Source organism: Carya illinoinensis, chromosome 16 (genome assembly GCF_018687715.1).
Source record: "Carya illinoinensis cultivar Pawnee chromosome 16, C.illinoinensisPawnee_v1, whole genome shotgun sequence".
NCBI lineage: Eukaryota > Viridiplantae > Streptophyta > Magnoliopsida > Fagales > Juglandaceae > Carya > Carya illinoinensis.
Window position 1 is genome coordinate 7807183 of NC_056767.1, and position 60068 is coordinate 7867250.

At 34.6% G+C, this 60068-nt stretch overlaps 7 protein-coding genes and 1 long non-coding RNA gene across 16 annotated transcripts; 5 read left to right on the plus strand and 3 right to left on the minus strand.

Annotated features, from left to right (window-relative positions):
* The first annotated feature begins 5928 nt into the window (after window positions 1-5928).
* LOC122299519 (serine/threonine-protein kinase tricornered-like) lies at window positions 5929-13709 on the plus strand. Of its 2 annotated transcripts, XR_006239700.1 has the most exons (13): window positions 5929-6429; window positions 6845-7019; window positions 7439-7522; window positions 8078-8319; window positions 9281-9512; window positions 9684-9848; window positions 9927-10058; window positions 10396-10509; window positions 11406-11481; window positions 11679-11726; window positions 12476-12554; window positions 12934-12990; window positions 13288-13709. XR_006239700.1 is itself a non-coding variant. In XM_043109877.1 (12 exons), exons 1-12 carry the CDS (start codon window positions 6242-6244, stop codon window positions 13347-13349), a joined length of 1578 nt encoding a protein of 525 aa, XP_042965811.1. In that variant the 5' UTR covers window positions 5931-6241; the 3' UTR covers window positions 13350-13709. The 2 variants fall into 2 exon arrangements, 1 of the variants encoding a protein (XP_042965811.1); XM_043109877.1 differs by lacking the exon at window positions 11406-11481 and having other exon boundaries at window positions 5931-6429.
* A 2188-nt stretch (window positions 13710-15897) lies between these two features.
* Window positions 15898-21070, plus strand: LOC122299248 (cold-regulated protein 27-like). 2 transcript variants are annotated; one of them, XM_043109357.1, is made up of 5 exons: window positions 15898-16091; window positions 16649-16813; window positions 16934-17240; window positions 20358-20470; window positions 20650-21070. In XM_043109357.1, exons 1-5 carry the CDS (start codon window positions 16008-16010, stop codon window positions 20653-20655), a joined length of 675 nt encoding a protein of 224 aa, XP_042965291.1. In that variant the 5' UTR covers window positions 15898-16007; the 3' UTR covers window positions 20656-21070. The 2 variants fall into 2 exon arrangements, with proteins under 2 accessions (XP_042965291.1, XP_042965290.1); XM_043109356.1 differs by having other exon boundaries at window positions 15899-16091; window positions 20585-21070.
* Window positions 21071-26534: 5464 nt separating this feature from the next.
* Window positions 26535-29686, plus strand: LOC122299247 (abscisic acid 8'-hydroxylase CYP707A1-like). Its single transcript, XM_043109354.1, has 9 exons — window positions 26535-26853; window positions 26936-27257; window positions 27493-27642; window positions 27747-27995; window positions 28200-28292; window positions 28428-28506; window positions 28978-29084; window positions 29181-29299; window positions 29448-29686. The coding sequence occupies exons 1-9, from the start codon at window positions 26657-26659 to the stop codon at window positions 29548-29550; spliced, it is 1419 nt and encodes a 472-aa protein (XP_042965288.1). The 5' UTR covers window positions 26535-26656; the 3' UTR covers window positions 29551-29686.
* Window positions 29687-30978: 1292 nt separating this feature from the next.
* On the minus strand, window positions 30979-33775 carry LOC122299249 (thioredoxin-like 4, chloroplastic). Of its 5 annotated transcripts, XM_043109358.1 has the most exons (5): window positions 33643-33734; window positions 33255-33425; window positions 31797-32385; window positions 31534-31587; window positions 30979-31427 (listed from the first exon to the last, which is right to left on the minus strand). In XM_043109358.1, exons 3-5 carry the CDS (start codon window positions 32244-32246, stop codon window positions 31305-31307), a joined length of 627 nt encoding a protein of 208 aa, XP_042965292.1. In that variant the 5' UTR covers window positions 32247-32385; window positions 33255-33425; window positions 33643-33734; the 3' UTR covers window positions 30979-31304. The 5 variants fall into 5 exon arrangements, with proteins under 5 accessions (XP_042965292.1, XP_042965293.1, XP_042965296.1 ...); XM_043109359.1 differs by lacking the exon at window positions 33255-33425 and having other exon boundaries at window positions 33643-33775; XM_043109362.1 differs by lacking the exon at window positions 33255-33425 and having other exon boundaries at window positions 31797-32106; window positions 33643-33774.
* Window positions 33776-40181: 6406 nt separating this feature from the next.
* Window positions 40182-41816, minus strand: LOC122299594. The gene is made up of 2 exons (XR_006239709.1): window positions 41403-41816; window positions 40182-40620 (listed from the first exon to the last, which is right to left on the minus strand). It is a non-coding gene; the product is annotated as an uncharacterized LOC122299594 (long non-coding RNA).
* Window positions 41817-43513: 1697 nt separating this feature from the next.
* On the plus strand, window positions 43514-45151 carry LOC122298433 (sterol carrier protein 2). Its single transcript, XM_043108165.1, has 4 exons — window positions 43514-43813; window positions 43935-43995; window positions 44699-44801; window positions 44900-45151. The coding sequence occupies exons 1-4, from the start codon at window positions 43682-43684 to the stop codon at window positions 44979-44981; spliced, it is 378 nt and encodes a 125-aa protein (XP_042964099.1). The 5' UTR covers window positions 43514-43681; the 3' UTR covers window positions 44982-45151.
* A 1415-nt stretch (window positions 45152-46566) lies between these two features.
* Window positions 46567-49039, plus strand: LOC122298544 (photosystem I chlorophyll a/b-binding protein 5, chloroplastic). 2 transcript variants are annotated; one of them, XM_043108347.1, is made up of 6 exons: window positions 46567-46976; window positions 47072-47204; window positions 48078-48190; window positions 48391-48492; window positions 48574-48662; window positions 48755-49039. In XM_043108347.1, exons 1-6 carry the CDS (start codon window positions 46582-46584, stop codon window positions 48895-48897), a joined length of 975 nt encoding a protein of 324 aa, XP_042964281.1. In that variant the 5' UTR covers window positions 46567-46581; the 3' UTR covers window positions 48898-49039. The 2 variants fall into 2 exon arrangements, with proteins under 2 accessions (XP_042964281.1, XP_042964283.1); XM_043108349.1 differs by lacking the exon at window positions 48574-48662.
* A 3177-nt stretch (window positions 49040-52216) lies between these two features.
* LOC122299123 (protein WEAK CHLOROPLAST MOVEMENT UNDER BLUE LIGHT 1-like) lies at window positions 52217-58449 on the minus strand. Of its 2 annotated transcripts, none has more exons than XM_043109093.1 (4): window positions 58193-58449; window positions 57963-58018; window positions 55380-56108; window positions 52217-54675 (listed from the first exon to the last, which is right to left on the minus strand). In XM_043109093.1, exons 3-4 carry the CDS (start codon window positions 56073-56075, stop codon window positions 52765-52767), a joined length of 2607 nt encoding a protein of 868 aa, XP_042965027.1. In that variant the 5' UTR covers window positions 56076-56108; window positions 57963-58018; window positions 58193-58449; the 3' UTR covers window positions 52217-52764. The 2 variants fall into 2 exon arrangements, with proteins under 2 accessions (XP_042965027.1, XP_042965026.1); XM_043109092.1 differs by having other exon boundaries at window positions 57963-58045.
* Between the last annotated feature and the right edge of the window lie 1619 nt (window positions 58450-60068).

A 60068-nucleotide genomic window follows, 5' to 3' on the forward strand; every position in this document is an offset into this window, starting at 1 on the left:
CGCAACAATGATCAGTCCACTCTTATCTGTCAGGTTTGTAGTAAACCAGGACATTCTGCTCGAAAATGTTATCATAGGTTTGATCTTTCTTATCAGGACTTTCCAAAAACAGCCAACAAACAGGCCTTGGTAGCTGCCAATAATGGCAATTGGGATACTAAGTGGCATGCTGATACGGGTGCAACTCATCATGTCACCAACGATGTTGCCCATCTGAACCTCATAAATGGTGATTACAATGGTACAGATCATGTTCAAGTGGGAAATGGTCAAGGTTTGCACATCTCTAAAACTGGATCCACTGAGCTTTCTACTGCTACTTCTACTTTTGTTCTTAATCAAGTCCTTCTTGTTCCCGAGATCCAAAAAAATTTACTATCTGTACAACAATTTTGTGTTGACAATAATGTTTATTTCGAATTTCATGATCAATTCTTTCTTGTGAAGGATTACTCGGGGAAGGTCCTTCATCGAGGACATCTTAGTGATGGTCTTTATCGTTTCTCATCCACATCAAGCTGTCCACAAGTTCTCTCAACAGTACGTGTCTCTTTTCGTGAGTGGCATCGTCGACTTGGACATGCATCAACCCCTGTTGTCAACAAAATCCTTTCCAGCATTAACTTTCCAGTAGCGAGAAATAAGAAGCTCTCTGTGTGTCCTGAATGTCAAATGGCCAAAAGCCATGATTTGCCTTTTAAATCTTCTACATTTGTTTCTTCACATCCATTAGACTTAATTTTTGGTGATGTTTGGGGACCAGCATCTGTGGTTTCCACCACTGGTGCCAAGTATTATGTAAGTTTTCTTGATGATTTTTCTAAATTTGTTTGGCTATTTCCAATAAAATTCAAATCTGATGTTGAATAAATTTTTCTTCAATTTCAAACTTATGTTGAAAAACACTTTGAAAGGAAAATAAAAGCCATTCAGTCTGATTGGGGTGGTGAATTTCGACGCTTGAACACTTATTTCAAACAAAATGGTATTAATCATCGCTTAGCATGTCCATACACTCATCAACAAAATGGCTCAATTGAGTGTAAACATCGACATATTGCCAAGTTGGTCTAAGTCTGCTAGCACACTCACATTTGCCAATGCTATACTGGGAGGATGCTTTTCAAACAGCTACATATGTCATTAATCGACTACCTACACCTATTTTAAAGCAAAAATCTCCTTATGAAATACTATATAATCGTGAGCCAGATTTTTCTTTTATGCATGTTTTTGGCTGCGCATGTTGGCCTAACATGAGACCTTACCATAGGAACAAACTCAGTTTTCGCTCAAAAACATGCATATTCATTGGCTATAGTCTTTGTCATCAAGGATACAAGTGCCTCAATCTCTCCACTGGTAAGGTTTATGTTTCTAGGCATGTAGTTTTTTATGAAACTTTTTTTCCTTACATCAAAAACACAAATTAGAATTTCTCTGCTGAGCAATCAGTTTCTCTTCCTCCAAATCTCAATGTTTCACCTCCAACGAGTTCAATAGAATTGCAAACTGAACCTATTCCTGCAAACACACAGTCTGCACCTTGTTTGACTCTTCCTGCAGGAATAGATGAGGAGATATCTGCACAACATACTGCTACAGAATTTCAAACAAATATATTTGACCTCACAGTGTCTCCTTTCGATATGCCATCTGACCCTTGCAGTCGTGCCTCCACTCTTGTATCAAATCGTCATCCTATGACAATGCGGTAGAAGAATAATATTCACAAACCTCAGCAACCATCTGATGGCTGTATTAAGTATCCACTACCTCGAGCTTTGCTAGCAGAAAGTAATAGTACAGCTGAAGAACCTACTTCCTATACTGAGGCATCCAAGTCTGCTCATTGGCGAGAAGCAATGAATAAAAAGTTTAATGCTTTGCTGCAAAATGGTACTTGGTCTTTGGTTTTACCTTCAGCTGATATCAATATTGTGGGCTGTCGTTGGGTATATAAAATTAAAAGAAAAGCAAATGGAACTATTGAGCATTATAAAGCTCGACTAGTCACCAAAGGCTTCCATCAGCAGGAAGGAATTGATTTTTCTGAAACATTTAGCCCAGTTATAAAACATGCTACTATTCGGTTGATTATTTCAATTGCAATGTCTTATGGTTGGCCTATACAACAACTAGATGTGCAAAATGCATTTTTGCATGGTGATCTTCAAGAAGACGTTTTTATGACTCAACCACTGGGCTATACTCATCCTCAGTTTCCCAATCATGTCTGTAAGCTCCATAAATCACTCTATGGTTTGCGTCAAGCTCCAAGAGCTTCGTTTTCTAAACTATCAGACAAGCTCAAGTCTTTGCATTTCTGTGAAAGCAAAGCTGATACTTCCCTTTTTGTTCTCAAAACAAAAACATTTGTTGTTTATGTTCTAATCTATGTTGACGATATCTTGATAACTGGTTCTACTTCAGCTGCAATCAGCACTGTCATTAACTGCTTACAGGAAGCATTTGCTGTCAAAGACTTGGGCTCTCTTAATTTCTTCCTTGGTGTAGAGGCACTTCGATGTTCTGCAGGTCTTTACCTAACTCAGCGCAAATATATAGTTGATTTACTCAAGCGGAGTAACATGGATAAGGCTAAACCATGTAGCAGTCCAATGGACTCTACTTGTCATCTTACTTCCACAGATGGTTTCCCTTGTCCTGATGCAAGTTTTTATAGGAGTATTGTGGGTAGCTTGCAATATCTTGCATTTACAAGGCCTGATTTGGCCTTTGCAGTTCACAAAGTAAGTAAATTCATGCATAAACCTCTTGATTTCCACTAGCAAGCAGTCAAGCGAATACTTTGCTACCTTAAGTATTCGGTTTCTACAGGTCTATTATTCACTAAAGTTGCAGATTTACGGTTACAAGCATATTCTGATTCGGATTGGGCAGCTGATAGAGATGATCGACGTTCCGTGGGTGCTTATTGCATTTATTTAGGACCAAATTTGGTATCCTGGAGCTGCAAACAGTAGCCTATAGTGGCTCATAGCACCACTGAGGCTGAATATAAATCATTGGCAAACACTTCGACAGAACTAATATGGATTAAGTCAGTTCTATTTGAACTTAGAGTTCCTATACAACAAGCCCCCGTTCTTTGGTGTGACAATATAGGCGCAACTTATCTCACATCAAATTCAATGTTTCATGCAAGAACAAAACACATAGAGATTGATTTTCACTTTGTTAGAGAACAAGTTTGCAACAAAAATTTGGTGGTTCAGTTTATTTCCAGTCGTGATCAATTGGCAGATGCACTTACAAAACCACTACCACCAAACAAATTCAGAGCAGTTCAACACAATCTGAATGTTCGTGATCTTCCCTCCAGATTGAGGGGGCATGTAGAGGATCAAGTAATTACAGCCAAAATTACAGCTGAAGATCAAGAGGATCAATCCTGATATTATTGGAAATTATATAGTCAAAGGAAGTGCTGAGATTATAGCTGAAGTTTAAGAGGATAAAGATGAGGAGATACGATCCTGAGATATTTGAATTGTACAGTTGTATAGTTTTGAATTTGAGAGTTTTCAAATGTTTCTTAAAAATAGGAAATCTGTTGTAATCACTTTTTATATACTGCTAGTACGCTACAAGCAGAATATTCAGAAATAAGAAAACTCTTTCAAATATTCTTTCTATCTATTCTTTTACATTAAACAACCTAATTTTTCAATTAAATAACTTTTAAGGATATTTAACCACTTTTTAAGACTCCTACCACAACTCCAAACAGACCCTATAAAAATATTTTTGAAAAGCTCTTTTAAAACTCGAAAAACTTAAATATAATCCACTGTAGCTAGGGAAAAAATATATCTAGGTTTTTTGTCGGTTTTTTTTCAACAAAACCCAAAACTTAAAAGTAAATTGTGTCTTGTACGTTTATTTTTAAGGTATATATACAAATTTAATTTGATACACATAATTTGTTAGTACCATATTTGATTAAATAATTACCACGAAAAGTTTTATGTTCGACTGTTTTTACTTTGATGCTTTGTTCTTCTTTTAGTCAAACTCTCAAAAGAAAAAAGGAATATTGACTCTTTCATTGCTTCTCGAATGTGTAACTATTTTAATATTTGGAAAATTATTCCTAACGAAGACCATGAATTGGTAAGATCATTTTGGTGCAGTTTGAGGGTCTAACCTACGTTTAGGGTTTCATAGGTAGAACCCCACAACTATGCGTGCATTGTATTCCGAGCTCTTGACTTTGAGAGAGAGAGAGAGAGAGAGCAGATAATATATACGGGAGAAAAGAAAAAGAATGCGGCAGTGAAATAATAAAAGATATAAAATAAATAATAATTTTTTTTATTTTTTTATTGAGTTAAAATTTTAAGATAAGTAGTAATTTTACATGATATCATAATATAGATATTAAATTCAAACTCTGACTTTATATTTTATTTTATTTAATTAAATATTTTACGTGTTGAGTCACTCATTAAAAGAGAGTCTAATCAATACGTGATAAGGAGTATTAAGATATAAAATAAACAATAAGATTTATATCTTTACATCAATTTAAGTTTTTGAAACAACTAGTGATTTATAGATGAATGGATAAATATTTTACTCATGTATTATTATTATAATATAGATGAAAATGTTTTACAATTTCTATGTAACGGTTTAAAAACTCATATTATGTTTTTAATTGATGAGATGAGATAGATTGGAAAGTTTGGAAATATTTTTCATCTTATCTTATCTAATCTCATCTCACTTCATTCTGAAACATTATTTAAATATAAATACTTTCAAACTAATAGTAAACCTTTCCTAACTTTTCAAATAAAAAACTATTCAAAATTTTCAAATCTCAAAATAAAAATAATATTTTAATAATATTTTAATTTTATAATATTTTTTATTCAACTTGTTTTCTTTTCCCAAAACCTAATAAATACTTAATTCAAATTATCTATTATTATTCACAAACCATCTTACTATTAAGTCTCTTGGTTTGAAATAGTTTGAGTTAAAATTTTTATGAAATTTTGAAAAAGAGAGAAAAAAAATTGAATAAAATAATTATAAAGTTAAAAATGGTTAGAATATAATTTTTATTTTAAGATTTGAAAATTTTAAATTAATTTTTATATTTTGTTTGTAACTTTAGAAAAGTTGTAATAATTAGATAAAAAATCTAAAAATTTAAAACTGAAAGATATTTATATTTAAATGGTATTTAGATTTTAAGATAAGATGATTTCAAAAGTTTGTGAAATAAAACCAAGTCTTAATAGATACAAATTCAATTAAGTACAACAAAAAATAATATTTTATTAAAAAATTATATAAAAATTTTTATAAAATTATAAGACATATTTGATTATAAAATAAATGAATAATTATATACATATAACTCTTTTTACAACTTTTATTTGTTAATAAGAGAGTATTTATATAAAATAATGTTAATTTTATAAAGTTATTTTATAAAAATATCTTTTAATTAAAATATAATTATAAAAAAATCATTTTTCCAAATAAATATCATTTCCTATCATTGAGCGGGTGGTCCAGATCCCGAGGTGGTCCAGATCCGAACATTGTTTTCTGTAGCTAAAGGGCATTCCACGATCCACGGTCGTGGGTCGTGTCTCGTGAATCCCACGTTTCGGTGTCCGCTAATTGACCAGATACCACGGAAAGTGCATGCAACTGACCATCAGATTAAACAACTAGTCAGCACCAACACCGCACCCACGCTCACTGGATCCACTGTAGTCAATTGGACAAGCACTAAATCCCCATTCTCCTCCTCCGCGCGTACATAGCACCGCCCAGTCATGAACCCACAATTCCCGACGTGGAAGATAGAAGTTTCCGCACCCTCACTTCGACCGTTTCGTACGCACCGCACGCCCACGCTAGCTGGCTTATATAGTTATATACATATCTCCGCCGACACCAGCGTAAGCCCAGACCCACCTACCCTTTACAATAACTGTTTGAAAACTCTGCTTCCCATGACAATGGCTTCGATTGCACTCCATTGCCCAAGAAGCTAACTACAACTACTACTGCGACTGCGACAACGGAAAAGGAGATCATTGCCAGTTCATATCCTTCTTTGTGTCATTTTCACAAACAATTTGCATCCCCTATATCTCTCAGTCGGATCTATATGCTCTTTGCAAAGAAAAGGTTTCTCTTTTAACGAAGTGCCTCTCTGACTGCGTCATTTGAGGCTCATAGATTGATTCGAATGGACGGTGCTGACGGGACGGTGAGATTGGGGGCTATCAACTTGAAGCCCGATCGGGTCCGCTTAGACTCAGGTCCAGATGTCTCCGTTTCGTCGCCCGTTACTAGGCAGAAAGCCGCGGCTGCCAAGCAGTTCATAGAGAATCATTACAAGAACCATCTTCAAGGATTGCAAGATCGCAAAGACAGGTCCAGTTCTTTAATATATGGATTTCCTTCAGGTTGAGAATTTTGTTGTTTATGTTTGCATTCTCATTCTTTGATTGAATTGGTTTTTGGTTAAAAGAATAGTAAGTTCGTAGCGGTAACATCTTCATTTATATTGGACCTGTGGTTTTACTACAAAAGATTAGGATACGATTGGTTATGTGTTTTTCTTGTAACTTTTGTTGAAGCTCTGGTTGGTATTTGGGAAACTGGGATTTAATAGAAGAAGATTTATGACGTTATTTAATAAAAAGAACACATTTTTCTAGGATAAGTAAATTATGCTAATATTCTGTCCAAGTCAGATTCATATATGATGTCCCTCTCTCGAAAATGGCAGAAGACTATTTCTTCTTTTCAAATATATGGTAGTTTGTTTCATATTACTTTGTTGCAGACGTCGAGCACTTCAAAGGAGAGCACAAGAAGCTCAGGTATCTGTTGAGGAAGAAGAAGAGATGCTGAGGAATTTGGAGCGAAGAGAAACTGAATACATGAGGTTTCAAAGACGCAAAGTGGGAATAGATGACTTTGAGCAATTAACCGTAATTGGTAAAGGTGCATTTGCTGAGGTATATATTTTTTTTCTTGGTCATTTGATGAGGCATGTGAGAATATTATACCATGGAAATCACTGGCGGTTTCTCAGGTTTTCCTTTTTATTGTGTGATGAAGCATATTTTAAAGCATAACATTGCACGGTATATGTTTGCTTTTATCTCGGACACCCGGTGCCAATAAAAAAGAATTGCTTTTAAATACTGAGTAGCTCTATGTTCCGTGCAAATGTCATACTTTAAAATATAAAAAAACCCAGATCAATTGTAATTTACTTGCCTCATTGGGGAGTCAATTGTTGCTTTGTGAAGGCCAATAACATAGCTTAGCACAAGTCATAAAAGTTCCCTTGCAGTACAGAATGTAGATATAGGTTATATATTTATCTTGAAGGTAGCATCACACTAACACATTATGTGTCCAATAAATTCAGGTCAGGCTATGCCGTGCTAAAGATACGAGAGAGGTTTTTGCCATGAAGAAATTGAAGAAATCAGAGATGCTTAGCCGTGGACAGGTGAAGCACTATCTTAGATGACAGTATTATCAAATTCAAAGAATAAATGATGCTTTTATTGAGGAACTCTTCGTTTTCTTCATGGTTGTAAAAGAATTAATGCTATAAGTGCTGCTGTATCTGATTTATTCATAATTGTCTGGGGCTTTAGTTTGAAAAAATGTGAATGTTCTGTTCTTAATATTACATGTTATATCATTTCAGCTATGTTTGTTTATATTTATCAGCATGCCTAAACAGTCTATTGGAAGTTACCTTCACTGGGGTTTGCGTGCTACTATGGAAAGGGGGAGTGGTTAATTTATTGCCTTAAAATTCAAAACAAGGTATAGAGTAGATTGAAAACAGAATGCTAAATGAGGTTTAAAAACTAGAATTCTGATGAAACCTTTGATATACTTGAAAGAAGGAAGTTGCATAGAGCAATTCGTTGAGATTAATTACAAATACACTATCTGATTATTTAATGTGATGTATCTAGAATTGAGTTCCTCTTGTGTACGCCTTGCTTGTCAGGTTATGTTATTAATTGTTCTACTTCCTTCCTTAATATAGGTTGAGCATGTTCGATCTGAGAGGAACTTGCTTGCAGAGGTTGATAGTCGGTGCATTGTAAAACTCTTTTATTCTTTTCAAGATTCTGATTTCTTATACCTTATCATGGAGTATTTACCTGGTGGGGATATTATGACATTACTGATGAGGGAAGATATTCTTTCTGAAGACGTTGCACGCTTTTACATAGCAGAGAGCATTCTAGCTATCCACTCAATTCATCAGCACAAATATATACATAGGTATTATATTTATCAATTCATCCTCTTTCTATCTTCACTATTACATCCATTTTATTGGATTTGTGCATGCATACGTTAGAATGAAGCTAAATTCATAGACCGGCCTTCACTGGTACTCCCAGTCTGAAAGTAGGATGTGGTGCAATCTGCAGGCTTGTGAGGACCTATAGAAAGATATTACAAATTAAACACAGGCTATGCCTAGCTTGGGCTGAGCACAAGTTTCACTTCAAAGTTGGAATATTGGTCAAGGATAGTCTCAGTAGGCTGCAAATTTGTCACAAGTAGGCTGAGAACCTGAGATCATATCCATCTTGAGACTGGCTCAGTATCCTATTCTTTGCAATTAGACATTGGAATTTATCTTTTTTGCTACCATGGATATAAAATGACAAAACGAAAAAAATCTTTATGATTTTTTAACTTTATGATATATCGGCTAATATTGACTGCACTGGATTTGGTTTCATGCTCATTTAGAACTTGATATCCCCCATCCAAGATCTGCCACTTGCTGATTTAAAGTTTTGAATATGCAATACTTGCTGCCATTCTCTTTCCAATCTTGACTGACTGACCAAGTTTAGATATTCCTGAAATATATGATATACTGTTTCAATGGCCAGTAGGATGGTCTCTTTTCCATTTTGTCATTTTCAATCTCCCGATAATGAGTTACAACATCTTATACTTTTTTATGCCTGCCATTAGTTGTATTGCTTTTCCCTTGGCTTAAGACTCAAGTTGGACAGTAAAAGAACTTTTATGAAACTGAAGTCCTTTTCACTCTCTCTCAACTTCCATGAATTTGATTCAGAGATTAATGGGAAATTTATGAAGTTGAGAGAGAGATTAATGGGAAATTTAGCTATACCTTCTTACACGTATAAATACATGTATCTCATTGTTTTCAAGTAAAACATTTAAGCTTATGCTTACTCTTGTGGTTTACTGCTTGTAGGGACATAAAACCAGATAACCTGATCCTGGATAAGAATGGCCATTTGAAGCTTTCAGATTTTGGATTGTGCAAGCCTCTGGATGATAAGTATTCAACAATATTGCTGGAAGATGAGGATTTTACCATCCAGGAATCCACAGCTGAGACTGAAGGACATTCTGGCTATGATAGAGCACCTTGGTTGATGCCAAAGGAGCAATTACAACAATGGAAACGTAATCGTCGTGCATTAGTATTTATCTGAACTCTCTCTCTCTCTCTCTCTCTCTCTCTCTCTCAATGCTCTGGTGAATTCAAGTCATATCTTGTGTGCAATGTTGAGCAGAGCACCGATTTTCTTTTAAGAAAATACTGTTCAATTTTCTTTATGTCCTACTTCTTGAGCAGTATTTATATTCTATAGGCTTATTCAACGGTTGGAACTCTTGATTATATGGCACCTGAGATTTTGCTCAAGAAGGGGTATGGAATGGAGTGTGATTGGTGGTCACTGGGAGCAATCATGTATGAGATGCTTATTGGCTATCCTCCCTTCTGTTCTGATGATCCAAGGATCACATGCCGAAAGGTAATACTAATTTGTGGTTCTTGCCCTTAATTATGATTTATATTTCCTAATAGACAACAATTTTCTGTCTTGCACCAGATAGTCAATTGGAAAACGTGCTTGAAATTCCCTGAGGAACCAAAAATATCGGAGGAGGCCAAAGATCTGATATGTCATTTATTATGTGATGTCGAAACAAGGCTGGGTACCCAAGGAGTGGAAGAAGTAAAGGTAACCACCTGTCCGAGGAAAAAGCAATGTTCTTAACAAGCATAAGATTAAACTTTGAAATGGTCCAATTGTCCATTTGTATGATAGTTTGATACAGGAAATGAATCAGAAGTTAAATGTCAGTCTTCCAAATATATCCATTTGTAAAATAGGCACACCATGCTGTCATTCTTAGCATCTTAGAAAAACTATATTGAATCACATTTTAGTAGACTATTTCTGATGAGCATATTTATACTTCTATACTTTTTAGTAAAGATTTCTACCTCATAAAAAATATTTATACTTCTATATTTCAATGTGTTATTGTTTTTATATAAGTTTGGTGTTTTTGCAGGCACATTCATGGTTCAGATCCATTCAGTGGGACATGCTGTATGAAATGGAAGCTGCATATAAACCTACTGTAAAGGGCGACTTGGACACTCAGAATTTTGAGAAGTTTCCTGATGTGAGTATGCTGAATGGATTCCTTGTTTCATACTTGGGCATATGCCTACTCTTTTGATCAATAAAAATTTATTTACCAATAAAAAAAAAAAAAAATAGATTCCTTGTTTCTTTTAGTCTTATTTATGACAACATTGGCGAGATGAAAATAAGAGTTAAATTCACCATTTCCCTTTGTGGTTTGACGGGGTTCTACTGAGACACCTTGGGTTTTCAACCTTTCTTAACATAGACCTTGTATTTTCTAATTGCTCTAAATAAGTCCAATCCATATATTGGTAACAACTGTTACCATCATGTATTGACCAATGAAGTTGTTCTGCATGGTAGAATATTTACATCTTTTCTGTGCCATTATTATATGTTACTAACAATTTAATGATAAGAATGAATATAGAAATAAAATTAGAGGGTTAGAGAGAGAGAGAAATCAGTGGGTGCTGCTGGCTTCCAGAAATGAGGGGCATAAATATGTCCAAACGACCAAACTTGACGGCCTTGCATGAATGGGCAGAACTACCACCACTCAGCTGGGACAACAACCTCAGCTCCAACCTCAAGGACAAGGTTATGAATTTCATGTTAATCCAGAAGCAAAGCTGAGCCAGCCAGAAGATCTGCTGGCATTGATGTAGATGTGGACATTGTGTTCCAAGATTGGCCAAAACATGTAGATTGCGGTCCATGTTCCCTCTGAAGAGTCTAATGACCTCTGACAACCTTATGGAATGTTTTATAACATGAAAAGGGAAAACAGATTGCCATGGAAATTGGGGTGTCAGGAATCATGTGATAGGAAATTAGGTTAAGGGCATAGGAAGGAAACATTTTGGGCCCAGTACGCCCAGTGCCTTTGTATAGCATTCAATGAAAACCAATCTCACACCATTTAAACAGGAACTGCAACAAGGACAAGGTGAAGACTATAAAGAAGAAACTTCATTATATCTGCTGGAACCAGCTTTTCAAACTCGTAATTCTTTCCCGTTTGTTAAAATTCGTGTTTCATTATTTTATTTCTTTACAACTATTGATGTTAAACCAATAGTAGAGATAAATAGAACCATTGAGAAAAAATAGCATTTTCTTTTCATCTCTTGTTTTCTATTCTGATTTTTTTTATGCTTTCATGTGGTTTCTGATAAGCCTTTGTTTTTTCTGCTTTGATAGGTGGAAGGTCCACCATCAACAATACCAACAGTGGGACCCTGGCGGAAGGTACGGATTCAGTACTTTCTCCATTTTTGAATTGTATTTTTAAAGCTTCTCAGAAGTCTAAGTAATTAGTCTCTGCTATGTCTTTTCTATTGTTTTTTTGTTTAAGTTTTTTAAGATGTTTTTGATGAACTGCTAAACGCTGGCATTGAATATATCACGTGCATAATAATGACATTCCTCTCTTGTAACAACTAGTTGTTATCCACTTGACCAAAAAGAGAGAAAGAAAAAGCCAGTTGTCCTCCAGTTCTTGTTTCAGTGAAATGTTAAATTACTGTTGTATCAAACACCAATTGGACTGCTTACAAAGCAAATTTTCATATCTATGTAGAGCTTGGAGATTCTTTAATTTGTTGAGGGCCTGCGCACGCCTGGGATTAATCGGGACTTTGTTATCAGACACTTGGTGCCAATAAAAAAAAAAAAAAAAAACAAAGAATAGTAATACTTTAGATCCATAATTTGTGTTTGGAAGGAGGTTGAGATAGGGGTAAATTGTGCTGAAGACTTGTACTTTTTCCTTGTGTTGTGTGATAAACAGCTATCCCCATGATCAATTAATTTGCTCCATTCATCATCATTTTAATTTCTAATATATTTGTCGTTTTGACATATAAAAAATATATGTATTTTTCATTTTTCCTCATTTTTCTTAAATTATTTATAGTGATCGCTATGCAGAATAACAGCTTTTGATCTGCATTTGACACCAATTCCTAAACTAGGTTTTGCACATTTGATTGTTGCAGATGTTGACATCAAAAGATACAAACTTCATTGGATTTACTTTCAAGAAGTCAGATGTCCTTAAATCACTTGAAGATTCAGGTATGCTACTATTATCATTTTGTTAGCTTCATGTGTCAGTACCGAAAGTCATAATCTTCTACCATCTCTACGCTTGGAGGCTGCTCACAACAGCTCCCAATTCTTCCAGCCTGTTAGACTTAAAAGAATTTTACCTTTTTCTTTTTCTTGCTAGTTGGACGTATATTTTTGTATATTTCCTGTGTGCTTGAGTTAGGACTCTTTGCACTCAATAAAATTTGCATGCCTGTATCAAATACTTCAGAAATTGATCTCCCTGTTTACCTCAGATCCTCAATCTTACTATTCGAGTTAATGTGAATGAACACTTTTTTTTCTACTGTTATGTGTTACTTATAAATGGTTGGGCCAGACTCATCAATTCAGGAGTGGATTGCAGGTATGGATATGGGTTCAAATGGATCGTCAAAGGCCCCATCACTAATTTCCTTGTTAGGTATGATTAATCTTTTCTTGTTTGATAATGAGATCTGTTTGATATCAAGTTGAAGTGAAAAATACAATATCCCACAATTAGCAATTGCAGCCTATCAACAGATTCGGATGACTTTTCTTCTTTCTCATGACCGAGCAGAACAAAAACTCACATGCTAGATTAGATATCCTAGAATTGCATTTACACTGGAGCACTGCTGACTACATAATTCTTTTCCCTTTTGTTAATTTATAACAATTAAAATGCTTAGTGGGTAGCTTAATTATCACTTCTTATTTTCTTTCGTATCCATTGTAGGTCGGATTGACTTGCAAGGAACTGTGATACCAGAGGGGGAGCAGAAGCACGAGGAAACTTGAGTTAACATCGTTTTGTTGTGCTTCAATTCGAGTAGGTATTATCATTCTCTTCACAAACAAAGAAGAAGCTGCTGCAAGAGACTGGTTTCGGTTAGAATGGGTAGGTGAAAACATGAATAAGCTCCATGATCTTGAGCATAATTTTAATTTATACAATCAAAGAATGTATGGGTGATGCTGTAAAAGCCAATATCAGTTCTAAATGTCTTCCCCAAGACCAAAAAGCTAAATTGTACCTTATATAGTTCTCTGTATATCCAATGTAACATAGCATCAGCTCATTCAATTTTGTCTGTGGAAGTTGATGTGTGTCTGTAAATTATACGATTTTTTCAATGAATGCTTTGGATGTTGTTGTTACGTGCACTCTTTTCGTGATCAATATAATTTCCCTTAGCACAAGAATCATGGTAGGACGTAAATCGTAATATATTCATATCAAGTTGTGTGCAATGAATTTCATGTCACAGGTTCGATTCTCCCTATAATCAAACTGCGATTTAAGTAAGAGGTCATGGTGGTGGTTTGCTGAGCTAGTCTCCCAGAGGTTTAGGTTTCATGGGTGAGTCCTAAGGACTCTGTTATGTGGCGGTTATCCTTCATTTAAAAAAAAAAAAAATTCATATCAGTTTTGATATGATTTATGATCTCTAATTGTCAAACGTAACTGGATGGTCTAATGCAAAAGAGATAACCACAATATTAAATGCTTATGTGGGATCTATGCTATTAAAAAAAAAAGTAATATTTTAGCTACAAAGAGATTTTACAAACTAACGTGTTTGGATATAATACGTTAAATTATAAAATTATTTTTATAAAATAAATCTAATGTATTATATAAAATTATGTCAGTTTGTAGATATAATTTTATAAAATCTTTTTATAACTGAAATACTTCATTTAGAAGAATTTTATACTCACAATGTTAAATATTTAGGGTTGTAAACGAACAGACCCGCTCGTGAACAATTCGAGATCGATTCGTATAAACTCGACTCAGACTCGGTTCATTTAATAAATGAATTGTTCATGAACACTAATATTGGTTCGAATATTAAAAATGAGCAAAACTCGTATAATCTCAACTTAATTCAGTTTAGACTCGTGAACAATATTCGGTTCAGCCAGCAAAAAAAAAAAATTGTGAATCAAATTAGTCAAGCTACTCGAGCTCGTATACACTCATATATTTTTTATACTTGAGTTCAAGTCAAGTTCGATCATCATTTATGTTAAACGAGTCGAGCTCGATAAGAAATTTTTAATATTTTTCGAGCTCGAGTTGAATTCGAGTTGATATATATGTTAAATGAGTTCTTGACCTCCTACTTGAATTCAACTCGATTATATTCGTTTGCAACTCTATAAATATTGTATAGCTTACTTACAACATTACAAAGAGATTAAAAAAATAGATTAAACCTCACGTTTTGTACTAAACCCCTTATTATACCTACAAATGGCCGTTTGTATTGAGAAAAAATTGAAAATTTGTCAATCTATTTCATCTCATTATTATAATTTTTCTAAATTTTTACATAAAATATAATAAATAATTAAATTTTTTAAAATTTTAAAATAATAATAATATTAAAAAATAATATTCTAATAATATTTTATTTAATTTTCAATTTTCATTTAAAACATGTCATTTTATTTTACTGACAATATTAAACAGAGATTAAAAAAAGAGAAAATATATTTACAGGCGTAAATTGTACAACCGCTATGTAATTATTTTTAAAAAAATAAATAAGACATGAGATGTATATAAAAAAAATTAATTTTTTAATAATATATCTCACTTTTTTTTAAAGTGATTGCGTGATGTTTAAATATTTTATAATTATATATATAATTACTCTATATATAATTAAGATATGAGATGAGATAGTTTTAGACGAAATATAAAAATTAAATAAAATATTATTATTATTATTTTAAGATTTAAAAAAATTAAATTATTTATTATATTTTATATATAAATTTAAAAATATTATAATAATAAGATAAAATAAAATAAAATAAATTAAAATAAAATAAGTCAATCTCTCAAACCAAATCAAGTCTAAATAAATAATATTTTATTTAATTTCAATTACCATTTAAAACATCTCATTATTTTATTTCACTGTGGGAACAACATTAACGTTTCAAACTGTCTCTTCATTTACTGTACTAATAATTGATACTAGAATAGATCATGCACACGTGTCAATTTAACGAAAGGAAGGCCAATCCAACCTGGTTAACAACCTCAACCGCATGCGCAATTAGTTTTTAAGTTACTTGCGGGATACAGCAGCAAGGAATATGTGGTGGGCCCCCCAAGACGTACCAAAAAGAGATATTTTCAGATACAAAAATATCTTGTTGCTCAATTATTAAAAAAATCAAGTAATAATTAAAATTAAAAACTATAATATCTCTCAACCGGCGTCGTCGAGCTAATCAGCAGTGACGTGGCAACCTGTTGGACCATGAAACGTGTAAAAGCGAGCGACAACTGTAACGTTATTTTTGTCTTTTTCTCCTCGATAGTCGATACAACACACACGCCGCCTCCTCCTCCTCCTCCTCCATATTCATTCCTTGCCCTTGTTTCTTCTTCTTCTTCTTCTCGCTCAATTAATTTGGAGTTTTTTCATTGTAAAGATGGATTTCGGAGCAAGAGCAGGACCGACTTCTTCTACTGTATCTAACGACGGGTCCTTTGAGACCAAGGAGCCTTCCAGCTTGGTATTTTTCTCTTTTGTTTTGTTTTTATCATTAGAGATTCTTTTCAATCCGGATTAAGCGTAAAGCTTTTCTTTTTCCATCTCGGGATTTGTTTTCTTTTATCCCATGTTGTCTTTTCTTTACGCGCGTGATAGGTTTTACCGATGATTAATTGATTTGGGGTTCATGGGAAGATTAAACTGGGTCTTGTACGTTTAAAAACTTTCGGTTTGAGAAAATAAATAAATCTTCAACCTTATTTTATTTCCCTGTTTCTGGCTATGAAACTGATCTGTTTCTCTTCTTCTTTATAGAAATATCAGATAGACAAGATCAGAAGAATATATTACAATATACACACGTATCTATAGGTTGTTCATGTTGGGTTTGAAGATTCCATACCTTGTTTCTATAGGTTTTTCTTGCCATTCTTTTAGACCATATATATATTTTTTAACATGTTTGGCACGAAATTTCTTGAACCTGTTCCTATTTTTTTTTTCTCAATGGATAAAAGAAACAGTAGGAGCATTTTTTGTCAAGGTTTCTGCCAGTAATGTTAATCTATTATATACCAGTGTACTGAATGGACAGATGAGAAGCATAGTTTATACCTCAAGTCCATGGAAGCATCATTTGTGAACCAGTTATATGATTCCACGGATTTGCTTGGTTTTTGCCGCTTCTCAGATCCAGCATATTCCAGGAAAAAGCATCTTAACACCCGCATCACTTCTGGCCAGGTTCCAACTGATCTCCTCTTTCATTTGAATTCTTTTACGTTGTGTATATCTATATATGTAATAAATATGTGCTAGTTATTTATTTTTTCTTAACTGATTCAGTCAATCTTTGTTTCCCAGTTTAAGGTTCTTCGAGGAGGTTGCTGGCAGAAGATTAATTTTGCAAGAGCTTATGATCTTCAGCTCAAGAAAGCAAAAGGGTCTCGTGTTCTTTTGACTAATCCTTGGATACGGCACTTTAGAACTGGATGCACGCCCCAAGTTGTAGCACCTGCAGATGTACAAAACAATACTGCATCCACGAGTGAAGCGTTGGGCTTAGTTGGGAATCATGCTATGTTTTGTGGATCAGCTACTTGTAACTCGGAGCACATTCATGGTTGTCAGTTTCATCTGTGCCATCGTGATTTGGTTGGTAGCGGCACAGGTAATTTCAGCTTATTTTGGTTGGTAGTGACAAAGAAAAGAACAAAGGAATAAAGCAAAGGAAATTATTCAAAGATGAATTGTATTCTTTCACATTACCAACTCCTATATGTAGTACATTGATAGTCCAATAACGCAATTATGGGATTAGACCTAAAAACAACCAGTTAGACGAGTGCCTCAATATCGTTTACGAAAATTTCAGGTGTCCTCTCCGTAGTATTTTAGCTCTCAATAGTAGGAGGCCGAACAGATTGAGTGATAGCAGCAATCTTACGTAAAGAAGCTCAGTTGTTATTATTGATCTTTTAATTTGGAGTATAGTTGATCTAATATTCTGGGTGATAATAGTAGGTGCAAGGGGATTACTGAGGTGGCCTGATAATGAAGCTGGGCTATGGAAGGGGAGAAGGCAATCATGACCATTTCAATATTATGCAGGTTCACGGTGGACAAGCGAGTCTCTTCAGAGAGAAATTTAGTAAGAGAACTGTAAGATGGGAGAGGCGAGAGATGCTGGATAATACTCAATCAATTGGTGAAGATTTTTTTAGCTCAATCTTGTGTTGGTCTCTAGGTTGTGGACAAAAAATTGATTTTTTGGGAGGTTAATCTGCAAACTTAGACCATAACCTGCAAACCAGCCTACAACCCAGAGACCATTGTGGATGAAAGTTTGATTTTGCAAGGCTAATTGGCAAACTTAGGCCATAACCTACAAACCAGCCCACAACCCAGAGACCATTGTGGATGAAAGTTTGATTTTGCAAGGCTAATTGGCAAACTTAGGCCATAACCTACAAACCAGCCCACAACCAAGAGACCATTGGGGATGAAACTTTGATCTTTATCTGGATCATCTCCAACGTCTACATTGCCTTTTTATTATGCTTTGAAGCTATTTTCAAGGTAGAAAATAAATTTGGCCAGATCAGCATTGATCTCGGTTGGTGGGTGCTGTGCAAGACATAGGAGACTTGGCTACTATCCTGGGTTGTGGGATGTCATTATTTCCCATTACGTACATGGGTCTCCCATTGGGGTGTTGGGGACTTGGCTAGTATCTTGGTTGTAGGATGTCACTGTTTCCCATTACGTACATGGGTTTCTCATTGTGGACATTGTTCAAGGAGAAATCCATATGCGATGATATCATCGAGAAGATGGAACCACAAGTGGCTGGTGGAAAGCATCTTTATTTTTTTAAATGAGGTTGACTCTATCTATCTCTTTTCCCCATCCCAGTTGGTGTGGCCAATCTTATTGGAAAGTTCCAGAAGGATTTAATGTGGGTTAGAAAGACGGCAATGGTTGTCCAAAGATGCTTGAGGAAACTGTCAAGTACAGTTCTAAGGGAAGGAATTCAACTGATCGGCAATGAGTTCAGATTCAACCTAGTTAGGTTGTCAAATATTTGTGCTCCCATTTATTTAGATGGAGTGGGGGTAGAACATGCTACAAGAAAAATAGCTTTTTGCGTCGATTAAATTAGATGCCAAAAATATAAAATTGTTGTAAAAAAAACTTTGACAACCATTTTGTGTTTTTCGCATCCAATCTAAGTGACCGCAAAAAGCATTTTTTTTGTGGTTATATATACGTACACCTGATTTTATTTAATAAAGCTTTGTTAGCAATTGCCTTTGGCGTTATGCCACAGAGAGGGAGGCTGTAGATATTGTTTGTGGAAGTTTAAGTATGGTAGTATGTGGGACAGGTGGAGTTTTAATGCAGTCAGCTGAACCTTTGGGGTGGGAGATTAGAAGAATATTGAGAAGGGGTGGGTGAACTTTTCTAGACATATCATATTGGTAGTGAGAGATGAATGTAAGACCTGTTTTTGGCATGATGTGTTGCGTGGAGATAAACCCTTGAAGGTGCACCAACTTTCCAGAACTGTTTCAAATTTCTCGCTATGAGGTGGTTTTCGTGGCCTATCATCCACATTTTCCAATGATGATCGTCAGTAGAATATCACCTTCATCAGATTAGCACATAATTGGGAAGTAGACAATCTCTCATACTCTCTTAGGTTTGAAAGTGGAGATGAGGGCAGAATCAGGTGTATCCCTTCCAAAAGGCAGATGTTTGAATTTAAATCTGTTTATCACATTCTTCAACCGTTGTATTGCCCTTCTTTTCCTTGGAAAAGCCTCTGGCAACCCGAAGCATCTTCCCAGGTTGCATTTTTTGTCTATACGACAGCTTAAAGGAAGTTTAAGCCGATCAGAAGTGCTTTAAGATCATACAATATTTGTAGTGTGTGACACGTTGGCAGTGCTTTAAGATTTGTCCAGTCTATGGATTCTGAACTTCTTTTGTGTTGGTTTATCCAGATGCAACAATTTGAAAAACAATCTACTTGTACTTGGTGGCCTGACATGCCGAAAACCGCTTAGATTGTTGAAGGCATGGCATTTGTGTAGACAGTGGAGGTTCCAGAAACAGTAAAGGCACTGGAAGAAATTTTAGTAGCTACCACATAAAAGAAATTTTTGTGAGACCGCACAAAGGTGGCGTTGATACCGTGATAAAGAAAAGAATATGTGAAGTAAGCAGAGAATTATAGAAGAATTCTGTGGCAAATAAAAAGATCCCTGAACAATATTGGTCTCAATTGTAGTACTTGGTTAGGTATGTTGTTTATTCGAGTGTAATATGAAATCGATAGTATACCGTCCTAAACTAAATAGATAGACAGTGGTCTGGTAAAATCATGGTCTGTTTCTAACAGCTTGCATGATTAATATCACTTGGCTAAACAGAACCACATGCAGTTTTCTACTGAATTCAAATATCGATGTGTGTATCTTTTTGTCTTAGAGCATAATTTGGGGGGGGGGGGATCTGGATAGGATAAAAACATTGGAAAGAGTACATGTGATCGACCTCAATCAGTTTGAAAATGATCCAGAGAGCAAGCCCTAGTTTAATTGAGATTAAAAATTAACAGAGATAAATTGAATTGAATCTTGCATAATGACAGTATTATTTGCCCCTTTATGTTCAATGAATGCTTCAAACTCAACTGCTAACGACCAGAGGGAAACTTAAAAGAATGTTATCTTAAAACATCATTCTATATGCCAAATGATTCATACTATTTAGGTTTTTGCAGAGGTGTCAGATCAGAACTTTGTTGACGAAGAAGTTGAAGGAGAAAAGGAAAACGGTATATGCAATGGAAAAAGGATGAAATCTTGTTCAACTGATGCTCCTGGCAATGATCAGGTAATATTTGTAAATTGAATTATATTGTTAGAATCCTTGCATCATGCTCAATATCAATGCATTATGTGGGTATTAGAGGCCATAATGTTGTCCATCTTTTCATACTCTTTCAAGGTTGTTCCACATAATAACTCTTCCACAACAGAAGATGTTACAACGAATTGTATTTCTGCGGCTAGGTGTAACTCGTGATTGGATGACACAGAACACGACTGACTCGTGTGACTACCGTCTAACCACGAGGTTATTGACCGAACTATACATATCAATAATGAGGAGTTCTAACAGAAGTTTTAAATGCTGTGTCTGAGATGGAAGAGTTCTAACAGAAGTTTTATTGCTGGTGGCTTCAGTGCTACTCCATGTAAGAAGTATAAATAGAGTGATAGTGTGTGCTGTCACTGCGGTCTACCAATCTTGTATATGTGTACATATATATATGTGCATATATATATATATATATTTATATATTCTCCCTCATCGTCAGTACTACTGATATTCTGCTACTATACCACGACTTTGGCTGTGTTGGGAATTGGAGACATGTTAAACGACATGTAGACATTACTTATTATATTTAAGGAGACATTTTTCATGTTTCTTGCTGATGTTCTGCATTAGATTTCTGTTAAAGCTATGGTTGATGCCTAAAATTCCTTGTAGTTGTATCTGTGTTTGATTTAGGCTCAAAAAGGATTTGAAATAGGCTTTCAGTTAACTCATGCATCATACAAGTTGAATATGTGTGCAAATCAGGCTGTAAAATCGGGTAGAGAAAATAAAGGTGGGGTTATGAAACTGATTATATATAACAGTTGAACTAATTGCTTCAATCCTCCTTTCCCCCACTCTTCATAGCTACGAAATGGAGTCACTGGAGTCATATTCTGGCGTGGATTGATTTGGTATATATGACACATTTACGTTACAATAAAATGAGCTTTACAATCTAACGTATTAAATAAAGTCATGTCGGTTTATCAATTTTTTTTTTTTGTGAGATTTCATTGTGGATTGAGCATTTCTCTGTCTAATGTTTTCTTCCCTTTAAATAGTATGAATATCTATCTCATCTTTCCTTGTTAGTAAAACATCAAAGATCCACAGCACTTCACCGTCTATTCACTTGGTTAAGCACATTAATTACTAGATATAGAACCACACATTGACCTCTCAAACTACCCCAGTTTGGAATTACCTCCCTAAACTTCAATCTATTTCAACAATTACCTCCTTCCAAATTAAACTAGCCACTAATCAAAATATGCCCCAATATGTAAAAAGAAGTTGACTGAGATACCCTTCACTAAAATTAAAAATAAAAAAATAAAATAAAAAAATTATTTATCTTGGGCCACTTTTTCATTTTGTAATCTTTTTTAATTTAATTTTTATAATTTAACACCGTTTTAAAGTGGGATTGCCAAAGTTTATTATTTTAGGAGTGACAGCAAATGGTTTTGGTAATTAGAGGAGATTATATTTTTTTTTTCCCAAATTTCTACAATTGACTATATCTTAATTTTCGAGTTTGCATTTTAAAAAAGAGTAAATCTTCTCGTCAGCCGGTTTATAAATTCTAGACCACACACAAACCAAGTTCATCAATTAAATAAATAAATAATAAAAAAATAAAAAACCCAAGTTCAGATTCTCAATGTTTTTTGCCGTGTAGAAAATTTGATTAAAAAAAAGGTGAAAATCAAACTAACCCAAAACTGAGCTCAAGGAGAGAGAGAGAGAGAGAGTGAGCTCAAGGAGGGAGGGAGAGAGAGAGAGAGAGAGAGAGGGGGGGGTTCAGTGACAAAGAGCTTGATGAGAAAGAGAGGTTGAAGTGAGAGAGAGAGAGCTTGATGAGAGAGAGGGGATTCGATGAGAGGGCTTGAGAAGAGAGAGAGAGAGAGAAGTTGAAGAGAGAGAGAGATGGGGTGCGGTGAAAGAGATTGAGAAGATAAGAGATGAAAATCAGATAGATGTGATAAGTTTGACATTAAAAAAAATAAAAAAAATAAAAAATAAAAAATAAAAATAAAAATAAAAAAGGAAGAAGAAGAAGAAGAAGAAGAAAGAAAGAATAAGAAAGAAAATTGTATCGATTTGTATCAATTCTCCTTAAAAATATAGCCGAGAGTCTAAGATCATTACATCCCTTAATTACCATGCATTGTACCAAAAGCGTTGTTGGACGCTTATTTTGGTTACACCCATCCACCACTTATGAATATTACTATTGATAAAACATGTACCCTATTAATAAGCAGTCTGCTATTTTTTGAAAAAATATATATTTTAACCACAAAAAATTATATAATAATAAACTTACGAGCTAACGTGATTTGATATAATATATTAGATTATAAAATTACTTTATTATAAAATAAATATAACGTATTTATAAAACTATATCAATTCTATTTGTGCAATAGTTGATATCTACGTAACTTATCATGTAACATATTTCTTGGGGTTTGCCTCTTACCATCATTAACACTTTTAGGACGTTTTCATAGGATTTGCAAAGGTCATATGCCTGCATGCCTACCTTCCTAACCATGGTGATAAACTAGAATCGTCTGCACTTGTTTTATAGTCGGTGTCCTAATTAAGTTTCAAACAACAGTCCATATGACTATGTCCTTTCAGAAATCGAGATCCATCGCTCGATCGGCAGAAATTTGGATATCAATTAATGCGCTCGTACGCGAAGAGTCCCGAAATAAACAGCTCGGATTGTGACACGTTGCAAAATCCCAGATTACCTTTGATGCCACGTAGGCTCACCATAAGGATCTTGACAAGTTTCAAACTTCCAGCCACCTGTATACATATTACTACCCCACTTTTATTTCATTAAATAATATGTCATATTTATTAATGTTGAAGGATTATTTATTACATATTTTTTTATCATTTAATTATGATAAATATACTACATCTTACTTAATAGCGCCAAAAGTGAAATTTTGATACATGATCTTACTTAATAGCGCCAAAAGTGAAATTTTGATACATGGTTTGTTTGTGTAATGTGAGCAAGTTCTTAGATTTCTTTCTTTCATGACAAGTTGGAGATCGAGTAACGAGGTTAGTCATGCAAAGAAAATTCCAATATGGAGAGAGAATTAGAAACATATATACCTCATTTGATGTAGCATGTCTTATGTATTATACAATAAAAGAGTTATGTAATCAACAAGTTAATTTTTAAATTACTTTTATTTAATATTTTAATTTTCTATTTGTTTTCATAACTATTATGATCTCATCTCATCTCATTTAATTATTATAATTTTTTAAATTCTTATACAAAATAAAATAAAAAATTCAAAATTTTCAAATTTTAAAATAAAAATAATATTAAAAATATATTTTAATAATAATTTATTCAATTTTCAACTTTTATCTCATCTCATCTATGAAAACAAACGAGGCCATAGATAAATTAGAATGTAGATAATTTTTCTCTGATTTAAAGATCTATGTTGCTCAAGATTAATATTAAATGTTACAGAATCTGTACGTTGTGTCTATCTCTCAGTCACATAAAATATTTGAAATAAATAATTATAAAAAATCCTTGTCCAAACAATTTTTTTCCAAGGAGATGTTATTCATTGAGGCGGCTACACCACAATATGAGGGGAACCAAGGATAACCATATATTAACAACCCGTTTCATGAACAATCCCACACAATGGCTAAACCTTTTGATTTGTAAATTGATAGATATATCATGTGGACTCAAGTGTATTCAATGTTAATTGATGTAGTGAGTTTCACTTGTGGCGTATGTTTCTTTTAAAAAAATAGTAAAGGCTGGTTTGGTTATATAAAATCAAATTATTCAATCTCATCTCATTTTATATAATTATCATAATTTTTTAAAATTTCTACATAAAATATAATAAATAATTCAACTTTTTTAAATTCTAAAATAAAACTAATATTAAAAAATTATATTATAATATTATTTTATTTTAATATTCAACAAAACATCTCATTTTATCTGAATTGTGCAGCCAAATGAGAACTAATTGTTTGAGTTTGGAAATTAAAAAAACATCTCCTAAACGCAATAAGCATTCGATCAGAAAATTATAGAAAATCTCAATCCTCTTTTACGACCATCATCCGATATAGATAATTCTAGACTAGCTAGTAGCTAGAGAGCAATCTTATAATGACAGGACATGATAAAATGTGACTATCACATGACCTAAAAATAAATTAAAATGCATGATACGTCCGGATCCATCCGACTGAGATTGATGATTTTTCCTTTTGTCTTACTAATTAGTTTCTCATCAAGAAAGTTGTGAGAGTTTCAAAGTCAACAAAAACCGCTAGCTGTTTCTTGGTAATGAATTGAAGAGGTCGGTGTTGACCTTTCCCAACTACAATATCATCAATATCTTAACGAACTCCTAGAAATGTCCACATGACTTATTTGGAGACCCATTTCCCATTTGATCGATTCAATTGATTTGCATGCAGAAACAAGTTGGAATTCCTATCTTCTCAATACTTCAAGTTATAAGCACAACAGCTGTTAATTCTCTCCTCTTTTCTAGTACAATCAAGAACATAGTCGAAGTAGGGTTCACTAGTTTCTTTTGAGGCGAATATAAAATCGTTGGAAAATGGCGATTTTCTTGCAGCGGATCATGATAAATGCAAAGTAATTAATTAGGTCAAGCATGTTGAATCTAATTGGCACAAAAGAAACAAATTATCACTCTAATTCCATGTTAAAGTATTTATTAAAATAATCATGTTGTAATTAGATTAAGTGACTTAATATAATGTACGTCCCTATTACGGCGTTTTATTTAATGTCATCGTAACAAATGACGTCTTATGAGTTTTAGATATAAATCCCATGATTATTTAGCTAAATCTTTCGATAAATGGTTGTTATGGTTTTGTAGTTTATGGAGACTCGATTTGTGAACATGAGTGGTGAGAAGATGGGTAAATGTCATTAGACATGAGACTAATGAAAATGTATTAACTATAATGAAGTAATTGTTGGACTCCCTTTCCCGTACGTTCTTATCTTGTTTGATTGATCTAATACAATCTTAATTATTATGGGATGCTTGGGGATGAAATGATATGAGAATTTTGTGAATAGTAGTAAGATGGTTTGTGAATATATACTAATGAAATAGTTTGAGTTAAGTATTTATTGAGTTTTAAATAGCAGAGTAATGCTATACACCACATTCTCATCTTACTTTCATCCTATTAAATAAGATGCGGTATGTAATAAATGATCATTCAATGGTGATAAATGTGTCACATCTTACTTAGTTAAATGAAAGTGAGATGATAGTATGGTGTATATAATTTTTCTTAATTTAAAAGTGTTTATGTTTGAATGATAGAGTCATGCATGACACACACACACACTACTATGATAAATGATATTTATAGTTTTAAAATATTGTGCAAGCCTCACACGCTTTTTATAAAAAAGAAATCTAGGATCACAAGAAAAATTATATTTTTAATAATAGACTCAATTTTTTTTAAAAAATAAAATAAAAGAGTAGGTGGACGTGGCTTATATACTCTAAAATTGTATATAACATTATTCTATTTCTACACGGCGAAAGTTACCACATGATGATCAGAAATACTATTATTATCATCTGAATTCATCACTCGTGGTTATCGTATGATCTATGATTTGATATATTTAAAGTAACTTCATAAATCTTGATTATTATTAGATGGTAAAGAAAGTAATTCGATTGCCTAATATATATAGCTAATTATATATGCCTTTAGGGATAACAATGCAATTACGCCTCCACTTAGCGTGAATTTGAATCGAGCAATAGTAGCAATTTTGGATAAGATCATACAAGTAGTATTAATTTCCTTGGAATTTATCATCATGTCTTGCGTGCATTTAATATTTTTAGCAAATTGGCAACGTGTTCTTGTTCATTTCTGTGTCTAAATTCACTCCATTCGACACGTACGTTTCATGTCACTATTCAGTGTTTAGCTGGAACTTGAGCTTCTATATAAACCTCGTTACTCCCTCTATGCGTGGCATAGAGATTACAAAGATATCGGATTCTGCACTTTGTCAGAAAGGAGACGGGAGCTAACTCATCTCTGCTCGTGTGTGTGTGTGTATATATATATAGAGGGAGTGATCATTCGCTGATAGAGATGTGTGGAGCTTTTTTCTGTGTTTTCATCTTTCTCCTTACGATTATATTCTCATATATTTTCCTACGAGGGGAGAAGAAAGAACCCCAGAAAAGAGCAAAGCTTCCGCCAGGTACAATGGGATGGCCATACATAGGAGAGACTCTTCAAATGTATTCTCAAGACCCAAATGTTTTCTTTGCAGCCAAACAGAAAAGGTTTACTGCATGCTCTAAAGTTGTGTTTGTTTAAAAACTTTCTTTCTGAATTACGTGGTTATTGGAGATGGAACTGTTTCAGGTATGGAGCAATCTTCAAGACCAATATTCTTGGCTGCCCTTGTGTCATGCTGGCTAGCCCCGAGGATGCTCGGTTTGTGCTGTTGACAGCTGCTCACTTGTTCAAACCAGCCTACCCCAAGAGCAAAGAGCGTCTGATTGGCCAATCAGCACTGTTTTTCCACCAGGGGGAGTACCATCTTCGTCTAAGAAAGCTTGTCCAAGGATCCTTGTCTCCTGAGGCAATTCGGAACTTGGTGGAGGGTATCGATGCCATAGCAGCATCTGCGTTGAATTCATGGGCAGGCAGCCATATTGTTAATACTTTTCACGAAATGAAAAGGGTAAGCCCACTCGATTTTGTAAATCGTTTGGCTGGGGTATATTCTTTTGTTAGAATTGGCCGGACGCCTTGAATGTCGGACACGTATTCCTTATCTCCTATCATGAAACACGTGTTCTGATGTTAGGTCATAACGTACACAAGGTCATTGGCCTGGTTATGCTTCATTAATCATAAGCAAATACTGCAGTTTACTGTTCATAATAATTGGTTGGTCCTCGAACCATTGCGCGCAGATTTCTTTTGAGGTTGGCATACTTGCAATTTTTGGCCATTTGGATGCTTATTATAGAGAGGAGTTGAAGAAGAATTACTGTTTAGTAGATAAAGGTTACAACTCCTTTCCTACTAGCATTGCAGGAACTCCCTTCAAAAAGGCGCTCATGGTAAGCAAAATGGCAAAACTTCAGATGTGTATTGAACTCTTCTTTCCAATTGATTGTCTTTCGTCCTCTTCTTTCTATCAGTTTTTTGTGGGATTTCTGTGCAGGCAAGAAGGAGGCTCACTACGATTCTCGGTGATATTATTTGTGAGAGGAAGGAGAAGAAATCTCTCGACAAGGATCTTCTGGGTTGTCTACTGAACTCCAAACACGAAAAGGTTGGGACTTTAAGAGACAACGAAATTGCGGACAACATCATTGGAGTACTGTTTGCAGCTCAAGACACTACAGCTAGTGTCATGACATGGATTGTCAAATACCTTCATGACAACCCGAAACTAATAGGGGCTGTAAAGGTATGATCTACAACCAGCTAGCTATAACATTAATGGGGTAACAAGTCTCTTTCACCCCATCTCTTGTTTCTTTTGCCATCGCAAAAATAAAAAAAGTCAAAATGCCACTGTTTTTTACACAGTTGTTTGTCTAGTATGCCAATAAACAGGCTAACTATACATTTTTTATTGTTTGCTGTGCGTCTACACGGACTCTCATTGCAGGCTGAACAGACGGCTATCCGCATTTCAAATGATGAAGGTAATCGTCCACTGAGTTGGAGCCAAATAAGAACATTAATGCCAGTAAGTAACAAGGTACGTACACAGTGTAAATATATCACTTGCATTGAAAATTTTGTTTCACTTTTCTTGGACACGTTGTTTAGCCAAAAAGGGGCAGGGAGTTTTGTTGCATGGGGACTAACAGTGGGGAACTATGGTTTTACTCAGGTAGTACTGGAAAGCTTGAGAATGGCAAGCATTATATCTTTCACCTTCAGAGAAGCAGTGGCTGATGTGGAATACAAGGGTAACAGGAGCACCTAAAACTGTTTATGAAACTCAAAAAAAAAAAAAAAAAAAAAAAAAAAATGAAGTATGATCATTTTAGCAGAAGGAATTGGTATTCAAATGGAGAGGCCAAACAGGCCCTAAAAGTGCACTTTCAAAGACTTAAAAAAGAGACAAAAAAGGAGACAATCTCTCCAGACGAGATTTGGGGGTAGAGATGAAAATTTTGAATTTGAGATGAAAGTTTAAAATATTATTTTTAGTATTATTATTGTTTTGAAATTTGAAAAAGTTGTATTGAGATTTGAAAATTTTGAATTGTTTATTATATTTTGTGTAGAAATTTGAGAAAGTTGTAATGATGATATGAGAATTTTAAATTTGAGATTAGAATTCTCATATACCAAACCTGCCCGTACATGATTAAGAACCGGTTTTTCTAGAAGACTATGACATTTAAAGAAATCACTGACACTAGAATCTGCTACAGGTTACCTAATTCCAAAAGGATGGAAAGTGATGCCTTTGTTCAGGAACATTCACCACAATCCAGAGTTCTTCTCTGATCCTCAGAGATTTGATCCTTCAAGATTTGATGTATGACTGCATCCCTGCATAAAGCTATATTAAGCTACTTCAAGTTTCAGTTTTTGCACTCAAGACATTTTCTTTTTTTATTTCATGTTTATCAAGGTTGCCCCAAAACCCAATACATTTATGCCCTTTGGCAGTGGAGTTCATGCCTGCCCAGGAAATGAGCTTGCAAAGCTGGAGATACTGATTATGATTCACCATTTGGTTACCAAATTCAGGTATCTTACAAAGGAAAATACCAAAATATAATTATCTTATGAACTGTTGAACATTATGTTTATTCTGAAGATACAAAAAATTAACATGAGTAGTGTATTAAGTGTGTCAATAAACAAGCTTTTAAATTAAATTTTTCGTGTTTTGTAGGTGGGAAGTGGTGGGATCCAATAGTGGCATTCAGTACAGTCCATTCCCAGTGCCCACGGAGGGACTCCCAGCCAGATTTTGGAAAATATCTACAACGTCCTAAAAGCAGCATATGTTAAAATTATCACCACCATCACTCCAAAACTCATGGAGGGTTGGATTTTAATTAAGATGCTTACTTTATTTTCCCCAAGTCTTGATTTTGTGACATATTATCATTAAAGATACTTCACCTCTCAGTCTCACGCTCTCTTCGAATCTTTCTTTTTCCTCATAGTTTGAAACAAATACGCATATTGCTTTGCCCAACAAAATTTAAAGAGATTGACAAAGTTCTTACCTAACTACTCTAACGTGCCTTGTCCATCAATAGTGACCACTCCTGCCCTTGAGCCATGAGATAGAGGCTGCAAAATAACCACGTGTCACTACGGCGATTGGCCATTTGGAAGATGGAGGACATCCTCTATCAAAGATGGAGGACAATATTTCTTCCTGTGGACAGTGGACCCTATCAAAGATGGGATTGTTGGAGTTTTTGTTTAGTTTTGGAAAAACTAATGATGCCCAGGGATGAGGGAATGATATCATGGAGCCAAATAAATGGTCTGATTCCAAGTTATTTTTTTTTTTTTCCACTAATTATGAATTTATGCATCAAGAAAAGCCACCATGAAAGTGATTGATGCAGCAGCCTTAAAATTTTATTGGCCGCTTTGACTTGACTTCCACAATGGTTGGTAGTAGGAAGGGCCACTCTATTGCAGACTGTCGTAAGAAATTTAACAGAGAAACTCCACTTTTTCTTTCTCGACATGGGAGTATGTCAACTCCGGATTTTTGGGTAAGCAGGGAGATAGTAGTAGGGAGATGATTAGATGCCCAGCATTTGTGTGATACTCAAGGCTAACGTGCGACTGGGTCGACACTTGAGGCTTATGAGGTGTGGAGGAGGAATGGTGCTCAGTAGAAATGGAGTGGGGTTTGGTTAGATCTTGTAATTGGAGGAAAGAAAAGCTGAGGGTGCCATGCGTGTGGCACATGGAGATAGTAAGAAAGGGCAAGGGTAGCATGTGAGTTTCGTGCACGGCTTGGGCAACGCATGAGACTGGCGCACTAATGGAGTGAAGAATTGCTAGTCGGTGGTGGCGTGTAGCTTGATGGAAGTCCAAAATCCGTAAATCCAACCGCCCTAAAGATAAGAAGAGAAAGTGAGGCGCACACACCAATAAGCGCCTCTGAGTGTGAGTAGGATGATCCTCTCCACTTCACTTGAAGTTGACAATGGAAAAATTCTATGTTTTATACAAAATGAATATTACTAATTTCATTTAAAATGGAGAAAATCCTTATCCCTCATAAAGAGTCATATTTGTTTACTCATGTGGCTATTGGGGCATGCTAGCCTCAAAAGCTGCTTTACATTCTCCACTGTCCTTGGGTTATATGATATTTTGTCGCTTGGAGGACAATTTTCCCACTGTAAGCCATTTTGCTTTGTGTTACCTTGTTCCAGGTAAACCAGTCAGCATTTCAGGTTCAAAGTTCATAACTAGTAATTGATTGCATAAGAAATGTTGGGTTACAGGAATAGAACAGATACATTTGGAGATTCTTTAATATGGTATCAATCAAGTGCTTCTAAACCATTCAACTGGTGAGTTATGGAGGACAGATGACAGTGGTTTTCAAGCCCCCTACCTGATTCTTTTGCATCGCCTAAACACGCCTAGTTCCATCTTCAATGATATACAGAAGCCAAGTTACTTCTAATTATACTCGAGCCATGTAGGCCTTGATGGAAGTTTACCAACTACTGTTGTAAAGGTGCAAGGACTTGAATCATAACTGACGATTTTAAGCATCTTCAAATGCAGGAGATGTGTATTTAGAAATGGCTGCATCAATCCTCTCCTTGTCTCTGGTTGCAAATGCTTCCAACAGGACCCCGCCTTTATAGAAGTGAAAGAGGGGCACAGACTGCATCAATTTATATAAAGTCTCAGTGAATCATGAAGTATGGAAAAGGAACAAATTGATCATAGTAGCTCATGATACACATTAAAACTGTTACTTTGTATTTTACCTTGATTCTAAGTCGTTCAGCAACTTCAGATTGTTCATCATACTCATCGATTACCTGCAGTACATATCATTGCAAGTTCTTATTTTGAGTCGATAAAAGATAATTGACACAATGACCAAGAATGGCCAAAAGCCATAAAGTTAAATATCCGTTGATGAACTTTTCCCTCTTCTTTCAGAGGTTGTCTGGTGGGGCTTGGGGCGATGTTTAGAAGTTTCGAACATTTATCAACCCATCAAGCCAAGTTCAACTAGCATACTCACATTGTGCTTTAAGAAGATTACCGCAGCTTCTTTATCTCCAGACCCCCTGCATAATTTTGCAAACCCTTGCTCTATGTACTTGCAGCTTCCACAAGAAGGACGATAAAAATCTACCACAACTAAAGAATCTGCTCCTCTGGCCTTTTCAATAATTTTGGACAATTCCTCATCAGTCTTAAATTCTTTAACACATTCAACAGGGCAGAGCTCCTCATCTTCATCAGATAATTCCCCATGATTCTCATTAGCCCCTCTGACTCTTTCAGTTCGGAAAGTGTCCAAAGCTTTGATGGTAGATGGGATCTTTGCCCTAATAAGACATAATCTAACGTCACTTCTCTCATGAAGAAAGCTGGGAACTATACAGGGAACTCTATAATCAATCTGTCCATTTAGGTTCTTTCCAGAACCAAAATATGCTTTACAATGAAAATATTTTTGCCTCTGCATGACAACATATATCAAACCCCAAGCTCCAATCTATACAATCAAACTGAAGACCCCAGATAAGAATCTTCAAAATATCGCTAAAATAGATGCTTCGATCTATATCTTCAGCCCAGACCTGAATTTCATTTTAATTTATTGCCTGTGTGATTTAAAAGATGATAAACATCAAAATAAGAGAAAATTTCATAAGCATTATAGCATCGGACTAGTAAAGAAACAGGGTAAACAACAAATTACCTCCCTGTGGTTGGGGACAATTATTAATTACATCCACACTTTATGAAAACTTTCACTAGATCTTCATGCGTTTTATAGTAAAATGAAATTCATATCATCAGTTCTACTTGTTGATTTCTCTACTAGATCCACATGGGGCCATCAATGAGATTTAAAGTTTCATGGTAAAAAGCAGCAGAATAGCAACAAATTTGGATTCAGAAGCAAAATAATTATATTTCTGTCCATTCTAAGGAACAGCCTTTTGCTACATTTCATTTTTCCTGCAACAGATGGACGTCATGTCACGTAGGATAATCCCAAAATTGGAAAAATAAATTCATTTATTTTACTCCAAACCACTCAGATAGGGAGGTAAATTTCAGTCTTTCCTAGAAATCACACAAGATTTATGACTAGCCTAGACTATTCCTTAAATTTGGAAGGTTTCCACAAATAGAGAAAAAAAACCTATACAGCAATGCAGACTATAAATAAATGTTTCATTCTATAATATTTCCTTCTCTACAGAGCCACGCACCAGATCTCTCACAAATCTTCCATTAGTGATTAAAAATCTGCATAATGAAGTCCGCAATGGTAATGTTCAAGAAGCAGCAACTTGCAGCTGCAGCCAAAAAAGCATGCAATTTGTTTCCTTTTCCCTAAAGTTTTACCGAGCCCCATATATTTTTGTTGAATTCATACAGATCTTTGGATCATAACCAACCACTTGACATGAAATAATTGCTCAATTTACTCGCTGCAAAAGCTTTGGCTCACATGAGATACCTTTCTTTGATATATTAATATTGAGTAGTTAGCCTTTAACGAGGCCGTGTTCAACCTAAATCAATTTACACCTTTAGCATTAGCGTAATTCACGAACAACCACCTCGTAGATTGAAAACACAAGACAACCAAAGACCCAGTTCATTCTAAATTCTCAGGACGCCTTCAAGCCTGGCCAATGAAACACACAATCAGATTTAACAAACAATACTATAAGTTGCCCACGAAAAAAAAAACATTACTCAAGGTAATAAGAACAACTACAAGACAATCACAGATGTCATATTCACTCGGTTTTATGCTTGTTTAATGTATAGTGAGAATCACAACTGCAATATATGTATCTGATCAACAGAGTCAGCAACTCGTAGACGGGTTCCGTGCTTACCTCTGGCAGTTGGGGTAGCGCGCGCTTTGGGATAGCTGCTGAAGAAACCCACCAGTGAAAAGAGGACACCGCACTACCATATCCACTCTGCATTTTATATCCTTGACTCAAATGCTATATATCTCATTTTTATTTACTTCTGAAAATGAAAAATTGGGTGTGAAAGATCGCTTACTTAATTAAGTGGGCTTCATTATTTTAAAAATAATAATTTTTTATGTGAATTTTAAATTTATTTATTTTTTTAAAAAAAAAATGTGTTAGACTTATACATTTAAAATGACAAATATTATTTTTTTGAAAAAATTTAATGTTGATTTTTACTTAATAATGTGAAATCAGCATTTGTCCCAAAATCTTAAACTAATAAGAAGATATAGATTTTATTATTTATTTGATATCTTAACACTCCTTCTCACATGTTAGTCAGACTCATTCTCAATTGGTAGCTCAACATGTCAAATATTTAATTAAATATGATAAAGTGTAGAGTAAGGATTTAAACTCAGAACTTTTACTCTGATAATATATGAAATCACAATATATCCTAAAAATTTAAACTAATAGAAAGAAGTAGATTTTATTATTTATTTTATATTTTAACAAATAATGCTAAATGTAATTATAGAATGTACAAAAACGATTTACTCTTTTTTAAGAATGGTAAGATTTACATTTAAAAACTGAGTTTTTTTTTTAATGTGAATTTAATATTTATCTATATTTTTTAAAATGAATACGCTAAAGTTATATGCTTAACTGTAGGAATCATATTTCTCACTTAAATGGGTATTATTCATATTTCTGATCCTAACACATTCCAATCATTTTCAAACATCGCATTCACTTGTTACCTATGTTGAGAGTAATATTAAATTTTATGCTATTACTGCTAAAGCTACTATATATAAATTTAATAAGAATAAGGGTTAGTTTGGATACTAAGAATATTTTATAATATCTATGAATATTAGTGAAATAGTTTGAATTAAGATATTTCATTAGATTTTGGAAATGAATAGATAAAAAAAAAATTGAATAAAAATATTATAAAATTAAAAAATTGTTTGAATATAATATTTTTATTTGAAATTTGAAAAAATTGTATTGTTTTTCGTATTTTATTTGGAAGTTTGAGAAAGTTTTAATGATTAAATGAAAAAGTTGAAGATTTGAAATTGAAAAATATTTTATGTTTGAATTACGTTTGGAAATGAAATATCTAAAAATATTTGAGAATATCTAAAAACAATTGTGTTCTCAAATGGGCACAAGTACAATATGTTGTAAAAAATGATGACAAACAAGCAAAAGTAAACACAAACAAATCAATCACACAACACAAAACTAACGTGGTTTGGCAACGTGTCTACGTCCACATAGTGGATTTTGTTTTCATTGGCCTATTGATCCCACTAATAGTTTTTTACAACTTTGTTAAGCTCACATATCAGCTTCTTTAGTAATTTGAACAATCCTATACAGTAAGTTAATATTGCTTGGTTAATGGAAACATGACTTTTGCCTAGATAGAAATTTCAAGGTTTCGATTGAACTCCTAAATTGATTTTAGGGGTTTCAATTCGAACCCCTAAATCAAATTAGACCCCATTTGGATACATAGTTCAAATGAGATATTTTGAATACTTAAAATGATATGAAAGAGTTTGAAAAAAAAATGTGTGTTTGGATAGTGAGATGAAATGAGATAATTTTTAATTTTTAGGATTTGAAAAAGGTGTGGGTCCCATTATTTAAAAAGGGTAGCCGAATTGTCTACTGTTAATGCACTGTTCACATACTGGTTCATGTCAGATTGTACTGTTTATACAATGTTTATATACTGTTCACGGACTGTTCATACACTGTTCATGTCAACTTTTTACTATTTATGTATTGTTCACTAATGTTTATTATTGTTGATTTAAGGAGATGTTTTTGAAATTTAGAGATGAAATATAGTGTGTTTGGATAAAAAAACTAGTGTACGATATAAATGAGATAAAAACTTCTCATCTATGTTGGTCATCCAAATCCGTTAGAGTTTCAGATTTAAACCCTAAATTAATTGGATTCCAAATCCAAAAATCAAAAAAATTTGAAAAAAAAATTCAAACAATCGGATGCAGTACACACAATCACAATCAACGGACAATCTAGGTTGAAACACATGCACAATAACAATCCACAACACACAAATTTACAATCATTCCCATCCTCCATCTCCGATTCAATCCATCATTCCTCCAATCTTCAATCCAAAACTCAAGAAAAAAATAATTGGAGAAATCGCGCAACGGAGTCTTACCTTTGATGCAACAGAGGTAGTACCATGCGACGACGAGAGAGGATAGATGTCGTGCTAGAGAGAGAGAGAGAGAGAGCAAGTGACAAAGTCACAGAGACAGAGAGAGCGCGAGAGAGTCTGAGAGACAAAACGACACCGTTTTACTTATGGAGGGTTTTTTTTTTAAATATATATATATATATAACATATATTATATATTATAGCATGTGTGGCGGGGGAAATACGGAGCAGGGCTTAGCCCCATCCATCCCCCGCCTCCACTAGATGCCTCTGGTGTGGGTGGGGCCCCCTTTTCCCCGCATAAGAGAAACGGAACTCCCACCCTATATGGGTGGGGGCAAGGCGAACAGAGCGGTGCAGCAAGGTGCGCGGCCCTGCTACCCACCCCTAGATAGAAAATGGCAAAGGGAAAAGAAGATAGGAAACTGAGGAGAAGCCGACGCCGAGTATTGCCTACCATACTTCTACCAAAATATTTCAACGTCGTCTATACATCCACCGCCGGCATCCACCTCCACCACCACCATTCCGATGCTGCGACTTACCCACCATCTCAATCGTTCACTCACTCAGGCCACGACTTGCCCTACAAGTCTGTCGGAAGTGCAATTCCACCACTATTCGTCGCCCACCATCCAAGTCACACACTAACAGTTGTTCATGGCTAATATTAGTGGCATTGCTCAGGTATTTCTTTTTCAGTATTTGATTGTTTTTAAGTTTTGAATCAGTTGGTTTTATCCCTATTTTTGTTTTTTGTTCATTTTTGGATGGACAATGCAATAGTTATGCTATATGAAATCGTATGGTTCATGGATAATATTGATTCATTCAATGAAATGGGATTGCACAAAGGGAAAATAAAGTTGAATTGTTAGGAGGATTCTGAATTTTTCAATAGATCATTAGTTTAAGTCGCAACCATGCCCAAGCTATTAAATAGATTTGGCTATGTGTTCAATTCTGGAATAATTTGTTTTTCAATTTGATTTCATCTATGGGACTGCATTGGATAGTGAGATTTGATTTCACTACACGTCCTTTAGCAACATAGAATTATGGATGACCATTTTATGGTACACCAAACTACGTTCATACTAATTTACTACAAATGAAGAAGAAATAATAATGTCTCTATTTCCACACCGAGCTCTAAATGAGGATGAAAAATGTTCACAAAACAGTTAGCCAAAGAGTAGAGAAAATTAAGTAGTGTTTGGTTGTATGCTAGCTAAGGTGATTCTCTCTACATTTATTTGACCCATGGCCCAATTCTCTCCTCTTTTACATCCCACTCGTTGTTATATGATGTGTGTGCAATTTGACGTAATTTGTGCACTGACTTTTTGTTTCTTGCTTTATAATAAATGATCAAACAAGAAGTTTTGATAGTGATGAAGTTGAGATAATGACGAATCACACTTGTGTAAAAGGTGATGTGAATTTAGAAGATATTGTGAATATAGAAGATGTTGTGAATTTGGAAGATTATATAGAAGATGATGTGAATTTAGAAAATTTTATGAATATGGAAGATGGAATCCGAGTGGAAGATGGAGCGAATATAGATGGAGGAGTCAATGGCATTCCCTCTTCGAATGGTAGTCCTTTGGAGCCGTTCATTGGTATATTATTTGAGGATGTGGAAGACGCCCAAGCATTTTACAAAGTATATGCAAAATGAAAAGGTTTTAAAATTCAGACGAATCATACTCAGTTGTTAAAAGATGATAAAAATCTTTGTGCAATAGACTATGTTTGCACAAGGGAATGATTTCAGCAGATAAGTTGGAAAGAAAAGATTCAACAATTCCTGAACCGGCCAAGATGAAGATTGGATGTAAAGCAATAATTGGAATAAAAAAATATGGTGAAAAGTGGATAGTCAACAAGTTTGTGGTTGGATATAACCATATTCTATTTACATCAAGAATTACTAGTTTCTTTCGTGGACATAGGGGAGTTACTAAAGTAAAAAAATAAAAATAAAAAATTTCTTATGACTTTAAATGAGTTCAGTGTACCGACAAGGAAGATTATGTCGGTGTTGAGTAAAGAGTTTGGTGATGACTTTAATGTTGACTGTATTAGCAAAGATGTTGAAAATTATTTGAGAAACAAAATGAGAAAAATTTTTGAAGAGGAGGATGCACAAATGTTATATTCCTACTTTATTGATTAACAACTCAAAGAACCTAGGTTTGTGTTCTCCATGCAAGTTGATAAGGATGGGTGTATGGAAAATTGTTTTTGGGTTGATGCGTAATCAAGAGCTGTATACCAGTATTTTCGAGATATTGTTATATTTGATGTCATATACCTGATCAATATTTATAAGATGTTATTTGTGCCATTTTTTTTAATTATCATCAAACCATAATATTTTATCGTACTTTGTTAGTTAATGAAATAACCGAATCATACATATGATTATTATGAACATGGCAAGAGTCAATGCTTGGGCATGCTGCTTCAATTACAACTATCGATGATGACAATGGCGAAAGCTATTGTAGAGGTACTCCCGAATATAATTTATAGGTTGTACTTGTGGCACATTTTAGAAAAGTTTCCCAAACACTTGTCTTATGAATATAACAAATATCTAGACTTTCGAAGAGATTTTCGTCATTGTATCTATAAGACAATTACAACTGAGGAGTTTGAGCAGGAATGTGCGTCGATATTAGTGAAGTATGAACTAGGAGAAAATATTTGGCTACAAAATCTTTACATCCGAAGGTATAAGTGAGTTCCGGCCTACTTGTGTTCAACATTCTGTGCCGGTATGTCAACAATTCAAATAAGTGAAAACATGAATAAATTTTTTAAAGTTATGTTCATTCAAGCATTATGGTTAGTGACTTTATGCATCAATATGAAAAACTATAGATGTATGTTACTTCAAAGAGAAACACAAGGATGTGCAAATATAATCTATACTGGTGATAATGAAAACACCTCCTAAAATTGAAAAGGAGGCAGTAATGGTTTATACAAGAAAGTTCTTTATGATCTTCCAAGATGAGCTGTTTGATAGTCTACGGTACCAAGCAAGAAAATTGTTCAAAGAGGGTGAGACCAAGACATATAGAGTCACAGCTTATAGTAAAGAAATGTCTCTTTTCCATGTGACATTGGAGGGTGATGAAGGACATGTAACATGTGCATGCCATATGTGGGAATTTATAGGGATTCTTTGTAGGCATATCTTCTGTGTTCTTGGCAAGAAAGTGAAATTAGATAGATTGCAACAACATTATGTTCAAGATAAACTATTAATGCTAAAAGTCAATCCATTTCTAACATACCATATTCTGAAAGGCAAATTTGGCAAGGACAAGATGAGCATATGATAAAAGAAAGCAAAACGATGTTACAATTTTATGACATTGTCGAACTTGGGTTAGAGTCAGCGAAAAAACACAATTACTTCACACTTGCGTTGGAGAAGATTCACAAAGAGTTACTTGCAACGGAAGATCATGTAGAATGTTCAGAAGCACGGGAATCAACCAATGATGATCATAACAAAAGAAGTCAATTTATATCAAACTTTTCATAAATGATCCAGGATTCTCCACGGGTGTTAACAAAAAGACGACCAAAGTCTTTGAGAGTGAAGAACCCAAAAGAAATATAAACAACAAAGAAAATACACTGTAGCATTTGTAAGAATGAGGGACATGCTAAAAACAATTGTCCTTCAATGAGGTATAGTAGCTTTGGAATTATTTGTATTTTATTGGTTTTTAATCGAAGAAATTAATAAAGTTTGTGTTTTGTTGTTATTTATGTAGGGATCTTGGGTCAACAATTGACAACATATTGCAACATTTGGATTCGTAGTGCAAATTTTGTTATACTATGTATGTGATTTATTTGTCTCTTGTTATGTTTAATTTAGCTTCTATTTATCACATAGTTAATTTAATCTGTCTTTATTTTAATGTGACAGGGAGTAATGTGGAAGATTACAAGCTTTGGAAGACTGGATTAAAGCTTTAGCTACTTTTATGTCGCAGTCTATTTTTTTTTCTATTATTTATTTGAGTGGAATATAACTTTAGCAAAGAACCATGTAATTTTTAAGGATGTGTTGAATCTTCCTTTGCCATAACTTGAACTGCATACGGCAGATTAACCATATGTTAGTGGTATTATCATGCCGTTTGATATGCCAGTTCTTGATAATTGTAAAAATTTGCAATGCTAAATGGAAACAAATTTCTAAAGATCCAAGTTGAATGCATGCTAAAATTGGTGATTCAATACTCATAGATGTCTACATTTACATCGGTGATTTCCATTTGAAAGATTCACAAAACATGTCTAAAGTTCTCATTACACTAACCACATATTTAGTACATCATAAAAAATAGAAAAGTACAACAGGTTAAATGAGTTGTAGCACTGGTTGACGTGCATTGTAATTTTTTAGAAATATAAAAATTATAGCACAAACCAAAAAAAAAAATATATAAACATTATTTATTCATATTATAGTTTGGACAATTGTAAAATTTTCTATCAAAACTATTATATTTTCTAGAAATCTGTAGCTTTGCTTGGCAGCCACAATAGCAAAGTGGTCTCTCCAAACTAGCTTTGTCTTCCCCTTTTGTAGTCCATAAACTTGAACTGGAATGAAAACCCGAACTTCTCATTTGCTGTCAAAAAGAAAATTTTATATCACTCTCAAATGGCAGCTAGAGTAGCATAACATGAGGTATGAAACTAGTTATGACATGCAACTAGAATTAAAAAGAGAGTATATGCTGATTGTATAGCTTTCAAGTCTAGTAATCAATATCGAGAATGTAAAGATAGTGCATATGCTGATGGTATAACTTTGAGAGAATAATAATCCTCAGCAGCGTTTCTAATTAAAAGTTGCTCGCTTGTCTTGGTATATCGAAGTGTTGCAAGAGGGGTCTTGTATTAAACTCTACCACTTGAAAAACCAAATAAATGAAAAATTACTTTTTATTAGGCAAAATAAATAAATGAGTTGCAATAGGCTTGCAGAAAAGTCAAATAGCTTCATAGAAACGAAACTCCATAGGATACCTCACAATAATGTTTTAAAGTATTAGTAACCAAACATACAACATGAGAATTTTTGGTTTCAAAGGAAAAAAACAAAAACAAAAAATCACACGCACCCATCTACACGCACCCATGTACATGTTAATACAAAGTAAAATCGACAGTATGATTATAAATTTTCTCCAGTTTGCTAATAATTTTTCTTCTTAGAATTTTTACCAAATACTTCTTGTGCATCCCAGTTTATGTGGCTTCCATCGTATGATTTATTTCTTTTTCACCAGTTTACACTCCAAGCAAACATATTAATAGTAAAGTAAAGGTCTCTATCACAATTTCGCCCAACCATGATGACAAGAAAATCTATTATAGGGTTTTGTATTTAAATGGTGAAAGGGCATACCAGAAGGATTTCGAAGGTTACATCTTCTTCGGTGGTGGCTGCGAGCTGCGAATGGGCTGCGTAGATCTGCTTAAAGGGGCTATGTCACGATTCTGAAGGGGCTGCGAGTTGCTGCGAAGGGGAGGGGGGTTGTTACTCGTAGGGGAAGGGGATGGAGGGCATTGCGAATATCTGCTCAAAGGGGCTGCAAGCTGCTGTGAAAGGGAGGGGGGCTTTGCAAATAGTTGGTCGAAGGAGTTGCTACGAAGGGGAGGGGAAAGGGGCCTATTTTGCACAGGGGAAGGGGGTAGGTGTTCTATTTCGTGCATGGCTCTATCTTTAGTTGATGATTCCATTAATGCTGGTTCACATTAACTGTGGTGAAAAGCTTACGTGTCTAAAAACTATTTGCAAGCTGTTATATGAGGATATTTAGCCGGATCAGTTAGAAGGTATTCTCTAAAATTAATTTTTTTTACAATTAATAAAACAAATATATCAATATTAATCATGTTAAGAATAAGAAGATTGAGATGAGTCAATGATAATAGTAATTCAGCCCTTTCTAAACCTTTCTCTTCTCTTTCTCTTAAAGAAAACTCCTTACTATCCAATATTTTTGAATTAAAAATCTAGATTGTCTTTCTATCTATTTCATTTTCTGCATTTTTCTTGTAGGTCGAAAATGTCAGATTTATCACTTTTCGGTCACCCATATTATACACACACCTCACCACTAGATCCATAGGCTGCTGATCTAAAACCTTCCAAAGAACGATCAAAACGAAGTAGCACATGAGTTCCATGTGTTGCCAATTCACGCGTGGCTCTCAAGTATTGCTGCACATCGCCGTGTGTAAACAGTATATGCATCGTATCCTTAAATTTTCCAACTTTCGCTTCCAAAAACAACTTTCACCATTTTTTTATTGTTAGCGAATGAGCCCCCACACACCGATATGGTATTGTGCAACACCGACAAATGCTAGTTACCCAACAATTTCGACTCTAAATATATCTTTTTCCTAAATGAGAATAAGAAGATAGTGGGCATGAAAATCTCCACCAAATGCATTAAAATGGTTACTTGCAACTCCATGGTTGTGGCCTTTAACTATAACTTTTTTTCATTCCACTTGGTTGGACGACATCAAATAACTTAACACAATTTCTCCTTAGATAAGTGTGGAGACCAATGGTTCATCACTCTCTCTTTTTTTTTCCTTATAACTGGTGTAAGCACGGTAATAAGACATTCATTTTGTTGTGGTATAAGCATCACAATCACCACACCCACACATGATATTGTGATAGATAGTTGAATAAATACTGAAATACTAAAATTAAGCGTGCACACACATGACACACAAAATTTAATGTGGTTTGACAACGTGCCTACGTCCACAGAGTTGCAGGAGATTTTATTCTAAAAGAGAATACAGTCACACAGTGAGTTACAAGAGTACCTTACTACTCACACAATCTCAACTCTCACTATTGGCTTTTTCTCTCACAAACTTTGCCTCTCTCTGTTCTCTCTAAAACTACTGAAATTTGTACATAAGAGATCAAAACATTACATATTTATAGAGAACAACATTGGAAATCCTAATTAGCAAAAATTGAGTTCTTTGCTCGAGCGAACACCCAATTGAATATTGCCTTGAGTAATCTGTTAAGTGCTGTTCGAGCAAACAACCAATTGAACATTGATTCAAGTGGTTTGTCGAGCGAACACTATGATTAGTGTTTCACTCGAGCCTAGCATCACACGAACTGAACAACTCAAGCGAACTTACATGTTGAGTTTCGATCAAGCAACTTTAGAGCGAACTTTCTATTTGTGCATTTTCCACTCACAAATCAGGCTCTACAAACAGCGCAACACATTCCTTTTATAACTATATTTTCAATTTAATGCAATTTGGCAATAAAAGTAGAAAAAGATAGTAATTTAGGAATAATTTAATAGATAATTACTTTAACTACAAAATATTGTTATATCAAATCAAAATACGTTAATGAATAGAATCAAACCCACTACATAAAAATGGTAAGTTTATATTGTGAAAACTATTTATGTACATCATCTCGCCCGCTACAGATTACGACTCATAGAGATGCGTGCCCCTATCAATTAATTAATTCGTCAGCTCAACCAACTCTCACATCATCTCTCTACCAATATCATACAACTCCGTTCCGTAGCATTGAATTTAATTCGTTATTCGTGTCCCGGCAGGCACATTCAATCGAACAGCCTGCGAGCGAGCGATAGTTGGGGAGAGTAGATATAAGCCATGGCGGAGTCCAGCAAGCAGCTCAAGTCCGACGCCTTGATGGACCAGATGAAGCTTCACCTGGCCACCGATGCCGGCAAAGAGCTCATTAAGAAGATCAACCTCGTTTATCAGATCAATATCGCTCCTAAGGTACACACCCCGCCACACACGCGCGACCTCGTTTATCAGATCAATATCGTCTCTACCACAGATATACACGGACACTCCGTCTGAATCTGATCCATGCTTTCTGTTGGTTCTCGAATTGTAGAAAATTGGATTCGATGAGGTAGCATATATCGTTGATCTGAAGAAGGGGGAGGTCAGCAAAGGTTAGGGGCTTCTAGATTTCTGTTCTTAATTTCTTTTTGTTGTATATTCTAATTCTGTTGAATTAATAAAAACATCATACATTGATTGTCATGCGTGTAGCTTTCTGTCATTGAATTGCACCATCGTCAGCATGATCACGATTTCGGAAATTATGTTAATTTGATTGCAGCGATTACAAATGGTATTAAAACTTGAAAGAAAAAAGTGTAATTCCACGGCAACTAGAACACTTTTCTGGGTCATCCCCGTCTAGGCCCATTCGGACAGGTGCCACAGCGGAGAAAGTGGTACTTCTTGCTTCCGAAAAGGGGAAAAAACACTTTCCTGTGTAATTTGTCGCTGTAATTGAACCAGATTGGGTAGTAAGAGTTGCTTACTCTTGATAATAAGCAGTGCACATTGTGGTTTTATGTGTACAAGGAATAATGAAAGTTGCTGAAAATTTACGAAACATTTGAATGAGGTGCTCAAGGATGTTCTTTTTATTAAAATCTTAATAACATAGGCGGAAGATTTGGGGATGGAATTGAATGATGTAGCTCGTGCTAATTATATGCCCTATACTTGCCCATAAGCTTTATGTCGAATTGTAAGCTATAGAAACTAGCGTTCAATTATTGCCAGAACAATTCAAAAGGCACATACAGAGTATACTTTTTTGGGGTTATGCAACATTCATCATTATGTTGTCTTGAATTATAGGTTCTTACGAAGGAGGAAAGCCTGATGCAACGTTTTCCTTCAAGGATGAGGATTTTGTTAAGGTTGCCTTGGGGAAAATGAATCCTCAAATTGCTTTCATGAGGTGTGGTCTCTCGTGCCTCGTTCTAAATCTATTTTCTATCACTTCCCCTCGATTGTGTTTATGTATTTACAAAGTTTTGTGAAAATTAATGACTACAGAGGTGCAATGAAGATTAAGGGCAGTCTGAGTGCAGCACAGAAATTCACACCCGATATTTTCCCCAAGCCTTCAAAGATGTGAGCAGATGTGTTAGGGAGTTACTTACATTTGGGGTTCTTTCCATTATCTCTATGAATTGGTAGAGCTTTAGACTGATATTTCAAACTTTTGTTGGGAGAGGAGAGAATTCTGAAGTTCAATATAATAAGACGTCTTTAATGAAGTTCAATATAATAAGCTGTCTTTAATCATTGCGTAGTTTTCTTATGTAAAATGATGTGCATGTGGAGGCTTTTTAGTCCAGATGATGGACCTTGAAATATAAATTCGCCTGATCTTCTTTCCCACCTATTTTAGATATGCATTGTGCTCTGATTGATTCCATCTTTGCTAACCCTTAGGGGTTGGCTCAAGTGGTAAAAGCCTTGATTATGATGGTACGCTTCTCCAGGTCTAAGGTTCGTACCCTCTTGGGTGCAAACAATTTTTAGAGACAATCGGACTTGGGAAACTTTTCCTTGAATTATCCGAGATGCATTTGTGGAAAACTCCCTGTCAAAGGTCTGTGTACCATTGCGGACACCCAGTGCTTATAAAAAAAAGTGTTCAATCTTTGCTTCCAAATAATTTATTGTGTCGATTATAGTTTTGTCGGATTAGTTTCTTATTCATGTCTAACACAACTGCAAGTTATCACATATTTTTCTTAGTCCTGAACCCCTCCTTTAGGAGATATGATTCCATTGTCATTACTCGGATCACCTTCCCTCTTTCGTCCTGAATTATTATATGTTTAAAGTATGCGAGTATCATGGCTATAAATCCATTTTTAGTTCATGCTATTTGACTCTGGAATGTTAGTGTAACGATACTCGTCCACTGATGGCTGTCTTATCAATGGACCCCTCGAGGCATGATTATTTTGTCTTATCAGCCATCCCTTCGAATCGGTCGTTGTTAGGTGTCGGTTATGACAATTCCTCGCCCAAACAAGTGGGTGTTTTCCATATGACATAAGTAATCAAACTCAGGCCTTGAGCAATTATTATTTTTTTGTTAAAAAATTCAATGTTAGTTTCCTTTTAGTTATTTAATTTTGGTTTGGAAATTGTTATTACTTTTTCATTAAACTTTTGGACTTGTTTTTAAGTGATCGTGGGTAGAGTCCTACTTTTTAGAAAAAAATGATAGACATACAATAATTTATATAACTATTTTTTAAATAAATTTCATTTTCTAAAATAAGTTATAAAATTAATATTTTTTTATATAAATAATTTTATTTATAATATAATTGTAAAAAAAAGGATAAAAAGAATTACGTGTGTATCGTTACTCTTTCTTTTAATTAATTTCCCATCAAAATTGACGAACTCATCTAATGGAAGGATAAGTGGCGAAGAAAGTCGAATTTAGGAAGCCAATTGTGCTAAGCTAAAGTTTAGAAGAATATAGAAATAAAGAGGAAAAATTGCAATTCATCCGAAAATTCTTAAACGTAATTACTTTCAATGTTAGCTGCAAATTTTGAGGAACGATCAAAGCCTAACTGAACTGTTACAAGCCTTCTCGTTCCTTTCACAGAATTCCAAAACAGTCCTGTCTACAATGACTTTGTTATAAAAAAAAAAAAAAATTGAGAAAATTTCAGAAATTCTTTCATCCAAAGGTTACCACAAAGATGACAGGTCTCTGCACATCTGATATCCAACGGCTTCAAGGATTCGGGATAAGTGGGCCCATGTTATCTTGTTATTTTCTTACATGGATGGTAGTCATAACTCATACGTACTTGGAAATACCTCCAGACTCCAGTCTTTGTAATTGTCGATACAGAACGAGAAAAGAGCAGAGTAAAATGGCTCTTGCAGGGGGAAGAGGATTCCTTGTTCAGCCATGCATTTCTTCATCCTTTGTTTGTAAGAACATTATTAATAAGCCCTTATTTGGCGTAAAGAACACATTTTGGCCTGCTAGGTTAGGACCCACTTCACGTGTTACCCGAACCGTGGTTCGAGCTCAGCTGCGCCCTACATGGCTACCTGGGCTTGACCCTCCACCCTACCTTGATGGAAGGTGAGCCATTTCATGATAGTTTTCAGTTTTGTTGCTTCTTTACTAGATGTTTGTTCGATTGGTTTAGTTGTTGTTGTTTCTTTCTCTGCCTTTAGTCTACCCGGAGATTATGGGTTTGACCCACTTGGGCTTGGAGAGGATCCGCAAAGCTTGAAATGGTATGTGCAGGCAGAGCTGGTTCATGCTCGCTTTGCCATGCTCGGAGTTGCTGGAATTCTTTTTACTGATGTGAGTAATTCCAAATCTTCATCCCTTGTCATCAACATTAATTGTAAAAAGGGTCCTTATTTTTGTGGCCTAATGTACTCAATATTATAAAGGACAAAATGAGCTTTGCGGTTCAACCCAGAACTAGCCCATTCCACGTTATCATCTGAATTCTGAATAAAAATGGGTTATGAATCTGACTGTATGGATTGTAGTAGAAATCTTTCTTCCATGTGATCCAATAGATCTACTTTACAATAAAAATAATTTTACAATCTAACGTATTGTATCAAACCACATCAATTTGTGGGTTTACTTTTGTATAATCTTTTTGTAGCTGAAGTATTTCTCTTATTTGAAAAAGTTTTGCTACGTACAAGTAAAGTTGCGTACTAATCTGCGTACCAATACTAATTCCTTCATATTCAAAATTTAAATTAGCACTATTTTTAATAAATTCTATTTTTTGACCTATCACATTAGATTGGTGCACATATTAGTGCACAATTGTACTTGCAACTAGATTATTTTCTTTATTCCAAACTTTGAGAAATTACCTTTTTGTTTGCATTGAGAGCAACATTATTAACCTTAAGGAACTAACTTGTGATTCTGGTCCTAATATAAAAGGACCAATACATATTTTTTGGGTCTTCAAACAGTAGGAATAGATCGCTTAGATCGTGGGATTTAGAACATTTATTGTTGCTCGTGTGTGAGTTTTCTGAGTTAGGACAAGAACTTTAGGCATTTAAGTTGGGATAGAAACTTTAGGAACTTCAAACTTATGCAAGTAATTCGATTTCAGTTCAAAACGTTCTGAGGCATTTAAACTTCTATCAGGTGGATTAATTTTTGTTGTCATTTTCTAATATATGTTATACTATTTTACAGTTACTGCGTGTGACAGGAATCATCAATCTACCACTTTGGTACGATGCAGGTGCAGTAAAATTCAAGTTTGCCAACACAGAAACTCTGTTCATTGTCCAACTAATCTTGATGGGGTACAACCTCAACCAATATCAACCATTGAATTGATGAATTTCCTACATATTTTTTGCTTTCCTCTGTGGTAAAAACCTTGCTTAGTGATAAATGATAATCAAAGAATGTTTTTGCTGTTGTGTCCGTGATGTTGCAAATCTTCTGCAACTATCTCCATGGTAATATTTACTTATTTTTCCTGCTGCTTTATTTTGCACAGCTTTGCTGAAACTAAGAGGTACATGGATTTTGTTAGTCCCGGATCTCAAGCTGAGGGACCTTTTCTTGGGATGGAAGTAGCACTAGAAGGCTTAGAACCTGGGTAATTTTCCCAAGAAAATTGCAAATTAGTATCTATGACAATCACTCCAAAAGCTAAAGTTCTGGTGCTTTTACCACACAGTTACCCTGGTGGTCCTTTGCTAAATCCTCTTGGCTTGGCTAAAGACATAAAAAACGCCCAAGACTTGAAACTGAAAGAGATTAAAAATGGTTTGGCTTTTGCTCATTGTTTCTTATATATTGTCTTTTCTTTTTCTTGGGTCATTTCTTATTTTTTCTATGGCTTTTGTATTTCATTTCAGGACGTCTTGCAATGGTAGCCATGCTCGGATTCTTCGTGCAAGCTTATGTGACTCATGTAGGACCAATTGATAACCTTGTGGAACACCTCTCAAATCCTTGGCACACAACTATAATTCAGAACCTTTCTCACCCTGCCTCTTAAAAATGTAAATCCGAATCCAACTTGGTCTCCCAACATTGCAAATGTGCTCTGACAATGTATTTTTGTGGGAAATAGTTGGGCTGGTGAACCGTCTTAACAGTTTTCTTTAATTGTGCATGAAAAAATAATTAAATTTGTCCTATTTTGTGAATTATATAATATATATCTGTAATTATTTAAAATATTTTTAATGTTTTCTATCTTTAAACTACAACAGATGTAGTTGGAATACTATGTTTGTAGGAAGAATATAACTTCATATAGCTTCTCACGATGCCTTGGATGTAGTCTCATAAATTGTACGAACAAAAATTGTACAACTTGAACTTAATTGTACAATTAAATTTTTTTTTGGATGTCGGGCTACCTTTCAAAGGCAGACCCTTCGGATCTATCCTCGCAAAGTAAACTCTGGTCTCGTGCATCGCATCCTCAAAAATTTCTCTACACAGAATTGATTAAATTATTGACTTTTCATCCGGAAGTGTAACCCCAAAATGATTGTTTACACCCATGAAGTATTGAACCGACCTTGAAATGAGTGATACCCCAATACCAAAACTTTCACCACTAAGTAGGGCTGAGCACCGACGAATCGGAGTCGGTATTGGAGCCATCCGACTCCGACTCCGATTTTATCGGAAGCCGAATTTGGCCTCCGACTCCGCCTCCGAAGGTGTTAGACTCCGCTCCGGCTCCGGCTCCGACTTGTCGGAGCGGAGTCGGTGAGAAATCCTCAAAAAACAAACCCAAACGACGGATTCGGCAATCGGCGCAGGGGGAGGGGAGGGAATCAAAACCAAAAAACGAAAATACAAATCAAAACCAAAACCAAATCCATAACAGAAAAGAGAAATCAAAGAGTGAGAGAGAGTGATTCGGCGCAGGGGGAGGGGAGGGAATCGGGGGGGAAGAGGGGGGGGCCGGGAAACCTAATAATAAGGTTTTGAGATGAGAGGTGAGAGAGATCGGGATGAGAGGTGAGAGGTGAGAGAGGCAGAGAATCGGGGAGGGGAGGGAATCGGGGGGGAGAGAGAATCTGAGATGAGAGGTGAGAGAGGCAGAGAGGGATTCGCTGCATTCGCATTCGGCGCAGGGGGACTCGAAGGGATCGGGGGGGAAGAAGAGAAAAGGGGGGGGGGGCAAAAAGACCTAATAGCAAACACTGAAACGGCGCCGTTTGGGGCTATTTTCACCCCAAACGGCGCCGTTTCAGTGACAGAAATCTGAAAAAAAATAAAGGGTTGCGTGAAACGGCGCCGTTTCACGCAACCCAGTTTCCAATAACGGCGCCGTTTAAGACTTTCTACTTCTAAATTCTACTTCTAAACAATAAAAATAAATTAATAAATAATAAGTGAGTAAAAATATATTTTAAGTTAGTAAAAATAAAATTAAGTAACAATTTAATGTGTATTATTTAATTAACTCACTAAAAAAATCACTAGTTAATTATTACTTTATTAATTATTACTAACTTAGAGAGTTATATATTAGAAATTTGACAAATTTTTTTTATTGTTGTTATATCCAAGGGAATATATTTAATAATTATGTAATTATATTGTGATATTAATTTAATATATATTAACTAATAGTATACTATTATATATTATATAAATATAGTTAATTAGTAAGTTAATATATAACTATATATATTATAGTATATAAGTATAACTATATATATTATATAAGTATAGTTAATTAGTAAGTTAATATATAACTATATATATTATAGTATATAAGTATAACTATATATATTATATAAATATAGTTAATTAGTAAGTTAATATATAACTATATATATTATATTATATAAGTACTCCTCCAATATCTTATATAAATATAGTTAATTAGTAAGTTAATATATAACTATATATATTATAGTATATAAGTACTCCTCCAATATATTATATAAGTATAGTTAATTACTAAGTTAATATATAACTATATATATTATATTATATAAGTATAACTATATATATTATATAAGTATAGTTAATTAGTAAGTTAATGAATAACTATATATATTATAGTATATAAGTATAACTATATATATTATATAAGTATAGTTAATTAGTAAGTTAATATATAACTATATATATTATATTATATAAGTACTCCTCCAATATATTATATAAATATAGTTAATTAGTAAGTTAATATATAACTATATATATTATATTATATAAGTACTCCTCCAATATATTATATAAATATAGTTAATTAGTAAGTTAATATATAACTATATATATTATAGTATATAAGTACTCCTCCAATATATTATATAAGTATAGTTAATTACTAAGCTAATATATAACTATATATATTATATTATATAAGTATAACTATATATATTATATAAGTATAGTTAATTAGTAAGTTAATATATAACTATATATATATTATATTATATAAGTATAACTATATATATTATATAAGTATAGTTAATTACTATACATAGTATAGTAACTATATACTATACAAGCCCTTAATATATATAGTATATATATAACTATATATTATATATTGACTTATAGTAAACTAGTAATGTAAAATATAAAATAAGCTATAGTAACTTATATAGTAACTTATAGTAAATTAGTAATGTAAATTAACTATATAAGGTATAGTAATTAGTAACTTATAGTGTAACTAATAACTATATTAACTTATAGTAACTTACTAACTTATAGTAAATTAGTAATGTAAATTAACTTATAGTAACTATATTAACTTATATTATTCATTATAATGTTTATAGATTATTATTTATTAGATGTTAATATATTGATAACAAATATTTTTATAAAATATGCACAATATCAGAGTCGGAGTCGGAGTAGAAGTCGGAGTCGGAGTCGGATTGGAAGTCGGAGTCGGAGTCGGATTGTAAGTCGGAGTCGGAGTCGGATCGGATCGGAGTCGGGACACCTCTACCTCCGACTCCGACTCCGACTCCGACTTCCAGGGGGAAAAAAACTCCGACTCCGACTCCGACTTGTCGGAGTCGGAGCGGAGTCGGAGCGGAGCCGGAGCGGAGTCGGAGTCGGAGTCGGATTTTCGGATTTCTGCTCAGCCCTACCACTAAGGCCAACCCCTTGGGGTTCAATTAAACTAAATTATATATATAATAATTAAAAAAATTAAAATTAAATTCTCTCTCTACAAGTTGAAGAATAGTAAACCTGAATAGCAAATGACCTTTAAGCTTCCAAGATTTATCAATTGAAAGTCACAATTGAGTTTAAATCTAATTATATATTGCAATAGATTTGGAGTACTTTTACCATCTCTATCCATTTTGTTTCCCACTGAATGAAAAACATCAAAACTCTTTAATGTATTTAAAATAAGCAGAAAGTAACATCAGTTTATCTTTTCAATCCATAAGAAAAATATACAAAACCATTTAAATAAGAAAAATACAATCACGCCTTCTTAGAGAACTCATAAGGGTAGCTCACAAAACGCTCGTACTCTTTCTTACACCTCTTTACAGGAGTTGATTCTTGGGCATGGCAAACTTATACATCACATTAAAGCAATGAAAATGTCTTTCCCCATCAAAAAAGCAACAAAACAGACTTATTACATCCTCCAAATTCCCCAGCCATATCATCCTTTTGGCAAGTACAAATATAATCGAATCTGACTTATAAATACATAAAAAATCCCCAACATGTACATGTCTTCTTCTTCTTCTTCTTTTTATCTTAAATATTATTACCATAATTATATTTTACTAGCTTTCCATCATACCAAGTCTAGGGATCACTGTGAGAGAAACGGCAAAGCAAAAAAGAAATGGTATGCTAATGCCCACAAAAGCAAAGACTACACTTACATACTGTTTTCAGAGACGAATTATGTTGGCTTGGGTGTGCGTGACTTATTTCTGGCCAAAAACATAAGAATCCGTGGAAACAGTGGTTTCTTCTTTCTCCTTCCAACCCTCCCTTCTGTGAATAACTCACTTTCAGAGTTATACCCAAGCATTTGTGCCTGTGGGCTAGATGCACCATGAGTAGGGAGTACGGCATCAGGTGCCAGCTCAAAATTGTGTGATTCTTTTATCCCCTCGAAACTTTTCCTCGGGCTTTTAACGGGATTTACTACTTGAGCAGACTCGCTAGCCTTCCGTCTCTGTTCATGTTCAGCCCTCCATTTTCTTAACTCCTGTTCTACACCTAACTTCCCTTCCTTGGCCCTCTCAGCCTTGTCCATAGCAGATCTCAGTGCTTCCTTTCGAGCAGCCATCTCCTCATTCACTTGTTTTAACCTTTCTAAGCTTTGTAACTCAGATTCCTTGGCTGCTTCAATTTGGGAAATTGCAGTTGCCACCCTCACGTTGGCCTGCTCCTCTGCCTCATGGGCACATTTGCTGAGCTCATAGTACTCTTCAAGAGAAAGCGTTACATTCCTAGGTGAATCAACATCATTGGTGCTTCTAGCTGATTCACTCTCTTCTAGTGCTTTTACTGCTGCTATGGCCAGCTTCTCTGAAGCCTTGGCAGCTTCTATCTCCTTTTGAGCTGCAAGTAATCTACTCTCCACAGTACTTGCTCCAGCCTTTGCTTGTTCAGCTTCTTCCTCTGCCTTGCGCAGCTCCTCGCGAGCAGCTTGAGCAAGTGACTTGGCCTGATCAGCCTCTTGGGCTGCTTGCTGTAATTGTTTGGGCAACTCCACCATCTTTTCTCTAGCTTCTTTCTCCTTCATCTGAACTAGAGCTATTTCAGACCTCGTCTTGTCTAGCTCAGCTTCAAGAGATGCAACTGCAACTGATGCCATTCCTTCTCTTTGCCTAATGGTGGCAAGAGTGGATTTCTCTGTTTCAAGCTCCGACTTCAATGATGTAGCAGCCACCTTCAAGCAATTTACTTCTTTATTTGCTTTCTCTATGTTGATCTTCACTTCATCAAGTTCTTTCTTTGCAGAAGCAACTGCTGCTCGTATATTACTATGAGTTTTATTTCCTGGTTCCTCTAGCTCACTATGTGAGTGTAGCTCAGCATAGTGAGCAACATCACTGTGTGTGTGTCCTTCGTCAGTTTCCTCCTTCAATTTTGATTCCATATAAGATGCTAGTTCAGCTTTCAAATCAAGTAGCAAGGCTGAGGCAGTGTCAAGTTTTGACTTGAGTTCTTTTGCTGATAAAATTTGCTGATTAAGTCTCTGAAGCTCCTCTTCTGCCTGCTTTAACTCCTTCTCCCAGTAGAGAGAATCCTGCTCTCTGGCCATGGCTGCTCCTATTCTTTGTTCCTCTGCTTCCAAATGGGCCACATGTGCAGACTCTAATGATTCCTTTGTGGCGATAAGCTCAATAGTCAGTTCTTCCATGGTCTTCTCAACTTCCTTTGATGCGGCAACAGCCTCCTCAGCTTTCTTCACTGCTACGTCTCTATCAGCCACCAAAGAAGCATATTCCTTATGCAGTGCTTTCAACTCTTCTTTTACAGATTTTAGCTCCACAATTGCAGTTGTATGCCTGGCTTTAGCCACTTCAAGCTGTGCCTTGGCTGCAACACTGGCCTCATCAGCAATTCCTTGCTCCATCTCTTTCACCCTGAGCATGGCAAGTTCCGAGTCTTGTTTTGCCTGATGCTCCTCTGTTTGTGCCCTCTCAAGGTTGAGCTTCAGTTCTTCTATGAGTCTCTTAGTGCTGTCCAACTCCCTTAGCACTTGCACTTTTGCCTCCTCAGCTATCTCTGATCGCCTCTTATGATCAGGAATCTTCTCCTGTACTTTCTCAAGTTCTTGTTCTACATGTTTGCGCCTCTGCACAGCCAGAGAAACATTTATTTACAGCAAAACATAGCACAGGCTTCACTTGGAGGCAAAATCCACAATGCAATAAAATCTTCACAAGCAAATCAGAAAAAATCTAATGAAGAAAACATCATGTATTCCAGGAAAATGTTCAAAAAACAAATTGTCAGGAGAAAAACCAGAAGCAGCAGCAAGCAGCAAATCAGAAATGAGAGCTTTTCCTAATCAAACTGAAAAAAGCTTACATAATATAGAAACTTCAACGTTAAATAAAATTGTTCTACAAACATTAAAAGAAACTTGCGCAGTCTTATTAAATGTAAAAGCAATTGCTCTCAGGCTATATAAAATTTGACATCAAAATTTTCAATCAGGTATCTCTAAGGGAGATTGACTTGCATTTCCTCTACCATAGATACTGAAATGGCACCAGCAATAAAACCTCCTGCAATTGCCACTACAAAATTATTCCAACTGCGTTTGCCACTTGCCATAACCATGAAAACCACATCAAGAAATCAAATACTTTTTCCAAATGCACCATCGACTGTATAATAATCTCCGAAAATACTTTGGGTATGACTTTGTAGCAACATAAACAAAACATGGTAAGTAAGAGGCCAATCATAAAACAAAGCTCAAGCAAGTTGGTGCTTAAAGGGTGTCATCATATTTAACACTCAGAAGATTAACTAACTACACAATGGATATACCTCCACAGTTTGGATTCTATGGGCTTTCCAATCAACAATTCCTCCAAATTTGGAAACAGCTTCTTTGACAGATTCAAAAGGTGCCGTTGTATCAATATTGCCTCTGTTTACATCTACCTGTTTAACATATTCAGAAGGAACAATTGTTGCTGGTTTCTTAATGGCAGTATCAGCAACCTTTGCATTGGGAAGAAGCTCATCGGATGCTGCTGCATGATCCACATTTTCAGATTCCCTTACCTTGGGAGAGGAATGCTCTTCAGATACTTCATGGTCCTGATTTTCAGATTTCCTTACCTCAGGAGAGAGAGCAGAAGCCAAATTCACATCACCCACTTGAATATGAGCAGTGTCAATAGAAGAACCATCTTGAGCTTTCTGCTCATCAGGAGAATCTATTATCCCTCCACTTGTAGAATCTTCTGTCACTTTAGCCCCTTGGTCTGTCTCCATTTTATCAGTTTTATCTGTTAAGCTTGAAGCTGAAGTGTCTGCTGGAGTTGGCCGATTTTGTCCCAGAGTTGGAACATCAGATGTATCTTGTTCAGTTTCTGCAGACTGACTGTTGGCTTCTGCTTTTCCATTGGTAACTGGATTAGCTTCAACATGAGAATGACAAACATCCTGTGAAGGTGAGGACTGTAGAGGCATCTCTTGAGCAGTTTTCACATCATGAGGAGGCTTCACTTCATCCATACCTAGAAAGTGTAAGGAAAGTTGAAAGGGTATCTGACATCCACATAAACAGAAATCAAATTAGCAAATATGAGCATATAAATTATTACAAGAAATTCATCACCTAGTTCATGGAATTCTTGAAAGTATATATCTTGGACATATATGGCCACAGATGGAGCTAAAAGAATATTTAGCTAAAACAACTAAGTGGCTAGGGTTATTGGAGGATGAAACTCCTTAAATGGCAAGTTGATGAATTCAAATTTCAGTTAGATGGCCATAAGGTTGATTTGTTTCTCTCTCTCTCTCTCTCTCTGCATTTATCATTCCTCATCATAGAGAACGTGTTTTGAAAATACTTCATCATCATATATGTCAAGCTGGGGAAATTCGGAATGGGATATAAGTTGCATCCAAGTACGTTGAAAATTGACATTGTTTACTGATCAGTTAAGGAAGTCAAGGCTAGCAGAAATCATATTGAAATTTTTTTAAAAAAATGTGAGGCAAAGAGAGATCAGAAAGAAACTGAAGCAGGGTTGAGGTCAGGAAACACGTAATGGGAGATAGGTCCTCAAAAATGATTTAAAATGGGATTCCAACTGGTAACCAGAGTAGAGTGAATTAGACAAAAATCAAAGGCAAATATTAGAAAATAAATGGGCAGAGGGTGAAGAGCAACATTGCAATTCATAAAAAAAGATATTGAGGAATTGTCAATACATAAAATCATAATTATTGACCCAGGCCTTTAGATAGCTGGTTACCATTTCTACATCATAAATACCAAACAATTCAAATAAACATTTAACATGATTAATGAAACTTTCATTCTCACAAATACATAAAAGCTAATAAAAAGATACATAGCAATTAGAGAACAAGTAAGCAACAGGGGAAAAAAAATACTTTCATTACTGCTCTTTGAAATATGGTCTAGGGTAAAGGCCGTGTGTGCTGCCTATCAGCTTCCTGAATTTGTTACTGGATGAATAAAATTGAATTTTCTGGGATTCATAGACACTTTAATAATATCACAAATATTTCTAGCAGTCCAACCAGAGGAGATAGCATTTCAATCACGCAAGTATTAGATGCTTCTATTACATGCATAAATTTGTTTGAGCAACTCCTTGTCACATGCAATTGCATATCAACTAGACAACTAGTACCTTGAAAGGCCAAATAAAATGTAATTATACTTTCTCCTTTCCAAGGAAAGGTTAGCTGCTATAACCATTAAAGTAATGTTGAGATGAAAGATCCTTTCTAAATTTTTATAACTGTACCAGCTTAGAAAGAGCATAAAATTTTCCAAATTTTGCATTCTATCTTTGGAATTTATTAACCATCCTACCATAAAATAAAAACATCAAAAAGGATTCCTCAAATACGTCTGTGTACATCTCATTGATTACGTCAAGCTTTTCAAATGCAGTGATTCCCGCAAATTATATATAAATCTCATAGGAACAACAATCAACCTTACCCTGAACCATATCCTATAAACTTCCAACCGAAATCAAAGAATTAGAGGACAATTCTAAGGAGAAGTGTTTTTAAATTTGTCAAACACCCACAAACTACTGATTTGCCTTTATATAAACAATATATATAAGCATGTACAAATAAAGAGAGAAAAAAAAATCAAAATTCCTAAAAAAATTGGACTAATATTTATCCCATTTTATCATGTACACGTGAAGTTATTATTTCAACTTCAACGCTCTTTACGAACATTGTTTGGAAACAGCGAAAAAAAAAAAGTGGAAGGAAAATCCCCCAACCAAAACCGAGCATACATAGAAAATTCATTTCAAAAGCACGCTTGGAACATGCATATAAATCAGAAGTTCAAACAAACCAGAAAACTGCATCACTAGCCGGCAAAAAACACGAACTTACCTGCGGAATTCCACAAACAGAAATCCTATCCAATCCGACGCCGGAACTTCAGCTTCCCAAGCACCAATCAAGATTTTTAAGCACTAAACGTTGAAGATTAATCAAAATTAAGCTAATTGCAGAGTAAAGACGCTGAATTTAAACCGTTAATAACTGAGAAAAAAAAAAAAGATAAAAGATAAAATAAAAAGAAAAAGCAGACGGAAAAAGAAGAAGAAAAAAAAGGGTACCTTGAGAGATGAGAAAAAGAAATGGAGAAGTGAAACCGAATGGACGATGAAGAAGATAAGTATATGAATGAATGAAGACTATTTTATATAATTAGCATATACAGCTGAAAAATTAAGGTGGGATTTTTTGCAGCTAAAAATAGGAATGCAATTGCAGGAGCCCATAATCCATTACCAACTCCCTGCAAAAAATCATCAGCTCGCAAAAAATAATCATCTCTCTCTCTCTTTAATAATATTATTATTATTATTTGAAAAGGAAAGGAAGAGCAAAACAACGAAAGAGAAAAGAAAGTTTTGCTTTTTATATTCACCCTGTCACTGTTGTTCTTACCTTGACAGATGAAGCTTTGTAGGTTTTGTTTTTAATAAAAATTAGTTATTTATTAAGGAATAATGTTGTATATAATGATGAAGTATAGAAATATCATATAGTTGTTTTTAAAAAATTAAAATTTATTATTAAAAAATTATTATTATTTTCATATAAATTTCATATGTATTTATTTTTTTAAAATAATTACGTAGTGTTTATACATTCATAACTACAAATATTAATTTTCTTTATTGAGAAGTGTTACAATTTATTAAATCTATTCTACAACTTAACCTATCACAATTATATCAGTTCGTTAAATTATTTTTATAAAAAAAATTTATGACTATTTTTTTATTTGTTTTAAAAAAATAAAAAAATAATACTTATGTTTGAAAAACTCCATAAAAAATAATAAATATGAAAAATATTTTGTTCATAAAATTATTTCATAAAATAAAGTTTAAAACTTTATATAAATTGTTATAGTACATTAGATTGAAAATTTACTATGAAGTAAATTTAAAGTGTCATATTTAAAGACATCTGCTTATGAAATTTATTTTTATGAAATCTATTTATGAACCTAATATTTTTCAATAAATATCATATGACCCACTCTATATATAGATCTCTCATTAAATACAAAAATAAACCAAATCTTGTCTTCTTATAAGGGTTCAAATTTAATGTACAAAATCCTATCTAAATAAACTAATAGGGTATTGATTGGATAAATATGTTATTAAGTCTCTAATTATTATAAATTTTTTTAATTTCTATATAAAATAAAATAAATAATTTAATTTTTTTAATTTTAAAATAAAATTAATATTAAAAAAATATATTCTAATAAAATTTATTTAACTTTTAATTTTTATGTCAAGTTATTTTATTTTATCAGTAAAATAAACGAATCTGTCTTTTCTTTTGTTTTCAAATATTTTCATATTCTATGATTCCATCCAAAGTTGCAGCATTTTTATTTTATTTTAATGATGTTTTATTTTTTGTATTTTTTTAAATCTGTCATAATAAATAATATAAACAAAGCAATTTCCCAAAAATTGAGAGATAAAAATAATAAAGGCCAGCTCATGGACTTCACGGCCCCAAGTGGCCCCTTAAGCTAAGAAATTTCTACGAATAAATCAAGTCAACGCCTCAAAGCGCGTGAAAAGTCCTCCCACATGAAAAGACTATTATGCCCATGTCATTTAGTTTTATTATTCAAGACAGCTGTTGAATGCGTGGCTAACTTAGTAAAAACGATGTGTTATGGCAGTGGCGCAAGATACCGGTACGTGGAAGTAGAATTTACGACAAAGCGCAAACGGTCAAAACGGAACTGGTATGACGCATTAAATGACGGAAGTACCCCTTCCGATGAATTTCCCGTTTGTGGGTGGGGTCCAGATGCAATTACACACCACCGACCGACCGACGATTGGACAAATCGGAGCCGTTAAAAAGGGGCTTTGGGATTGGAAATGGATCGGAAAGAATCTTTGTGAGTAGAATCATCCATTTGGATCAAGCGGAGGGCTTGGGATTTGTGGA

Excerpts from the sequence above, each read along its gene's own strand:
- LOC122299249 (XM_043109359.1), bottom strand. The coding sequence starts at position 32,246 with ATGCAGAGGCAAAAATATTTTCATTGTAAAGCATATTTTGGTTCTGGA. Across the intron at positions 31,588-31,796 it reads TAATCTTCTTAAAGCACAAT|GTAATCGATGAGTATGATGA; the intron begins GTGAGTATGCTA and ends TATGTACTGCAG. Across the intron at positions 31,428-31,533 it reads CTGAACGACTTAGAATCAAG|TCTGTGCCCCTCTTTCACTT; the intron begins GTAAAATACAAA and ends AAATTGATGCAG.
- LOC122298433 (XM_043108165.1), top strand. The coding sequence starts at position 43,682 with ATGGCGGAGTCCAGCAAGCAGCTCAAGTCCGACGCCTTGATGGACCAG. Across the intron at positions 43,814-43,934 it reads AGATCAATATCGCTCCTAAG|AAAATTGGATTCGATGAGGT; the intron begins GTACACACCCCG and ends CTCGAATTGTAG. Across the intron at positions 44,802-44,899 it reads CCTCAAATTGCTTTCATGAG|AGGTGCAATGAAGATTAAGG; the intron begins GTGTGGTCTCTC and ends TAATGACTACAG.
- LOC122299247 (XM_043109354.1), top strand. The coding sequence starts at position 26,657 with ATGTGTGGAGCTTTTTTCTGTGTTTTCATCTTTCTCCTTACGATTATA. Across the intron at positions 27,996-28,199 it reads AACTAATAGGGGCTGTAAAG|GCTGAACAGACGGCTATCCG; the intron begins GTATGATCTACA and ends CTCTCATTGCAG. Across the intron at positions 28,293-28,427 it reads TAATGCCAGTAAGTAACAAG|GTAGTACTGGAAAGCTTGAG; the intron begins GTACGTACACAG and ends GGTTTTACTCAG.
- LOC122299248 (XM_043109356.1), top strand. The coding sequence starts at position 16,008 with ATGGATTTCGGAGCAAGAGCAGGACCGACTTCTTCTACTGTATCTAAC. Across the intron at positions 16,814-16,933 it reads CCCGCATCACTTCTGGCCAG|TTTAAGGTTCTTCGAGGAGG; the intron begins GTTCCAACTGAT and ends TTTGTTTCCCAG. Across the intron at positions 17,241-20,357 it reads TTTGGTTGGTAGCGGCACAG|AGGTGTCAGATCAGAACTTT; the intron begins GTAATTTCAGCT and ends AGGTTTTTGCAG.
- LOC122298544 (XM_043108347.1), top strand. The coding sequence starts at position 46,582 with ATGACAGGTCTCTGCACATCTGATATCCAACGGCTTCAAGGATTCGGG. Across the intron at positions 47,205-48,077 it reads CTGGAATTCTTTTTACTGAT|TTACTGCGTGTGACAGGAAT; the intron begins GTGAGTAATTCC and ends ACTATTTTACAG. Across the intron at positions 48,663-48,754 it reads ACTGAAAGAGATTAAAAATG|GACGTCTTGCAATGGTAGCC; the intron begins GTTTGGCTTTTG and ends ATTTCATTTCAG.
- LOC122299519 (XM_043109877.1), top strand. The coding sequence starts at position 6,242 with ATGGACGGTGCTGACGGGACGGTGAGATTGGGGGCTATCAACTTGAAG. Across the intron at positions 7,523-8,077 it reads AGATGCTTAGCCGTGGACAG|GTTGAGCATGTTCGATCTGA; the intron begins GTGAAGCACTAT and ends TCCTTAATATAG. Across the intron at positions 10,510-11,678 it reads ATTTTGAGAAGTTTCCTGAT|GTGGAAGGTCCACCATCAAC; the intron begins GTGAGTATGCTG and ends CTGCTTTGATAG.
- LOC122299123 (XM_043109093.1), bottom strand. The coding sequence starts at position 56,075 with ATGGATGAAGTGAAGCCTCCTCATGATGTGAAAACTGCTCAAGAGATG. Across the intron at positions 54,676-55,379 it reads ATAGAATCCAAACTGTGGAG|AGGCGCAAACATGTAGAACA; the intron begins GTATATCCATTG and ends CTGGCTGTGCAG.